Source organism: Ambystoma mexicanum, chromosome 8, assembly GCF_040938575.1.
Source record: "Ambystoma mexicanum isolate Mex_15411 chromosome 8, UKY_AmexF1_1, whole genome shotgun sequence".
Classification (NCBI taxonomy): Eukaryota; Metazoa; Chordata; class Amphibia; order Caudata; family Ambystomatidae; genus Ambystoma; species Ambystoma mexicanum.
The window spans coordinates 669,039,602-669,111,690 of NC_090929.1; positions in this window are offsets into that span (position 1 = coordinate 669,039,602).

Sequence of the window (72,089 nt, forward strand, 5' to 3'; positions counted from 1 at the left end):
ACGGCGGCCAAAAAGAGGCTGCACATGAGTAAGATCCTTGAAGCGGAGCTCCAAGTCAAACAGGCAGAGGAGAGGCACGTAGATGAAAATACGCCGGCCTCTAACCGGACGTTGCTGCTTGCACAAAAAAGACTGCGAAGCATAGCGTTGGACAATGCGCGCCAAGCGCACACTGCAATGAGAGCAAGGATCTATGAAACCGGTGACAAGGCGGGTAAGATGCTGGCATGGCTGGAAAGGAAGGAGCAGGGACGTAGCCATGTCCGGAGACTTGAATCGGACGGTTCGAACGCAAGGGTGACGGACCAGGAAATAACCCAGGGCTTTGGGAATACTACGCAGAGCTATACAGTGAATCCACAACCCCGATGGACGCCACGATTATGGATCGAATTGAAACCCACACCCTGAATGAGGCGCAAAGGCAACGACTGGAGCGGGAGATCACGGAGGCTGAGATCCTAGCCGCCATTTCTGGGCTCCAGACCGTTAAGACTCCTGGTCCAAACGGCTTCCCGGTAGAGCTATGGCGAAGGGTGGGCACTAACGTGATAGCCCCCCAGCTCCTGCAAATGTACCTCCATGCTCGTGAAAAGGGCATTCTCCGCCCAGATCTCCGAGAAGCAACAATTGTAGTGATCCCTAAGCCGGACAAGCCCCCAGACAGATGTAGCTCGTACAGGCCCATCTCACTCATCAACTCTGAAACTAAAATACTGGCGAAGCTTCTAGCGGACCGTCTACAAGAGGTAATTCCCTCCTTGATCCACCCAGACCAGTGCGGTTTCATGCCACAGAGATCAACTTGCATGAACCTCCGCAGACTATTCGTGGCTTTGGAAAGAGCCGGCAGCATACAGGGACCACTGACCCTGTTGGCAATTGACTTTGAAAAAGCCTTCATTTCAGTGAGATGGGAGGCTGTCTGGACCATTATGCGCCGCATGGGCTTTGGAGAGAACTTCATGAGTTGGGTGAAGCTACTATACGAATCCCCGGTTGCTAGGACCAGGGTCAACGGTTGGTGATCAGAACTCTTTGGTCTGGGAAGGGGTCCAAGGCAGGGCTGCCCACTATCCGCCATGATCTTTGCTATTGCGGTCGAACCCCTGGCGATCCTGTTACAAAACGACCCAACATGGGAGGGTTTCCGATGGTCCGATACATGGGAAGACAGAATATCCCTTTACGCAGATGACCTACTCATCTACCTGAAGGACCCAAATACCTCCTGCCCCAGAGTCGTGCAGCTGCTGTGCCAATATGAGGCATTCTGTGGACTACGCGTGAACTGGTCCAAGTCCATCCTTTTTCATATAGGGAACACTCCATCGTCGTGTCTGGCGACCGGCCCCCACCAAATCGAGAAGGAACAATTCAAATACCTGGGGATACACATTACAATGCACCTTACTGAATATACTGCCCTGAACCTGTCCCCCTTGATGGCAAAATTTGCAGACGACACTCGCCACTGGATCTCCTTGCCACTGACACTGATGGGTAGGGCAGCACTGTCTAAAATGATCGCCCTCCCGAAATTTCTATACATCCTGCAAAATGCGCCATTACATATCGACCAACGGGACTTCCATAAAATCGAATGCACCCTCCGGAAACTGCTCTGGAAAGGTGGCCACCCGAGAATTACACTTGCGACCCTTCAGAGGTCTGTTTGTGACGGGGGGATCGGGCTGCCCAGGATGCAATCATACTACTGGGCCAGTCAGGTGGAGGTAGTAAACGACATGCTTCACGGTGACAGGAGTCTCCCGCATATCAAGGGCTTCCATTGCAACACTACAATCAAGCCAATAGAGCACCTCTACAGAGACTTGGACCGCCCTCCGAAATCTGACATGGCATCCCACATAACGAGAATTTGGAAGGAAGCACTTCGATTCTTGGGCTGGGGCGGGAAAACAACACTGGCCCAGCAGTTGTGGAACAATTGCAACCTTCCCGAAGTACGGAAACTGCCGAAATGGCCCGAATGGACCCAGAGTGGAATCTCTACCGTTGGAGATGTGGTACAGGAAGACAACCTGGCAACGTTCGAAATGATGCAAGAAAGGTTCTCCCTGCCGGACACGGAAAGGTTCCAGCACATGCAGCTAAATCATGCCTGGACAGCCCACCGACGGACCATACAAGATCTGCCTGAAAGCTCCCCGCTTGAACGAAACATAGTTCTGGATCGGGTGGAGCGGAAGGTCACCTCCACCATGTACACTGTAATAACCTCCTTCGCAACATCAGAGCTATCCGACCTGAAAACCAAATGGGAGCGAGATGTGGGCCCCCTCCTTCCGGAAGACTGGACGGAGGCCCTGATGTACCCGCGTGAAACCACCATCTCTTCGAGACTCCGTCTCGTCCAGCTGAAGATCCTGCACCGCACCTACTACCCGAGAGTGGCATTCTTCCGATGGGGCAGGGCCGTGGACACAAAGTGCCTACGCTGCAAGCGAGAGGAAGGTACCTTTTTTCATATTCTGTGGGAGTGTAGCAGTATTCAGTTGCTCTGGCAGAAATGCTGCGATAAACTGTCTAATGTTCTGGGAAAGACGATACAGAGGTGCCCGAAACAATTGCTTCTGGGGGTCTCTGGGGAAACTGACTTATCTCGTGGGTCACGGACGTGGACATATGTGTGGTAATGGAGCACCGGGTGTACAAAGCAAGAGGATGCCTCCATAAAGCAGGGAAAATATGGAGAAGATGGGAGGAGGACAGCTGAAGGCCGAGGCCGACCATGTATCCACTGTGACTGTGTGAGACCCATTGAAAGGGAAATACTAACTCTGTTAAAACCGCCCTGCGCCATGAAATCATCCTATGTACAAATTGATGGTCTGTTGGACCAAGGTCCCTGAAGCTGAGTTTGTAACGGTTAATGTTGTTTCTTTTGATTACATTGCTCTCGCCCCACCACACCCCTACCTTGGCACTTCCCCCCCTTCTCTCTCCCCCTCTTCCCACCCTCCTCTCCCCCCCATTCCCACTCCCTGGAATGTTGAGAGATGTTTGTGATGATGTTTAACCTTGAAAATCAATAAAATCTTTGATTAAAAAAACTATGTATAGTGTTGTATTCTAATGAACTATGTGCAGTGAGGTTGGAGTGTCTATTCTCCTCCTAGGGTGTCGGAGCAGGAGTTGTGGTGTCCTCTTCCTCTACTATCTGTGTGAATTTGTCTGCTGGAACTTCAGGTGTGGTACAGGCCGGGATACTATGGGTGAGTCGTCAAAGTGCTTCCATCTTGGTCTGTCTATGTGTTCAGTCTTAAGTGTCCTCCTCTTGTGGCTATCTCTCATTATGTCTTATTGTATGTCATGGAGTGCGTTCCTTGGGTTCTGTTCGTGTTCGGTTGTTTGGTGGGAACCGGGATCATTATCTTTATTCTTCGTTGTTTTAGCGGTGTGGGCGTTCTTGTGGGCGGTCTTCTAGTTACGTAGTGAAGAGCCTGGATTTGAGCAGTTTCCTGAATACTAGGTGGTTTCTTGTGTTCTGTATATTCTCTGGTAGGTCATTCCAAGTTTTCGATGCCTGATGAGAGAAAAAGGATCCTCAGAGTTTTCTCCTGTTGTAGGGTTTCGGTTTCAGGCACTGAGCGTTCTTGTCGGTTGGTGTAGGCATAATTTATCTCTCAGGAATTCTGCGCCTTGGTTGTTTATTGCTCTGTGCGTGATGCACATTGATTTGAATTTTATTTGTTGCTTTATTGGTAGCCAATGTAGTATTTTTAGCGCGGGTGTGATGTGTTCTCATCGGGGTAGTTTGAGAAGGAGTCTGGCTGCTGCATTTTGTATGCGTTGTAGTTTTTTTTAGAAGTCGTTCAGGCATACCCAGATATAGGATATTGGCATAATCTACTCTGGACATGACCACAGCAATGATGGTAAGTGTTGTGTGGGGAATTACAGGAACGGTAGGATTATTTTTGCTGCTCGCAGGAGAAAGAAGTATTTCTTGAGTAGAGCGTTTACTTGTGGCTCTAGAGTGAGACAGGTTTTTTACAATCGACGATGGCGCTGGGGTCGTAATGAGTTCTCTTGGCCAAGGGATGTAGTCGATGTCTCCTCTGTTTTTTGTGATGATCATTATCTCTGCTTGCCTGGGATAATTTTGAGGTGGTTCAGGTTCATCCAATTGAATATATCACGAAGGAAGTTCTCTAGTGTTGTGTTTCTTTCTTGGGTGTCTTGTATTTTGAAGATTATTTGTGTCTTGTCAGCATAGTTGTAGCAGTTGAGGCTGTGTCTTTTGAAGATTTTGATTAATAGGTATAGCTAGATGTTGAATAAAAGCTGGGAGAAAGATGATCCTTGTGGTACTCCGCATGTGGAGTCTCTTGGGTTGGACTTGAAAGGTTTCATCCATACAGTTTCCGTTCTGTTTGTCAGGAAGGATTTGATCCATAGTAGGGCAGCGTCTGTTATTCCCAGTCCTTCTAATCTCGTTATGAGGATGTTGTGGTTGACTGTGTCGAATGCTGCAGACAAGTCTAGAAGTATCAAGGCAGTACTGTTGTCCGAGTCTAAGTTTGCTTTTAGGTCATCCTGTTTGAGAGGAGAGCTAATTCCGTTCCTTTCATTGGTCTGAAGCCAACTTGTGCCTGGTCTAGTAGACAGCGCTCTTCTATGAATTCTTCGGTAGTTTTGTAAACGTGCATTTCTAGCAGTTTGGCTATGTACAGGATATTGGAAATGGGTCTGTAGTTGGATAAGTTCTCTACGTTTCCTGCTGTGTCTTTGAGTAGCGCCCTGATGTACGCCGATTTGAAGGCTTATGGTACTTTGCCTGTTGAGATCGAAAGGTTGAGGACATTCCTATGGTAGTCCATGGGAGTTCCTTGTTTAGGTTGATTAGATGTTTTTCTCACCCATGCATACAGTTTAATAAACACCACTGAACTGTGATCACTTTTGTCTGTCTTTACTGTTGCCACCATGAGTTCCTTGCACTAAGCACATGTCAATCCTCAAGAACTGCAAATAATAACATGCCGAGAGCTTGTGTGGCAGTTAACAATGCTTTCACGTCCCCACTGGGCTTATCAGGTGACTGACTTTTTTCACTGTTGATATTTGCTATGATGATGGAGTTATTTACAGCCCACTTCCCAAATAGTACTAGCTTGGTAGGGGGTCGTTGGCGAGTACCAACACAAAGATTCAGCCTGTTTGTGGACGATGGAATCCTCTGAGTCACAAACTCAGTCGCATCTCTGCCAGTGGCCCTGCTAGCAGTTGAGATCCTTTTTTGCTGTCTCAGGCTTGAAGGCTAATCCTGAGTTTGTCTCTTCTGGCGTCCCTCGAGTCTTCCATTCCCTTCAAGTGGTCTGAATGCTCCATTAGACTGTATCATTTGGTCTTCTCTGCGCCTATCGTGTGAGTCCTTGCCCCACTTCATACTGGTGAGAGATAAGGCCAGGGAGACAGCAAAGGGTACAATCCAAGGATCAGGCAAAACCCACTTTCTTGTCTGCAGCGTAGGAACAATCACATTGCCCTTCTCACTGACAATTGTCTGGGTCGTTGCCCCATGATGAATTGTGGGGCTATACGGCACCGTCGAGGCAGCCAATGGACGAATCCGGCGACTGGGCAGATGTGAAAGCCTTTTAGCCTCCATCTCTCTGCAGAGCTGGCAGGGGAGAGACAGAAACAGCAGGTGTCACTATCACCACAGCGTATATACTTACAGTTATCAACCTCAAAGAGAGGAAAGCCTGCTGGGGTGAGGTATGGTTATCTGAAATGTGGGCATTGCTCTCTACAACAAGCGCGTCCTACACTAAGCTATCTTCTTAACCACTGTAGCCCTGTAACGTACCAGCATGCATTTCAACTTTGGTTATTGCACATGATCAATACATTCTCCAAATAAAGGTGTAAACGCTACACATGCGCTATAAGGAACACACAATACATTTACTAAAGTGAACGCAAAATGCATTACAGCATTAATTTATCGGATCAGAACTTAGTGTCAACAATAGCAATACAGCAGGCTCAGAGCCATAGCAGCGTAGTATGCAATAGCAGAACGCGTTCTTGTGAGTACAGAAGAAGATATATTGACTTCTCTGCATCACGCAGCCGCCCATTTGGCCACTCAGTAAGATGTTAGTGGCTGAATCAGTTCCCAATTGTTGGCATATAGATCACCCTGACGTATGCTTACAGGGAGTTGTTCCCCAGCATTGATGGGCATTTCTTGAGATAGTACTGGCCCCAGGGACCACTTAAGGAAATATCCTCCCTCCCCCACTCCAGGAGAATGCACACCATACAGTAGGTAGCCAGAATGATGTCTCACATTGAGGCAATGAGGGAAATATGTGGGCGCCTACCTTGAACATTCTCCTCATGGGGAGTGGACAGTGCTACTTCTGAGCCTCAAGCACCAGTACAGAGGGTCGGGCACAACCAATAGGACTGTATATGCTTGTTATTCTTGGTCTGTCCCCAAATCTGTCCCCAGGGTCTGATGAGAACATGGTGACAGTGGAAACAGAGTCTGACGTCCCCATGAGTACAATGAGTACAGTGAAACATCGGACATGTTCCGGGATACACCTAATCCACGTGGGAGCATCCACTACTAGCAAATAGGACCTCAGGATTGTGGCAGCAGCTTTGTGAAGTAAATTGCAGTGAATATAACTATCCAGATAAATTGTGGCTGCAGTTACATAAAATGATTCATAGTGAGCATTACTGGCATAGATGTATTGTGGCTGCAGCTACATACAATAATTTATAGTGGCCATTAATGGCATAGATGGATTGGGGCTGCAGCTACATCAAATGATTTATAGTGAACATTACTGGCATGGATGGATTGTGGCTGCAGCTACAGAAAATGATTCATAGTGACCATTACTGGCATAGATAGAATGTGGCCACAGCTACAAAAAATTATTTATAGTGGCCACTAATGGTGTGGGTAGATTGTGGCTGCAGCTACATCAAATTATTTATAGTGACCATTACTGGCATAGATTGTGGCCACATCTAGATACAATAATGTATGTGACCATTACTGTCATGGCTAGATTGTGGCCACAGCTACATAAAATGATTTATAGAGACCATTACTGGCATAGATAGATTGTGGCTGCAGTTTCATGAAGTGATTCACAGTGACTTAGATGTATTCTGGTTGCAGCTTAATTGAAGTGACTTACAGTGCAATACTATCATATGTTGTGGCCAGGGGCATCATGAAAATGTTAATTGTTCTTGTGTGCTGGTGGTGACATAATTACCTGGATGTGTTCATGTTACCCCAGAGAACCAAATGAAATTGTATGGCTTTTCACCCCATTTTCCTGAAAGGTTGTGCTGTAAAATGCACCATTTGAACACACTATTTTAAACAATGCCTTGTGGGAGAAACTCGACCCAACATCCCCCCATAACAAGGCTCCCTCGCTCTACTTGGTTGCTCATGTCAATTGAACTGTCAATTCAATTGAACTGCAAGATGCTAAAACCGCTATGCTAAAAATAATCACCTGCCACACACTAACTAAGCTAGGAGCCCGTCCATGTGTCACTGGCCATCTTGAAAACTTTGGGGTGCATTAAATGGGTGGATTAGATATACTGAGTAAAGAGGTGGTCACTGACATGAGGACAGCCTACACCTAGCCCATTTGAATCCAAGGACAGGGCTAACTTATCCCATTCATCAACCTGTGGTCAATACATTAAGTACCATTTGAAATAGAGTAATGATAGCACGTGTTTTTACAGCACTTGGGAGGAATCTGACATGAAGCGCAATAGAAGAACACTCCATTGTAAATACTATAGAGGCAGTGGTAAACAAAACTGGTGGTACTTCAAATACATGGGTACAGCAACTCTCAAGTATCATCTGTTTTTACAGACATGCCTATCATATGTATTGAAGGGTTTACCTTATGCCGCATTTTTCATAAAACCAGAGGTATTTCCCCATTATTTTGCCTCCACCCAAAAGCTGAAGGACATGTTTTTGCTGTATATGAAAAACGTTGTGTATGTTATTGAAACAGATGTTCTAGCACATGACCATCACTCACATGACTACAAAACGTTGGGGAGCCACAACGGGAGGGGGGGTCTGGGGTGTGGGTGAAAACGTGAACATGTATTGCTCACAGTCTGACACCTTTTGTGATGAAAAGTGGACACAGAAGGACCATTGCTGATGCTTCTGTGCTATATGTGTCTTCATGGGACAACAGCGTTGTTGTTCCATGTCTTTCCATACTTCAAACAGGCATTTTTTTTAAAGTTTTTCATAAAAACAGATGGTGTATTTCTCAAATATTGCATGGTGTATTTTCCTAAATAACACATTTTCAGCGTGACTTAAGCCCTTACATCAAAATAGATGCTTTCTACTGAGTATATCGCATGTGGTAGCGGTAGTTGAAAATATGGCCCCAAATTTCCTAATGAACCCCCCTAAAATAAGGCCAAGATTAATTCACCTGCCGCCTAATTGAGATGTGTATTAGGCGAGCTGCGCCGCTGCTATTGTTCACGTGATGCCCACAGGCCCTTTTCACTTCGTGCTCGGCTGGTCTTGTCTGGAGTTTACTGAGCTCCTGCTGGCATCTTTGACTGGCTTCGTTTCTGCTTCAAAGGACCTCCGAATGACCCCATATTGGGAACGTTCTGCCCGCCCCACCATGCACACAGTCAGCCGGTATGTGACTGAAAAAAAGTGAATTTAAGACATGTAGCCAAGGGGTTGTCTTTTCGAAACGTTTTTTTTTTTATTTTTTTTAACCATTCTACAACATTTTACTGTAAACCAGTGCTACCCGTTAAACGTTGCAAACAGGCAGGAAGTCAAAATCCAGCCTGCTGTGTCGCTAGCGGATTCCCCATTCACACGCCCCAAAACAAATGTGAAAGTAATGGGTCGAAAAGGTGGATTTTACAGGGAGTTGGATTACAAAACGTTGGATTTACTAGCAATTGTCTGAGGGAACCTTTACAAAAATGGCAGTTATCAATCAAATGCTGGTCGAGATTACACTAGATTTAAGTCTGCCAAACGTAGATACATGTGCTTCAAATACTACGTCATATTGCAAACCATTATTCCTGTGCTAATCGATAAAGTATAATCAGAATTGTATCAAACCTGATTATGTACGCAAATGTTCAACTACCACCTACCAGGTTGTTTCAACAGAGCCGCTCAAATTATCCAAATTGCTGTCAGTAATTAAGGATTATTGCTCGAAACCATGAGCAATGCTGCTGGCTATTAGCCTGGAAGACGTACTTATGGGGCTGAGCAAAGTGAGAGCGAATTTGAAGCACTATGGGCTCCTAACAACCATTATTGCCCAGGGAAAGGAAATAAAAGGAAAGAAGGGCTATTGCAACATGGGTTCTAAGCAACAGAAGCTCTTCCGCCTGTTTGTGTGAGGCCCCTTGTGGTGACGCAGCTGAAAAAGCCTCAAGTTACGGGCGCAGAGGAAGTGCGCGGCTATCAAGGTCAAGAAGCCTGAAGTATAGGCCGATAGCGATCGAGATGAGGGGGGCGGGATAAGGTGGGCACAGGTAGGAGGCAAATGGGAGAGGGAGAGTAGTGATGGTGGCGATGGAGGAGGGCAGTGGGGGCACCTGCTGTGGCAGTTGGAATCCTGAGAACCATCAAGGTCACACCAGACATTAATGCATGAAAGGTCTGGATTCTGATTGGTTCCCATGATTGCAGAATACCATTGCTGGTTATAATACCAGCTCATCATTAACACATTCCAGGGTGCTGCCAATAATGGGAAGCTCAACGTGCCAACCAGTGAAGGGTTCTCTTCAGATGCACTATGATATTTTCAAATATGCCTGTCAACTTAAGAATTGTCACTCCAATTTCCACGTTGCCAGTACATTCTACCATCACCACAGTTAATCACCTATGGTCATACACATTTCAATAATGGGTATGCCATGTGAGTTTGCCTCAGTAAAGCTCACTGTCAAAATAGTCACCAGAAAATGCCAGTTCACTTTTCCCCGAGAAGATGGCATGCCAGTTTCAACAGTGGCATGACTGTATTGTCCAGGTACATTTATCTGCCTCAGAAAAGGATCATGCCGATTCACATTATCCCCAGGAAATTGTCAAATGGAGAAAACAAAGAATCCCTCTTATCGGTTCTCAGTGCAAAAACATCATTCAAAAGCTACAAAGTAGCATTTTTTTAAGCCAAGTCTACATTTTTAGACAATAAAATCCAGACATGTTGTGATAGACCAAGAGAACTCTTCTCCTTCTACTTGTGCTTTCAATAACCCAAGCCAATCCTTTTAATGTATTTCTCATAAAATGTTACAGGACCTGGCACAGGCAGCACCCAACCCAGGAACTGTGAGCCTTTTACGTGCCACTATGCTCCCTACAGAGGTCCAGCAGTTTGATTTGAAACCTGTGTCACAGGATATCATTACTAAACTGACACTGTAACTTAAACCGACAAATGACGCGTTGTTCGCCCGGCCTGCATGTGCAGCCAAATTTCATGATTCAGAAATAGCATACTTTATGACTACCTTTATTAATGTATCACTACTACAAGGTTCCGTACCACCTGGCTGACACCGGCCATAGTATCGCCATTACTGAAAAAATCTACCATTGATCCTAATGACCATCAAAACTAACATCCAGTTGCCGATCTTCTGTGGCCAGGAAAAATCCTGGAAAAAGCGGTGGCCAACCAGCTGCAAGACCACATTGAGAAACACTCACTACTGGATCCCAAGCGATCAAGCTTCCGGCATAGGCATGGAATGGAGAATGCCTTGGTAGTGGTTTGGGATGAGTTACTATAACTCTCAGACACAGTTGAATTATCCTTTATGGTGATGCTGGATCTATCGGCGGCATTCGATACCGTGGTCCATAGCATTCTAGTATCATGTCTCAGGGCAGTAAGGGGACTCTCAGAGGATGCCATCCAATGGTTTAACTCCTTTCTGTCTAACCGTTGTCAACAAGTGAAATTTGGCGGGTACTTATCGGATACCCTGCCTCTGAAATGTGACGTCCCACAAGGATCCTCACTCTCGCTGCTCCTGTTCAATCTCTATATGCAACGGTTAATGAGTATCCTCAGGGATTTTTTGACGGCAGAGGTTCACAAGGCACGTACAAAGGGCAACAAGTAAATATAGCAGTTATAACATGGAGCAACACATTAGTCAGAATCAACAATCACAGCATTTGCAGCAGAGCATCACATGAGAAGAGAGGGTATAGAGCTTCATGATGTAGGATTAGATCCCGATAGAGCAGGGGACAATCCAGACTCAGGTGTACCCTCGCTTTGTCTGTTGAGATAAGCGTTGAATTCAGCCCAGATGTTCTTGGGGCGAGAGTGGGCGGGTAGTGTAGTCAGGTATTCCTCCTCACAATTTCGTGACCAAGTGAGCAGGTGCAGCCATTTTTGAACGGCCGGGGGAGGAGCTTTTCCAACACTGGAGAATACACTTTTTGGCAAACATAAAGCTTACGTTTAGAAATTTAGCCAGGCGTCTAGTTTCAACAGTTTTCCAAGCCCCAAACAGAACTGCCAGGGGATCAGGGTCAACCACAGTTTCAATTATTGCAGTGAGTGTTTTCAAAATGCTTTCCCAGAACTCGGATAGCCCATTACAGGTCCAGAACATATGTAGTTGATCTGCTTCTTCTGCACCACAACGAGGGCATAGGTGCACTGTGGTGCGGGTAAACCTCGAGGCCCTGTGTGGGGTGTAATAGAGCCTGTTTAGAAGTTTGTACTGTATAGCGCAATGGCGGAAATTGAGGGAGACTTTTTGGGTGTGTAGGCATATTTCCCCCCTGGCCTCGTCGGATATTTCTAGGCCCAGTTGATTTGCCCATTCATCGCGTGCCCTGAGAGGTGGGGCCGTGGAAGTGTCCTGTAGGATCTTGTATAGTGAGGAGACGACGCCATGGGCGCCGCCAGAGTTAGCAGTGTATGCGATCGCCGGGTTATCTGGGGGCTCATCTGGAAATGAGGGCCATCTAGTGCGGAATGCGGCCCGCAGTCTGTAATATTAGAGGGTCTCTAAGGCGAATCTGGTGTGCCCTTGTCTCCATGTCTGGGGATCAATGAACCTGCCTTCGGGGTAGAAGTCAGATAGCGCCTGGTATCCCAGCGCCCTCCAATGACGGGCCAAAGCTGTGTCATGTGTGGGTTCCAGGCCGGGGAAGGCCCACACAGGGAGCCATTTATAGTATGGAAAGGGCTCGGTTGTTGGATATAGTACGCGTGTCCAGGCGTGAATGGTCACATTGATTGGGTCAATAGGAGAGTCAGGTGCATAGTGATGGTGCAGTATAAGAGACATGATGTTGGCACCAGCGGCTGCAAGTCGCTCCAACTTGACGTGCGGTCGTGCTGGAGAACCAGGGTACCAGTGAGTGGCGTGTTGGGCCGCAGTGCAGTAAAGTGTCAGATCCGGGGCTGTGAATCCCCCTTGTTTGTATGGGAGCACCATGTCCGTCCACTTCTTACGCACTGCACTGGAATGCCATAGGAACTGTGCGCAAAGTTTGTGTAATTTAGCAAAGTATTCCCTCCCCGGCCATATAGCTATGTTGCTGAAAGTGTAAAGGAGCTTGGGGAGCAGAATCATTTTAATGAGGGAGAGCCAGCCGGCCATGGACAGCGGGAGAGAACGCCACTGTGATATCTTGGCCTCAACTATTTGTGCCACTGCAGCATAATTACCAGCAAGTAGGGCGGATTTGGTTAGGGATATCTACACTCCCAGATATTTAATACTATCCAGAGACCAATGCAGGGGGTACTCGGTGGTGGGTTGTTGAGTAGAGTTAGTAAGCGGAAAGATTTCAGACTTTGAATAGTTGATTGTGAATCCGGAGTATGTGCCGATGCGGGTGACATCTCTTAATATGGGGTCAAGGTGAGTTGTTGGCTCTCTGATGTATAACAAGACGTTGTCCGCGTATAGAGATATGATTTCGGGGGTCATCTTTCAGCTTTATACCCTTGCGGGCGTGGCGTGCACGGACATAGTCCGCCATCGGCTCTATTGCCAACGCAAAAAGAATCAGGGAGAAGGGACATCCCTGTCGGGTACCCCTGGAGAGGGTGAACAGGTCCGATGTCAGTCAATTAGCTCTTACACACGCCACAGGAGAGGTGTATAGTAGTTTGATGAACCCAATTATGTTTGGGCCAATGCCCCTTGTCTCAAGCACCAGCCACATGTAGCTCCAAGAGACCATGTCAAAGGCCTTCTGGGCGTCCAGGGTGACTGCAACAGCCTGGATGCCCTAATCTATGCGGGACATAACATTAAACAATCTCCTGATATTGTGGGAGGTGGACCTGCCAGGGACGAAGCCCGCCTGATCCTCGTGGACTAGATATGGCATAATGGGCAGAAAGCGGTTCGCTATGATCTTTGAAAAAATGTTGGTGTCGAGATTCATGAGGCAGAGAGGCCTATAAGACCCGCATTCGTCATCAGGTTTACCAGGCTTGAGTAGGACCGTAATGACAGCTTCCCGCATGGAAGGGGGGAGGATGGAAACACGGAGTGCCTCGTCCCAGACCTCGAGCAGTATGGGGGCCAGTATGGCAACATGCTCCTGGTAAAATTCGGTGGTGAGTCCATCCGGGCCCGGCGCCTTGCCTTTGGGCAAGTCCGAGATGGCCGTCACCACTTCATCCAGCGTAATTGGAGAGTCAAGCTGGTCCCGAGTGGAAGGGGAGATCTCAGTAGAGGGGATCTGGTCAAGCAACTCGCGTATGTGTTGTTCAGTGTGTTCGGTAGGTTGGGAGTAGAGGGACCTGTACAACTCAGCAAATATATCTAGAATATGGTGGTCCGCCCACTGCGCGTTGCCAGATCGGTCTTTGATAGAGGTGATCTGGGTGCGGCAAGATTCCCTTCCCACCAGTATCGCTAGTGTTTTCCCCGGTCTGTCTCCCTCCCTGTATTTCCTGGCGGCCTGTGGACGGCTGAAGTACTGAACTTCGTTGGCAGCCAGCGTATTCTATGCCTGAAGTTCGTCGCTGATTTTGGCGAGTATAGCGGGGTCAGCACCTGTGAGGCATTGCAGTTCTAATTGCTTCAGTTTGGCTTCGGAACGGTCAAGGGCGGCTCTGATTGCTTTGAGAACCCCCGCCTCCCGTGAGATAGCCATACCCCTAATGTATACTTTGAAGGCCTCCCACCTAACCGCGGCTGATGTACCCTGAAGGGAGTTGTGCTCAAAAAAGGATTCGATGTCTGCCAGGATTTTGGCCTTGAACACTATGTCCTTGAGGGCCTCAGACTTGAAGCGCCAGGTGCTGAACGCCGGAGGGGGCATACCTAACTTCACAGATAGTGTATTTGGGGCATGGTCTGAGAATGTGCGGCGTAGGATCCAGGACCTCTCCACCCTGCCCATGGTTTCACTAGACAAAAGGAACAGGTCTATCCTGGATGAACTGTCATGCACGGATGAATAGTAAGTGTACTCCCGACGCTGGGGGTTTAGTGTCCTCCAGACATCACATGTGTTAAGTGTCCGCATGTGGCCATGCAGCCTGCGTGCAGCACTAGACAGGGCTCGAGTGGCAGTGCCAGTTATGTCCAGAACAGTGTCCAGAACAAGGTTCAGGTCTCCCCCCATATAGTCTGGATTCCCACGTACCCCAGCAGTATGGCAGTTACAGCGTCAAAGAACTCAGGGGAGTCCACGTTGGGGCAGTAGGTATTGACAAGTAGGTATTCCTTATTGACTAGTGTGCAGTGCAGTATGACATAGCGTCCTTCAGGGTCTACATAGCTTTTATGGAGTATAAATTGAATTGACTTATGGATCATTTTGAGGACACCCCTGGATTGGGAGGAGTAGGAAGTGAAGACTCTGGCCGGGCCCCATGCCGGGGCCATGGTACTCGGAATGTGGCCATTGGAGTGAGTTTCCTGTATAAATAGTACATTACAGCTGTGCCTGTTAGCAAAAGCCATTATCTTACGTGCCTTGGTGTGATTACTTAGCCCCCGGACATTCCAGGACATTATGATGGCGGACATTTCAATAACAGTTGTCTAGACCCATAGTGCATGTGTCAGTGGACATCCCAGGTCCAGCAATGGTGTGAGCTCCCAGGTTTTGAGTCATAAGTGTGCTCTCGCCTTTCCAGTGCGTGTGCCGCGAAACCTCGAATGCCTTTTTTTCGTAACACCCCGTTTCCACCCTCACCACCAACCCAAGATCAGCAGTGTAACCAGCACCCACCCTCAACTGTACGCAGCTGAGCCGTCCCCAACTTGGCCCAGTCTGCACAGAAGCCCAACTGGGGCTAACCCGCAACAAAGGTGAATACAAGAACATTGCAATCGCAGTTGGGGGCGCCATTGCCGTGCACAAGCCCACTTGGTGCCAATTGACTCTGTTGCAAAACGAACAGTGTAGGCGGTCATATAGTACATGCCCCTGCTTTTCTAAGTGAGAACAGGGATCTGCATATGGATCATAATGGTCCTGCTGTCCACCAGGTAGATTTAGCAGTTATTTGATGCCCATCCCTGCAGCCGCAGATGAGAGTCAGAAGCCCACCAACAGAATATTAGTGACTTACATCTTGAACAACCAGAGGTTATAAGAGTGAACGGATAGGTGGACCGGTAGTGCATTAGCTCCCAGATGTATGTACATGTGTGGAATGCCAGGTGGGATGTGTGCAGTGGAGTAATGTAACAGGGTGAATGCAAGAGCGTGATGGGCCATGGATGCGAACAGTGATCAATGAGAATCGAACAACAAATAAACTTTAACGGTTAGACTTAACATTTAGGTGGTTCAGGACAAGCATAAAATTCGGTCATTGCCCATGAGGTCGACAGCAGGAGGCTGTAGGGGTATGTGTGCTTCCATAAATTTCACAGCCTCAGACGGGACCGTAAAAAAGTACAGTTTGTTGTTGAACGTGAACTTCAAGCGCGCAGGGAATAGTATGGCATAGGGGATGTTCCTCTCTCTGAGGAGTTTCTTCACTCCGAGAAATTGGTGGCGTTCCTGCTGCACTCCGGTGGAGAAGTCAGGGAAAATTCTGATCACCTGCGAGTCCAATCTTAGCTCTCCCCTCTCCCGTGCAAGACGGAGAATGAGGTCGCGATCTTTGAAGCTCAAAATCTTCGCAATGATGGGGCTCGGAAAGTCTCCAGGTTTGGGCCGCGGCGATAACGCTCTGTGGGCCCTTCCAATGGTGAAGAAGGGGGACATGTCGGGATTGCCCAGTAGATCTTTCAAGAGGTCTTCCACCGCCGGTTCGAGTCGGCCCTTCAGAGCATTCTCAGGGACACCAACAATGCGTGTATTATTTTTAAGTGATCTGGATTTGAGATCACCACATTTGGCCCTGACTGCCTTCATATCCGTGACCAGAGTGGATACAGTACCCTGGAGTGTGGCTATACTGTCTTCGTTGGACCCAATCCTGTTTTCAGCCTCTGTGATTCTCGATCCTTGCTGGTCTAGTTTGGCTCTGAGTGACGCAACGTTGGAGTTGATGTCATCTAGCTTTTCGTGGAAGGCCGCAAAGTTTCTAGCCATTGACTCCATCATCACCGTCAGGTCTGTGGCAGGTGTTTCGGCAGGGGGCATGTCATCAACTGGATCACCGGATGTGTGAGCCGAGTCGGACCTCGGGGTGGCCTTAGCGAATTTATCCATGGCCCCGGTTCTATTGGCAGACCTGGATCTGTTGGGCAGCGTGAAGGATGACATTCGAGTGCACAGCGCTCAGGGTAGAGCCTCGTACAGGTGTTTCACCCCAGGAGGCCGCGTGGTGAAGGGTGGGTGCCCCCCTCGAACACCTCAGTTGAGGAGAAACAACCCAGTGAAGCAGATCACCAATCCACGGTGACGCAGACGGATTTTAGGCAGGGGTGGCAGGGCCACAGGCATAAGGTGGGCAAGAGTATGGCGCTGATGGTGCCGTCCAGCTAAGTGCGGCCAAATTATGGGCAGGCCACAGATCTCCCGTAGTGAGCAGGGCAGACAGCAAGAGTAAGAATTCCAATAGGTTTGTGCAGGGAACCAAAGCTTTGAAACCCTGTCTGGTGTGATAAGGGCAGTCTCAAATGGCGTCCCAGGATCGCGCAGGTGCTGAGATGCCAAAATGAAAGGCGAGTACAGTGGCAGGAAGAAGGCGCCGTGGTCGGGCTCCCCCAGGTCAGGGCAGCACCCCTGTTAGTTGACCAGCCGAGGAACCAGCACAAGCGAGCGGGAGCTTATTTTCTTGGAGCCAGTGGCCAGTAGCGGCAATGCCAGAGGGGGAAGCATGGGCCTGCTGGGATGTGGCCGAGCAATGGTGCTTATAAGTGTGGCCACAGCGAGCAGAGTCAGTGAGCCCGGGGGTGCCACTGGGTTGCGAGGCACGGGGATCAGCCCAAGCAGAGAGTCAGCCGGCGTCCGCCAGGGGGGAAGGGGCTGTGGAGATAAGTATGCAGTGCTCCCCGCAGCTCCTCACCTGTGTCGCGGCCGGCCGCTGGGTCCTCGGGAAATCCTCAGGGCCCCGGGGCGCCGACCGCAGGAGACGGATGGCGCGCCCTGCCCCTCTGATGAAGTCGCACCGCCCGGATGGCCAGATGACGTGCCGCATAGGTAACAGCGGGGCAGGCGCAGGACAGCTGGGGGCTCCCGCGGTCCCAGGCATCTCGAGGTGCAGCCCGGGTGTAGCGCCGCCGGGAGGCCGGGCAGCAGTATGGAGGTCAGCGCAGGCTCGACAGCACACAGCCAAGGCCGCGGTCGCAGGCAGTGCGGGGGCGGCCCGGCCCACGGCTTCCCCAGCCGGAGCACGGGCCGCACGCCGCACCCACAGCACGGGTCTCGAGGAGGCCAGGTCCGGCGGACACAGCAGGGGAAACAGGCCGGCAGGTAGTTCAGGCCCCAGCAGCGGGCCGGCACAGGCAGGGGCGGGTGTCTCGCTGGGCTGCAGCGCGGCTTGGCAGCCCAAGGGAGCGCCACGCAGCGGTGTGAGCCATGCAGGCCGTCCGTCGGCTCCCGAGGTCCGATTTACGCCCAGATTTCGTTGGCGGGTAGCCCCAATAGTCAGCAAGGCAAGGGGACAGGAATACAGGCACTTAGAAGAAGCTGACCGCAGATGTCCTCAGATGTATAGCGGCAGTGCTCGGAGCCCTAGAGCTAGTCAACCATCTTGACGGCTGCTCAACAGCACCCCCAGTATCCTCAGGAAATTTGATGTAGGGTTTCAGTTGTATGCAGATGACACTCAGATTTAACTGAAACTGGGTCACTTTGTGGAGTCCTTTCGTAGAGTAGGACAATGTTGGGATGAAATTGGATACTGTGTGGTTCAGAGTCGGCTGCAGTTAAATCCTAACAAGACCGAAGTGACACTGTTTGGACCTACACATCTCCTAGCAAAGACAACCAAGTGCCCCCCACCTCCCTGTTTTATGGGCTCAAGCCTCACCTACGCTGATAAAATTAAGAATTTGAGATGCATTTGGTAAGCAAATCTAGGTTGCTAAAGCCAGGTAGGAGCCAATGTGCACTTTGTTTTTCATTCACTGAGCCTTCTGATTCTTGCTCTTCCTTTCATCCCAAAGAAAGACTATGCCATGCTATGGGGGGAGGCTTTACTTAACTCCCGACTTGACTACGGGTACAGCATGTTAGCAGGCATCCCAGACAATTGAATAGGTTCCAGAGAGCCTGGAATGCTGCAGTCATACTAATCTCCAACGCACCTAAATCAAGTGCTATTTCACCCTGTATTGATCTCTCCACTGGCTCCCTGTGAAGGAAAGAATCGACTTAAAGATACTATGCTTGCCTTTAGATGTCTACACAATCTTGCTCCTGCATATCTCACAGCAAAATTGAATTGTTATCAATCAAGTCGACCACTGCGGCCGTCAGACAAAATGTTGCTGGTAATTCCCCTCTCTTATTGTGTCTCGCGGGAGATAGGTGCTTCACGGTGTATGACGCTAGATTATGGAACTCTTTGCCTTGGGAGTTGCGGAATATGACAGATTTAATACAATTGCATACTGTCCTAAAAACATCCCAGCTTAAATAAATCATAGGGGCAGATTATTCTTCTTGGCCATAGTCAGGCAATTGTTTTTTATCCATAATTGGAGTTTACTTTGGTCACCTGTGCCCAGATACAGTTGATTCTGCTAGGCTTGCACGATAGAAAAACTACAAAATTCATATCAGTTTAAACTGTGCCAATCTAGTTTTGCCTACGTTAATCACATTGTCATGCTAGAATCATGCCATAGTCCACAATACGGCCACAAAATAACCAAACTCAGTTCCAAATATGCCATGCTTTTGTTGCCCAGTTAAGCATATTTTCATCCTAATTGCCACACTGAGCCCAGAAAAGTGCCACTTTGCAATAGTCCGCAGAGAATTCTGATAAACCACTTTCACATTGCCACCTGAATAGTGTGTTATGCCACTTTCCCATCCCCCAGAAAACTGCCAATGCCACTTTGCTATTGCCCTCTGAAAACGTTTTCATGACACTTCCCTCTGCCCCCAATGGCCCCCTGCAACTGGACACTATCTCAACACTGCAAGCACAGTGATTTTGGGGGGATTTGATTTGGGGCTAATTCTCTGTGGGCAAAACACGTTGACAAGAAGTGGCTTGAATGGTCAAGCTATATATAGGTTTGCTACTGCAACTACTGTAAATCCTGTTGCATCAATTGTGGAAACACAATCTTTGGATATCGCTGTGCATTGTGCTAGCATATGGGGGACAATCTAAATTAAACCAAAAATGTTGTGTGGAAAATTCTCTCACCGTCTCCTGCGGGCACCATCGACTTCTTAAAACGTGTATTGCCAGACAGAGTTAGCTATGCCATATGTAACTGATACAATCTTGGAAAGACCGCTTAAATTCTGATTGTTGTTGTTGTCAAGGGAAGTGCATACTTTGGGCCACTGCCTACTTAAATATCTGTTGCTGGCAGACATAATAAATCAATTTCCATGCCAAATGATAGAGAAGCGCTTGATTATACGGTTACACGACAATTCTTGCTGTGGAATCTCTCCCAAAGGCCTCAGGAGCAGCCGCTAAAATGAATCTATGGACAATATCAAAAAAGGAGAGAGAGAAATGCTGCTAATAAAATACCTACAATTAAAGCTTAGTTACCCTCAGCACCATCAGTAGGCCTAAGCCATTATCTTGTCTGAATCCTCACAGGATAAGATCTGTACTCTCCCAACTACACCTTCGATGTTTACCACTGAGAATGGCAACTTCGCGCTGGAGACAAGGCGAGGATTGTGATATGATGTTTGTGTATGACTCCCAAACTAAAGAAGCAATCATGCATTGTGTTCTGTTTTGAGCAATTTCCAACAGCATCAGTCATGCAACCTTGATCCCACAGTTCAATCATAGAGGATATTATCAGTGATATGGCCTCGATTTCCTGACAGGGCGGGCCCACGCCAAACACCATAGATGTGGGGCTAAGGCAAGGGTCCAGGCAAAGTACAGGAAATACATTTGTTTTAACCTTGTAACTAAAGGCCTAAAATGTAAGTCTGATGAGTACCAACTTTCAACTAATGTGTCAGACTCAGCCTGGGTTAACCATTGTACAGTATTATATGGAAATTACTGCAGAGAGTTTATTAACCCCAGAGTTAAAAAAGTTTTTGGAACATAAACTTCTTATTAAATGTGCCTAATCTCTGAACTTGTAATAGCTATAGGGAAGCAGGCAGGAGAGAAGAATCCTGGTACTGGTTCTATACTTGCAGAACTTTTTAAATCTCTAGTAGACTTTTGGGCCCCTTTTCTATTGATAATTCCTAATCACATGATGGCACTGAGTACCTTTCATAGGTCCTGGTATGAAGCCATGACATACTCAACCTTCAAAAAAGGGCACAGAAAATCTCCATCACCCTATAGACCCATATCTCTCCTTGATGCCCAGTTTCCATTTTTTGTCAGAATAGTGATGGCTCGTCTTCAAGAGTGGTGTGATACAGATAACATTCTAAGCAATATGCCACTTGGTTTTAGAGAAGGACTAGCATATTTTACATTATTTTGCATTCCATTTATGTTAAAAAAGAAAAATAATATTTGGCATTTATGGACTTCAGGGTGGATTTTGACCATGTATAAGTCCAAGCTTTGGCAGTTGCTGGAAGGTATGAATTGTCCTATACATTTGATAGCGCTTTTGGTCAGCCTACACAATGTCAACAAAGCTTGTGTCCGTTCTGGGTACAACACATACTGTACTTCCTGGTTCCTGTGGAGAGAGGTGTTAGACAGGAATTGTAATAGCTCCTCTCCTTTTTTACCCTCTATATTAATGCCCTTTCGAACCACCCAAATAACTGCCTCTGATGCCCCTGATTTGGATCAAAGGTACATGTCGATTTTGGCTTCTACTGATGGCACAGTTTTGGTGGCACGGACATCATGCTCTTTACAACACTTACTTAATGCCTATATAGATTTTATGCAAGGACTTGATTTGAATTGAAATGTAGCGAAATCTGCAACAATGACATGCTATCCACCTCATTATCATAGGAATACTAATTATCTTGCCTTTTGGGCACTGGGTATGAACCTACCCATAGAACAATCTTATGATTATTTAGGCATCACTTTCAGGACAAACCTAAAGGATGACAAACATATCGAAAAACAAGGTGCTAGATTGGCACAGTCTCTTGGGGGCATTTCCTGTTTTCAAAAATATATAAATCCCAACCTATTGAGATCTTATTGAGAATTTACACAATAAAAGCTGAAATACTGGCAAAATATGAACCCGTAATCTGGGGTTTCGCAGATAACGCTTTGTTGTATACCATGGAGAATACATATTTGCACACAATCTTGGGCCTCCCTTCATAAGAGGAATTGAAAATCCCTTACCTTATAAATGAGTTTATGTTAGAGCCCATTTTTCTTTGGTTGAGAGTTTGGGCTAATCTATCCTAACTCCTATCTTACATTTAGAGGAAGATTTTATGGACATTTCATTGCTTTCCCATATTAAGGGCTCCTAAATCACTATTAACACAGGAACTATTTTAGAGATACTGTCATGATCCGCCCCTGGAAGCTATGGCACGATTGGAAAGCACTGCCACTGAGAACCTGACAGTAACGGCCTAGCCCTCAACCAATATGGCCGCCATCGCTATTTAAACCAGCCCCGCCCACTTACCTGCGCGTTGTATCTGTGATTTCCATCGATACGCTCGCTCGGCTACTCCTCCGAGTAGCCTCCCCCCCCAGCCTCCTTCCGTTTTCTACCTGCCCTGCACACCACTTGTCCAGCCTACGATTTACCTTGCTTCCTTCGTTCTCAGGCGTCTGCCGCTCTTCATTCCACTCTGTTTTCTTACCTTCGGCGCCTCGCCGTTCCGACTCGCGGTATCCTCCGCCACTCTCGCGCCTCCTTGCGTTCACCTCTATTAACTTCGGGGTACTGCCTATCCTTTGGGTTCGGGACTATCCATAGCTTCTAGTCTCTTCCTCTCTTTCTTATCGTTCTGCTTTCATCGCTCTCTTCTGAATCATTTACGGATCCTTCTGTGACATCTCACATATGGTTTATTATTCCTGCCAGTTTGCTTCCTATGGGATCCTGAGAAGATAAGAGTCACCCCAGAACTTTACCGGTCTGCCTCTTGCAACTATACTCGACTCGAGTATCCTTCCTGGAACTGCCTGCAGGGTTTTTTGTGCCATCCATCGGCTTTTTCCCTGTCTTTTTGGGGCTTGGCTCCTCGGGGCCCCCCTCAAGGCAGGTCCCATTCCCTGTCGAGGTGGCCTCCGAGGGAGCCAGGCCTTACTTGCATGACAGGAAGTCAAAGGAGAAACCATCTAAGGAACGTTCCAAGGTACTACGGAAGAAGTCATCCAGTGTCCCAGGATCTTCAGGTGAGGAGCAGGGGGCGGAAGGTGATCAGCGTGACAGAATACAACGCCTGAACATAACCATGGCTTCTCTGGAACAGTACCAGGAGTTGGTTGCCGCCTTACAGAGTGTAACTCTAGAAGTACAAGCCCTGAAGACCGAGAACGCCGCTTTACGCCAACAAATGGTCTTCCGTAGAGATGACCAAGGGGATTTGCCGCCTATGCCTCTTACATTTGGAAAGTATGATGGTTATCCCGGCGGTCTAAAGGAATTCCTAGACGCCTGCCAAATTCACTTCACCTTTCGACCTTATGCCTTTGAAACTGCGAGAGCTAGGGTCGGTTTCCTTATCACCAACCTAACAGGGAATGCCTTGGCCTGGGCCACCCCTTTGGTGACCAGAAACGATCCCGCTCTGTCCAACTATGACCAATTTGTGGATCTCTTCAAGGGGAGATTCGATCGTCCTGAGGTCCTATACACCACTCTTGAGGCAATACTCGATGTGAAACAGGGGAACGCAGACGTGCAGACCTACATATCCCGATTTCTAAGACTAGCGGCGAAGACAGACTGGCCTGATTCGGCTAAGCAAACAATATTTAGGAGAGGTCTCCAGGACGAACTAAAGGACGAGTTGGCTAGGGTAGCTCGCCCACCGTCGTTCCAAGATCTCATGACACTGACCCTACAATTGGAATACCGGCTATCTGAACGCCGACAGGAAAGGAGGAGACCTCGGCTCAATCTACCATCACCTAGCCCTGCTCCACATCCCCCCAGAGACATGCCGACATCAGAAGAACCGATGCAGATAGGAACAGCCCGAGGTCCTTTGACGGCTACCGAACGCAAGAGAAGGAGAGACTCCGGCCTCTGTTTATACTGCGGCTCCTCAAAGCATTTACTCAGGGACTGCCCGGAAGTCCCTCCACGAAGAAAGGAAAACTCCAACCCTCGGTCCTTTGCAAGGGAGGTCTCGGGGGAACAAGAAGCAGCCCTTGCAACCTTACCCGACCCTCGGAACTAAGAGAAGACAACAGTCTAATGATCTTTCGAGTTCAGCTATGGACTACAGAATCCTCCCCCATAGAAGTTCTAGCTATGCTGGACTGCGGAGCCGCAGGAAACTTTATGGATATCGAATGGGCTAAGGCTCAACGAATCGCCATTAAACGCAAGGAGAAACCTATCCCTGTAGAAGGGGTAGACGGCGAGCCCTTGTCCTCAGGCCCCATAGATTCCGAGACTTTACCCTTGCATTTGGTCTTAGGAGAACACCATGAATCTATGATATTTGACCTGATTCGAGCAGCACATTTTCCTTTGGTGATAGGGATTCCATGGCTCAGACGGCACAACCCTCAGATTAATTGGACCACCAATGTTGTGCGTTTTGACTATACTTATTGTAAGGATCACTGTACCATCAATCCCCCTACCCAGGGAGAGAACAGGGAGCACCAAGCACCCCAGTGTAAGGTGGTAGCTGCCATTCCCCTACGATACCAGGAATATGCTGAGGTTTTTCAGGACTCTGTACCCAAGCTCTTACCTCCCAATCGACCAGAAGACTGTGCCTTAGATCTCCTTCCAGGGTCCGTGGTTCCCTTTGGTAGAATGTATACTTTGTCTCCTTCCGAAAAACTAGCCTTACGGATCTACTTGGACGATAACCTTCAGAATAGACTCATTCAAGAATCCCGATCGTCCGGGGGAGCATCGTTATTCTTCATCCCCAAAAAAGACACCACCGAATTACGACCTTGTATTGATTACAGGGGTCTCAACCAAATCACTGTGCGTGACCGCTATCCTATGCCTTTAATCAGAGACATTCTGGAAGCGGTCAGAGGGGCCTCTTATTTCACGAAACTAGACCTCAGGGGAGCCTATCATCTTCTCCGGATAAGGACAGGCGACGAATGGAAGACCGCATTTCAGACCCCATTCGGGTTATACGAATATCGTGTCATGCCCTTTGGTCTCGTGAATGCCCCTGCTGTTTTCCAAAGATTTATAGATAAGATCTTTTCTGACATGTTGTTTGTGTCAGTTGTCATTTATTTGGATGACATCCTTATCTACTCGGAAAGCCTTCAAGAACACCAAGACCATGTGAGACAGGTGTTACACCGACTCCTGTCTAACTGTCTTCTGGTCAAACCTGAGAAATGCCAGTTCGAAGTAACATCTGTTTCTTATCTAGGTTATATCCTATCCAAGGAAGGAATCCAGATGGAACCCGAGAAGATTAGAGCCATCATCGAATGGAAAGAACCTAGAGGTATAAAGGAGGTTCAAATATTCTTGGGTTTAGCTAATTTCTATCGCCAGTTCATCCCTAATTTTTCCGACCTGATGTTACCTATTACCAGTCTTCTCAAGAAAGGAGTTAAGTACGTTTTTGGTCCAGAACAGAAGAGGTCGTTTTTTCGCCTTAAGGAGTTATTTACTTCGGCTCCCATACTTGTACAACCTGATCAAACAAGACCCTTTATCGTGGAAACAGACGCGTCTGGAGGAGCACTGGGAGCCGTACTTCTACAAAGAACGGATGATGGCCTCAAACACCCAGTCGCATACTACTCAAGGACTCTGACGAAAAGCGAACGTAATTACTCAGTTCTGGAAAGAGAATTGCTTGCCATAAAATCAGCCTGTCAAGAGTGGAGACACCTACTCTTGGGAGCAGCTTACCCGTTCCAAATACTTACAGATCATCGCAACCTCCGGGTATTGCAGCAGATGGAGTGCACCAATGCTCGACATGCCAGATGGGCCTATTACTTTTCCCAATTTGAGTTCACCATTTCATATGTACCGGGTACTGAAAACAAGATGGCAGACGCACTCTCCAGATGCCAAGGAGAGGAAGACAACCTCCCACAAGAGCATGACCTCTTGTTCCCAAATCTGAAGATTATGGCTAGGGTCGTGCCATTTCTACAAGATCTGGTAACCCACTACAGTCATCTACCGGCCATACCCGCATCCATCACTCAGGCCAATGACGGTCTATTCTACCATGGTACTAAACTGTTTCTCCCTTCCAAAGAGCTTCAGGAACAGATACTTTCGTGGTGCCACGATACCCCCCTAGCGGGACACCCAGGTATCAAGAAAACACAGGAACTCATAGGTCGCAGATTCTGGTGGCCAGAACTACCCAAGGATGTAAAAAGATATGTAACCACCTGTCCCGTATGCGCCGCCAACAAGTACCAAACAGGCAAACCTTTGGGCAAGTTGCAACAGCCTATCCTACCCACTAGACCCTGGGAACTGATTTCCATGGATTTTATTGTTGACCTACCGGAATCCGAAAATAAGACAGCAATTATGGTCACTGTAGACACCTGCAGCAAGATGGCTCATTTTTCTGCTCTTTCAGGTCTTCCGTCAGCTCCAGAGACGGCTTCGATCTTTCTCAGAGATGTTATTCGTCTCCATGGATTGCCTCGGACCATTATTTCGGACCGCGGAACCCAATTCACCTCCAAATTCTGGACATTACTATGTCACCAATTGGGTATCAGCCGAGCACTTTCCTCTGGTTTTCACCCCCAAACTAACGGACAAACCGAGAGACTCAATGCTGGGTTGGAACAATATTTAAGGTGTTTCTGTAGTCACAAACAAGAAAGATGGTCAGCCTTTCTCTCTCAGGCCGAATTCGCCTATAATAATAATTACCACACGTCCATTCTCATGAGTCCATTCTACTGCACTTACGGGTATCATCCACAACAAATACCCTGGACCGGAATGCAACCTACCCAATCTCCTGCCATAGACGACAGGTTGTCGGAACTCAAGGAGGTTCATAAGATGGCTAGAGAAGCACTGGAAGGCAGTCAGCTCACACAGAAAAGATGGGCGGATAGAAGTCGCCGATCCAACCCAGAGTGGAAGCCAGGACAGAGAGTCTGGTTATCTACCAAACATCTTCCTAGATGGATACACACAGGCAAATTCGCACCTCGATACCGGGGTCCTTATCCCATCATCAGACAGATCAACCCCGTAGCTTATGAACTACGCTTACCTAAGGGTCTTCAAAGAGTACATCCAGTCTTCCACACCTCATTACTCAAGGAATACCAGGAGGATCCTTTTCACCGCAAGACTCAGAAGACTAAAACACCGAAGGTAAAGGAATCCCAAGAATACGAGGTGGAGTACTTAGTGGATTCACGTTACCACCGAGGGAGACTCCAATATCTGGTCCATTGGAAGGGATATTCCGAAGATGAAAGGACGTGGGAACCCAGATACCATCTTCACGCACCCAGACTTGTAAAAGGGTTTCATCGGAGGTATCCAGGAAAACCAGGGGGTTTCCGTGGAGAGAGAGGCCATACTGTCATGATCCGCCCCTGGAAGCTATGGCACGATTGGAAAGCACTGCCACGGAGAACCTGACAGTAACGGCCTAGCCCTCAACCAATATGGCCGCCATCGCTATTTAAACCAGCCCCGCCCACTTACCTGCGCGTTGTATCTGTGATTTCCATCGATACGCTCGCTCGGCTACTCCTCCGAGTAGCCTCCCCCCCCAGCCTCCTTCCGTTTTCTACCTGCCCTGCACACCACTTGTCCAGCCTACGATTTACCTTGCTTCCTTCGTTCTCAGGCGTCTGCCGCTCTTCATTCCACTCTGTTTTCTTACCTTCGGCGCCTCGCCGTTCCGACTCGCGGTATCCTCCGCCACTCTCGCGCCTCCTTGCGTTCACCTCTATTAACTTCGGGGTACTGCCTATCCTTTGGGTTCGGGACTATCCATAGCTTCTAGTCTCTTCCTCTCTTTCTTATCGTTCTGCTTTCATCGCTCTCTTCTGAATCATTTACGGATCCTTCTGTGACATCTCACATATGGTTTATTATTCCTGCCAGTTTGCTTCCTATGGGATCCTGAGAAGATAAGAGTCACCCCAGAACTTTACCGGTCTGCCTCTTGCAACTATACTCGACTCGAGTATCCTTCCTGGAACTGCCTGCAGGGTTTTTTGTGCCATCCATCGGCTTTTTCCCTGTCTTTTTGGGGCTTGGCTCCTCGGGGCCCCCCTCAAGGCAGGTCCCATTCCCTGTCGAGGTGGCCTCCGAGGGAGCCAGGCCTTACTTGCATGACAGGAAGTCAAAGGAGAAACCATCTAAGGAACGTTCCAAGGTACTACGGAAGAAGTCATCCAGTGTCCCAGGATCTTCAGGTGAGGAGCAGGGGGCGGAAGGTGATCAGCGTGACAGATACATGCACAACTACCTTACAAAATATTAAGTCCATAAAGGAGATCCTAACTTGGAGAAACGTATTTAGCGGGGAAGAAAACTAATGAGGAACCCTACTAATAGTAGATGCATCGTTTTCTCCTCTGGTGAAATTCAAGGTTATTTAACATGGTCTAAATTTAAACGTGATAGAACTTTGATTACCAGAGCCTGGTTTAATGCACTGTGTTTAAGAGCAATTACTGCCAAATGGACGCATGAGAACAATAACATTCATTGTATGTTCTATACCTTGGAAAAAGGAGACTTACTCACTTTCTTTCTCCAGCATATACAGAAACTTTTACTATCAATGATATGATAGGTTATTTATAACGCGCTTAATACCCAGAGGTTTCTAAGCGTGGACCCGGGGATCGAACCTATGTTGTTTCAAATCGTCTTGTTTCCAAGGCAAGCACGTTGCCCCTGAGCTATCCTCCCGAGCCCCATCAATCATAATCAATGTCTACCAGTACTTTACTTTCTGCTGTCGGCTGATACTCCACTAACTGCGCGGCCATTACTGTCCTTTTACGTGGACCAGTTAGAATTAGAAATTGTTTGATGAAAGAATAATTTTATTGTGATTGTGACTATGATGTTTTTTTTAATCTTGCCGTTTTAAATTTGTTATCGTCTTTGTAATTTGATGTATATTTTATTATTTGTTGGTTTAATAGAACTGGTTCCCAAAATAAACACATTGATTGATAGATTATTTCACAGTATTTTCTTCTTGCTCTCACAGAGCAGGCTGGAATTTAAGCATGTATAGTCTGTTGTATACTTTTAACTAAATAGTTAACAACGCATTTCAACAAAAAAACGTGAAAAAAACAGAACAAAAAGTGATATCAAATCCTTCGAGACCCAAAAGAAACCGTGTGATAGGGGCACCTGATTGTATCTACTGTTTGATACATACATGCAGGTAATTGTGTGTGATGTAACAAAACAATGGAAATGCTGCAAAAAGCAAACTGTTTTTGAATGTCTAACAAGCATACAATATGGAAATACACTAGGTAGATGAAATGGGGTTACTTTGTGATCCAGTTTGTTATCTTGGAAGATTAGATTTCTCACTGGGGCTTTGTGGGGGCTTTGAGACCAGGTGAAACCTTTACAGTGTGAGACTCACAAACATTCACATATAATAGGAAGACTTATCACACGAAACTGTCACTGTAGTGGTCCATTCTTCACTCATTGTTGTGTCTGCTGAGGAGGCCGAGATCCACACTAGTGCAGCCTGTTGCAGGGGAGTTCCTAGAATGGCAGGAGCTTTTAAATGGGAATCACAGTCTCCTCCTGTTTGATCAGCCACCTAGATGGGATTTTCTTGCAAAACCACTATAGTCAGAAGGCTACCCTTCTCAAGGTGTCAAATTCACTGTGAGCATCACAGTGAGTACCAATAGCAGTATCATACCAAAACATTGAATCACATCACTGCGAGTCCCAGAGTATGTTTCTATCGCATTTCAGCGAAAATATACATAGGGGATTGGGTTGGGGTCTTCATTAAGGTGATGGAGGATGTGGGGGTCTCCACCTGCATATACTGACGGAGAAATGGGGTATTTTATTAACTGCATAAAGATGAAAGGAAGACGCAAGCCTGTCAGAATTCGAAAATATATGGATGACGAATGCACACAGATCTCTGAAGATCTACATATATGTGAACCCTCTCAATTGGCAGAAGTAAATGTTTTCTCTACTGACGCACAACCGCGATCGTCATGAAAGGTTGAATATAAAAAATTCTAAAGCCTACTAAAACTAGAAATGTTCAAATAACTCTTGTTTTCCACCTAATGTCATTACTTCATGTCTCTAAAAAATATGCAGAATCAGAGCCCTCAGTTCATGTTCCTTAGGTCCTGGCATTAGTAGCAAATGACGTTTTGAAGCATGTACACATTACACATGTGGGGCTACCAAAATACAGATATGATGTGAGCTTAAAAGACAAGACTGTTGACATGGCACAACTTGAGATCTCTGCAGACTTCACTGTGGCTGGCGCTCCCTTCAAGAATTAAACACTCCCCACAATAGCCTGGTTGATAGTCACCTGCCTGTAGTCATTGTGTGACACATGCACGTGCCTTAGTACTATGCATACTATGTGCAACCCTTGCAAATCCACAAATAAATGTGTCAAAAACCCTTTCAGCAGACTCTCATTTAAAACCTCCAGCATGGGTCTGCATTGGGAATCTTCAGTTGTCTCTACTTTGTATTCGTTTACAGCACTGCGACTTTCCGCAGATGCTGCCAGTGCCTTCATTTTAAGCAGAGTGCACCATGTGTTAAGGAGCTCTGAATGTAGATGTGCAGCTCCACGTTGCACCTCCTCATTGTAGAATGAAAATCTAGCATCCTGCAGTCAGAGAAGGCACTAATGCCCAAAAATATGTGTGTGTTTAAGCCGGTGTCCAGGTTTCATTTTCATCAATGGGAGATAGAGAAATAGGTTAGATCATTTTATTGTATCTAATGGCGTAAACCAAGCTGCAGACAGTTCTCTTTGCCTAATGGCCCTTTGCTGTTTATTTGATATGATAGGTTATTTATAACGCGCTTAATACCCAGAGGTTTCTAAGCGCGGACTTGGCGCTTGAACCTGTGTTGCTCTGTGTTCTCTTGCTTCCAAGGCGAGCACCTTGCCCCTTAGCTATCCTCCCGAGACCTGATTTTTCCATCCTATCCTGTCTGTTGTTCCCTGCAGGATTGTTTCTGTTCATTTTCAGTGTGTTCATTTATTTGCATCCTGTGTGAAGAAAATCTCAAGAAACGCAGCAGCTCCCCTATCAGCACTCTTCCCCTCCCATGCATATAAGAGTGCAGGTCGGGCCATTGGGGAAAAGATGGTTAAACTTGCCCCACAGAGGCACTGGATATTCTGGTTACAGACCTGCCCTAATCTTCCCACTGTTAATGCTATAGCCAATGGCATTCTTAGCAACGAAACACTATGCAAATAAATCGTTTTTCAAACTGTATTCTTTTTAGAGTTTTAAACAAATACACATTCATTTGATAGCAATAAGCAATACTGTAGGGATTCAAATCATAGTCCCATTTCAATATGCTGGTGAGACAAAGGTAACTAGGATAGTCCTGGTTCCTCAAATAACTACTGGTATAATACTATGTTCATGTTGCTTGTATTATTAAAGGTCATGATCTTTCCAAATCCCTTCTAGGTAGTGTAATCCATCTCAAATATGGGGCAGTCCCTAATGTCCCCAGGAATCCCCCCGACAGGGACATCAGCCCTTTCCTCACCCAGCATCCTTTCAATGGAGGCCTGTTTCATATATCATTTGTAGTCTCTCCATATCTCTATTGGCTTGCAAGAGCCAAGTGTTGAAAATTCATAATTTCTTTACAATATGACACATCCAGTTGCCTCATCAAAGTGGTAGGAACTGGGCCCTTCCACCAGGATTTGGCTATATTTCTTTGGCCACAAGTAGGGGTAGACAAACAGATCTCCCACTATCTAGGCCAGATCCCTTGCCTCATGATTCCAAGAAAGAAAAGCATTGGTGCCACATTGCTTGACTGCCCATTGTGTGACATTACTCAGGAGGATGATCATGTCATCAATTAAGCAATAAATCCCGACAGGAGGAGGATGTTACGAACCAGTAAGAAGCGCAATGTTAGTGGCGCATGATAGGGGTGGGTCGGGTTTGTGGGCTGGAGGAAGGCGGACAAAGGAATCGCACGGTGCAGTTACCTTTATTCCAGGCAGGGAAGATGGCGGGCTCCCACTTCCGAGGAGGCTCACAGCGGGGGACTTCACCATGAGGTTCCCAGTTCTGAGCCTCCTGTTTGGCTGGGAGGTCAACATATCCCCCACCCCCAAATAGGTGCTAATATAATCTACTGCCTTTACCTGGTTAATATTATCCTCATACCACCCAAACATAGAATCAAGTTCAATAGGAATCAAGAATCGTATCCAAAAGTAAACTTTGTTAGGTCAGGCAACATGTCTTCCCTGCCTCTTAAACTGAAGGGCACAATGCAGTAATTTGTGCATGCACACTTCACATGGAATCACATGCAACACATTAAGGGCAACTTAAACAAATTCTTGCGGTTGCTTTATCTGCATTTCTGGCCATTTTTGCATGCCTGCTCACCTCCTTCCCTCCTTGAGTCAGGCAAGTGTTTATCTCTCTATTTATTTTGCACTTATAAAGTGCAGAAGCTTACACCAGAGGTATCATGGCGCTTAAAAGATTCAAAACCAATAAGGCTAATTGAAGAAAGAAGTCTTTAGTTTAGTTTTAAAGAAGAGACTTCTAGTACTTAAGCCCGATACAGAAAATGCTGAACCTCCAAAACATTCGAAATGGTAGTGAGGTACAACCAAGAGTGCTGAGGGCACTGATCGCAACGAGCGAGATGGAATGTAAGGGAAGACTATCTCCTATAGAGAGAGGAAGCCCCTACGATAATAGGCTTTATCGATCAGACAAAGCACCTTGAATTGTGTAGGGCACGAACCGGGAGCCAATACAATTTACACCGAGCAAGGGAAATAGGCTGGCCAAAGGAAATCCCAGAGGCCAGTCTAACAGCAGCCTTCGGCAAAACCTGCAAATGACTCAGCTGATAGGAGGGTTGGGCTAGCAGAGTGGTGTTGCAGTAGTTGAGGTTGCCATTAATAGTGGCAGCAATAACAGGGCATGAAAACTAGGGGGAATATAATTGATCACCTTTTTCAGCAGTTTATGTTTAAAAATAACTGAACTGTAGGCAGCACTGATCTGAGCATCTGGTGTAAGTGATGCCATTATCCTCACACCCAGATTCTTGACTGATTGAACAGGAGTAGGCAGCGGAACCAGAGATGATGGCCAAAAGTCAGGAGTCCGTAAGGAAGCAGATTTTGGAGGGCGTACAATCAGCACCTTGGTCATTCATCCAGTTGCCAATTGCCTCAAGACAAGCTCAAGGGCGATTTACTGAGCCCTCTCAATCCAGATCGAGTCTGAGAAGCAGTTGGGTATCATCCACATAGGAGAAATAGCGGAAGCCATGAAAATGAATAAGCCTTAGCAATGGCTAAGCACAGATATTAAAACGCAGAGAGAGGCACCCCACACGTAATAGGGGTCGGAGGGGATTTAAAAGGACAAAGAGAGATCGACTGGGAACGTGAATCTAGAAACGCATGGAACCAGTCCAATTCAATGCAGCGATGCCAGCCTCCCGCATCCGATCCAGCAGCACGGCGTAGTCAATGGTATCAAAGGCAGTGGACAAGTCCAGCGAAATAAGACCAGCCACCCCACCCTAGTCCCGTATAGTGGTAAGGTTGTTAATCACTGACCCAAGAAATGGTTCAGTGCCCATTAATGGGTGAAACGGTTCAAGAAAATTAGCAGTTTCAATAAAAGTCCTGAGCTGTCGAGTAACCCATGCCTCCAGCAGCTGCATGGTGTCTCTCCAATTCAGCTCTTCCAGTTCACCTTTTGCCAACACACAACTCTCTCAGAAACATTGCCAACCACCCCAGACGTACCTTGTTGAATGCAGGCGAATGTCTTCATCTTTAAGTATTAACGTGTGCATTCCTGTTGAATCAATGTCTGACAATGAAGTTGAAACCATTCGTCAAACTGGGGAGGATTGGGGCCAATTATACTTCCGTTGGGAAACTTGGGGAGTAATGCCATCTCTACCCCAGAGTGCTCTGTCCCAACAATTAACCTCATGTGGGCCTTTACATGTAAATCTCGATTCCCATGCAGTCATGCAATTGGGACCAATGGGACCAAGCATAAGTGATTCACATGCATGAAGAACACCAGGTCTGCCAGGACTGCAGCTTGTCTGCTTTCAGATTCTAGCTTAGCCCAGACAGGAGGCTGAATTTCCAAGTTAATTCATTGATAGTAGGTTTTTCCTGGTCATCCCTGAGCTAGGTTCTCTGCTTCCTCTGCAATTTCTGTTATCTGGTACTTTGAATCCAGCCACCGTTTCTAAACAGGATCTCCTGCAGCGTCTGGGGTTCGTTAGCTTGTGTCCACAGGCCCGGGAGCTGGTAAAGTAGGCCAGGCAAAAGCCATATGCCCCAGTGGTACACAGGCTTAACACCCAAATGGGATCTGTTCAAGTGTGATGGGAGTCACTCTGGGGTTCCATGCTGCCTTCGGGTTCTCCAAACCAATTATGAGGGGCCTGTTTCGGAGTGCACTGGCAATGCTGGGTTTCAGTGCAACAGTTAGTGGAGGCATGTTTCTGGACCTGCTGTCCTGCTTTGGAAGTGGCCTCGAGCAGCTCACATGGATTTGGCAGCTGCTAGTACTAGTTTGTGGGGCGGTGCTTTTGATCTGGTAGGCTTCTACTGCTCTTCCCAGTGAAACAGAGAGATAGCTTGTATGGACAACACTCGAGTTGCCTGATTGAGCTGCCTTACTGGCCTCTGCAGTGAGGATGGTGGGGAAGCCATGAATTGGTCTAGGAACAGATTGTCTTTGAACTATTACACCATCATCCACCCCATATCCCGACTAGGAATCTTATTCTGTAGTATATTTGCAGGGGGCTCTTATGGGTTTGAGATGGACATCGCTTAGCATCGCTTAGATGCTGATAGGGGAAGTCAGAGTGCTTCCCCCATCTTCCCAGAACACTACGTCTGAGGGTGTCTGAGACAGTTCAATCATCAGTGTTAAGGACTTTATAGGCTACATGAAACTCTCCAGTGAGGAGGGGGGGCAATATAATGAGACTAGCTGGTCCATGTGACATGCATGGCTATCCTTTCAGAATTCTGGAAGAATACCTCAAGATCCTATCTTTCTATGCATTTTTGCTTTCAGAGAGGAGACTGGCAGTGTTGGTCTCTGTGCTCTAGAGGTCCGAGGAGTGTTAACAGCCATGTTACCAAACTGTCACAAATGTTGGCAAATGTTTGGGTTTCTCCTTCAGCCTCAGCTCCTCACTCATTTGGACACCCTGTTCACTGTCCGAAGGCTGGAGAGAATAGGATCAGTATTGGCTCCCTTTGGTTCTTTTAAGTTCCTTTTCATTTTGGGTTGTCAGGAAAGTTTTTGGGGGGAACCACAAAAGGCACAACAGCTATAGTGTTCTTAACTGGGCCTTTATTAAAAATCCACAAAGGTCAAAGATTCTGCCTTCACTGAATCTCAGCTTCCGGTTTAGAGTCCTCTGGCCCTCCTGTCCAGTCTGAAGTGTCCCCAAGCCGAGGTACCCTTCTGTCCAAACAGCTGGGTCACCAGGGATCCCCACCAGCATGTTGATGAGACCATCGGATCACATGTGGTAGCTTCAGAGCTCTTCATTTGGGGAGATTGGCATCCCTCACACTAGGAAGGCTGTCCTGTGACTTGAAATGTCTCAGGACGCAGCCTGAATGCTTTGTTGCAATTCCCAGTGCTCATTCCTCCACCTTCATTGGGATTCGCGCCTTCAGATTGGGGTTTGTCCTCCCTAACGCAGGACCTCCTTGCCTGGGTTCTACTTCCTCGTCTGCGCTCTCTCTACTTCTTGGTTCTTCTCCACCTCCCCTCATCCAACATTAATTCCTCGTTATTTTCTTCACATTTTTCTTGTATTCTCTTACCTCCTCCAACAGCTTTTGAAATCCCTTCAACAGTTCGCCAGACTCCATCTCTTGCTGCCTCTAAACCTTCTCTGACAGTAGACCTTCACTCTCTTCCCGTAACTATAGATCATTCGCCTCCTCTCATCCAACACACCTTCAATTTTCTCCAGCACCTCTCCTCCACTCTTCACCTGAAGTTCTCCAACCTTCTCTAATGCTCCTCCACTCTAACACTTCAACTCTGCCTTCCTTCTGATTCTTCATACCTCTTGCAGCTCCTTCTCCCCCAGCTCCTCCCCCTTCCTCCTCCACCATTCTCAGCTCTTCTAGTTTTCTCCTCCATTCTCTGTATCTCTTTTTCTGCTCACTCGCCATCACTCACCAAATGCATTTTTTTTCTTTCCTCAGAGAACCCACGCCTTTAGGTATGAGCGCTGGTCTTTTATATGTTCTATACCCATCCCCTAGGTGGGTTCTCTGTCTATTGGCTAGCCCATGGAGCTTATGGAGGGGAGCTCATCGTGATTGGTCATTCCTTCGGGTATCGCCCTGGGGCCTGGTTCGTGAAGTTGAGAATGTAAGTATGGGGCAGCCGTTCTGATTTCCTGTGGGCCAATACATCTTCTGGTTATGCCTTAATGCTGCAGTCTGTGGCCCCAGATGGACAAGGTGAGCTGGCCTTTGTAAAAGTCCTTGAGGACGTTTTGGAGCCATCTCCGGGGCATTGTGGGGCTGGGACAGATGCTGTCAGGTTCATGGTGTAAGGTTTGGGCTTTCCACCATCAGGGGATCTGACGTTGAGTTCTCCGGTGTTCATGGAAGCTAGACCTCCTTGTTTTTATTGGTGAATACAGCAGCAGTCCCATGGGCCCAGCAAGGCACGGACAGATTGACGAGAGGATTTGGGCTGGTTACACAGATTGTTGGTGTCCCCAACAGGTTATTTTAAATGAGTTCCCAGAGGGTCCTGGTGGTTTGGTTTCCAAGGAGTCACAGCATGTACTTTAACGATCTGGTCAGGAAACCAGGGAACTGTGGGCTAGTATTTTCAATGTCACCATCACCTACTAAGCGAATGGGCCTCAGTATATGATTTGAGGTGTTACGCCATATACCTTTTCAGGGGTTACAAAAGGAGTCCCTGATCCCTAAGACCCAAACACTGCTGGCTCACCTAGCCAAGCAAGGGACTTCTCCACAGGGATCATATACCATGGCTGGATGGATGACCGGAGGTCATGGTTGTGGTTGGTTCTCTGTCTTCAGAACTGGGTTTGGGTACCCAGTAGCCTACACTCTAGGTCACTGTTTTGGTGGGTGGAGTTTTAACACACAAAAAGGCTAACCACATCTGTACGATAGTACTAAGCAACAGGCTTCTCATTCACACAGTGGTCATGGGAAGGACTAAAAGTACTTCTGCTAGAAGAGACACAAGTATAGTAGGATTTTCTATCTAAAGCTACCTATTTGGTGGCTAATTCTAGGAAACGCCGTTGTGCCGCTTATCTAAAAGTAGATAGAAAAAGAAGAGAAAGGGCCCAGACAATTGTCGGCTAAGTACTTCCAATCTCACTGTCTTGTGAGTAGTTACCACAATTCCCCCTTAGATCACTCTTTTTCACTCATAATTAAAAAGAGAACTAACTTCTATGGCATTGTTCAGCAGTCTATTTTTAGGTACAATTCAATGTATTAGCCATTCTTAGCTACCATCATCTCCTTCTCCCTCCTCACCTCATGTTACCAGATGTTTAGGTGACATCTCCTCCTTCTCCCTGATTTCCCCTCCTGGTGTTACTCTTATTTAGGTGCCACCACCACCTTTCCTCCATTCTCCCCTCCTGTTCTTACCCCTTCATTACCTGCCACTACCACATTCTTATTTCTCCCAATTCTCCCCACCCCCTCCTGCTCTCCACTGCCACCACATTGCCAGCCTCCTTCGATTCTCCATCTTTCTCTTCTTTACTGTCTTCACTTTGTCAGTCTTTTGCAAAGAGGGCCCCCTCATCCGACAACCCAGAACTTGGGCGTGCTGCATTTATACTCCACTTCCTCCTCTCAGTGGGTGGACTTTTTCCTGTGGGCCAGAATGTGGAGTGAGGTAAATGAGTCAGGGCTGTGATTGGCTCATGGTGGGCTGGATGGACTCTCCCAAACAAACACACATACACACAGAAAAAAACACACACAAACTACATTTTATTTACCCGGGTGTCTGAGTCTTTATTTCTAGAGTCCCTTAGGGGACAAGCATGTAGCCCCTGCTAGCCTGGCGCCTTAGGGCCATGGTCTACATATATGTGTTGTAAAATGACAATGCATGTCTTGAAGTCGAGTATTGTATCTTAATTATTTATGGTGAGCGGCCATGTTATCACATATTGCTTTTTTATAATGCATTATGTTAATGGTATCCTATATATGATTTCATGAATTTTTCATTTGGAAATAAAGCACATAATCCATCCCTGTCTCATGCCACTTTCCAGTTGCACCAGTCAATTGGAGCCAGTCACTTTCCAAATGCTCCAAGACATCAAGCCCATCCCATTTTCCAATTGCCTCAGACCACTTTTCTTTAGCCTCGTGAGCCAGTGACATGTCACTTTCTGATTGATCCCATGAAACTGCCCATCCCACTTTCCCTGTGACCCACAGTACACCTATGTGTAACTTCCCTTCCTGTGCCCGTCAGCATTATCCATTTTCTCCTCTCTATGGTTATCTCCACTGCACAGCAAAGCCGGTGCAGCCTGGGTAAGCATTGCACATCCACCTCTCCGTTTCATTCTAATGCCTTCCTGTGCCTCTTATCTCGCCCTCATCCAAATTATCTACCTGACTTTGCTTCTCCAGACCACTACAGAACCCTCTGTAACACTCCTCCTTTACCTCTCTGACAGGCAAAATGTGCGTCGACGCCATAAACTATGGCAATAGGCGCTACGCAAATGCAACATAGCATAACATCCGGGTGAAGACATGGAAAGCATTTCCGGGTGGAATAGGGGGCATGTAGGCATGAAAGTCACATTTACATTCCAGTTTCTTTCTATTTGCGTCCATTTCCTTATCTCTTTCCTTCAGAGTTCTAAAGTGAGTTGTTTTCTTTTCTGGCATGTCATGAAACCACCAATATATTAAAAATAACAATCCTATTCTCCATGACTTTAATAGAATCAAAACCTTCTGGTACGTTTGTGTGGTGCGGGGTGGGGGGATTAGATATTAAAATAAAGTGTTAGTCCTTGCAATTATCAAATCAATTAAAATAAGCTTTTAATAAGACATGATCTATGTCTAGTTTTGGGAGAAGTCATTGTTTAACTTTGTGATTTGAAGACACAGTAAAGCCGCTGTGCTGTTTCTTACCGTCTGCCTGGATCATGTGCAGGTTTGTTTAACCGTTTCAAGAGAAATGGGTTAAGGTTAAAGTTGAATGGCCTCATCACCATTTGACTCACAAGTGAGTGGAGAGTGTTCAGGTGATTTAACCTGCTTCGGATTTTGTGCTGCATTTAATCTCCGGTAAATGAGCTCGCGCGTGCGGTTTCGGCGCGCTGAGTGTGTGAGGTGATTACTAATGGGGTGAAGCGCGGTTAATCATTTGCAGTCACTCAGCACAGAAGAAAGGCATGGTTTTAAAATCGGTTTTCAGTACGCCTTGCTGTAGCCAGGGTGTCCTGAAGGTCCCAGCATAGAGGTGTCATTAAGACAGCCTTTTTGGTGTTTACCAAATTCACCATTGTCTAATCACTCGTAAAAGCAAAACTGGGCTCATTTATGTTTTGAAAAGCTGTATTAATTCACTGTATGCTTGGTGGAGTTATATTTGTAATGCACCAATACGTCTTTTAAAAGCCTCCATTAACTTGCTCCTTTTTCTGAGAGACTATTTAATGTTGGCCTTTGCATTTTTGTTGAATAATGCGCTTCCCGTTGGGATTTTGTTCTGTTGTTTTCACCGTATACCTCAATTCTTGCTACATGATCTCTTTTCATCAAAGTATTGTTTAATCCTTGTTGTTTTTAGTTCACAGATTTTCACAATAAACTCTGCAGGTAAGTCCTCGTTTTTCATCATTGTGACTGCCTGCACCATGTTTTACTTCTCACGCTGGCTTTGTTTTCTCGCTCTTGGATATAGTAACATATCTTATTCTTTCTATGGCATATGCCTTCAGTGCGCTCCTTGTCATTATACAGGTTGCTAATCTCTCATTTCTGTAGGCTACAATAGTTTCTGTTTACCAGGGGTGTTGCTAGCTCTGGAAAGGATCGGGGCCTAGGCTAATGTTGGGACCGTCGGGACTCGGGGCTAGCTAGTCTTTTGGTTGTATCGCCTGAGCTTCTATCAGCTAGCCCCCGCCCCCTATGATATGATAGGTTATTGCTTAATACCCAAAGGTTTCTAAGAGTGGACCCGGGGATCGAACCTGTGTTGCTCTGTGTCGTCTTGCTTGCAAGGCCAACACTGAGCTGTCCTCCCTAGCAATGCCTCTGCTGTTTACAAAGTGATCTTCTATGAAGGAAGTGTACGATGATGATCCCCTGTAAATTAATTATTGCCAATCCTTCCTTCTTGCTCCAGCCCTCCCTGTACTTTGGTGCATCCATAACTGTAAGGTAGGTACCCCAATGGTGTCCTTAAAAACAAAGTAAAGATTCCATATTGACCAGAAGACTCCATTCAAGGAACCGCCGGGACAAGCTTTACTTCACTCACTCATCCCACTGGAAATCTCTATCTTTGAACGCAAACCCAGAAGTTGGCGAGACAAAGTGTGGGACACGCCTTCTGATGTTTTCTTGTGATGGGCAGCTCAGTTTTTAGCCATCATAGGAGTATCTTGCCTGGCAGTCGGGGGAGTGACATTCCATTCCCATTCCAAGATATCCAAATGTACAACAAGAATTGTCTACTCTATCCAAACAGATTGATTCTGCCAGATAATCACACATTGGGCCTCATTACGACCCAGGCGCTAATGGGTTAAGGCGCCGTAAAAGGCTGCAGCGCCGTTAACCTATTAGCGCCTAATTACGAGGTCCCTTTGCGGGACCCGACCTTAACGGCTGGTGTAGACCAGCCGTTAAAGTAGGGACCCGCAAAGGGACCTTGGTGCTAATTACCTACTTAGTACTTAGCGCCTTCCCCATTCCCATTGAGCCCTATGGGGCAAAAATGAGAATGGGGAAGGGCCATGGAGGAAGGGGGAATTACCGCCCCGCCAACCTTGTAATGGGGTGGTAATTCCCCCATTCTCCATGGCGGAGTCGGTAACTTACCGGCATGGACCATGGTGCTGGGGATGTTGGCCTCTGGTTTTGTGGTTCCTCCGTCAAGGTGGACCATACTCGACTGGGAGTCCTCATATCTCTGTTACTGCTCCTTTTCCATCTTATGGAACTCCAAAATGGCAGCTCTGTTGTGAGCTGCGAGTAACAGCTTGAAAATCCTGAAAAAATCCTTCGGATCACGACGTTTCTCCCCCCGTGGAAACAGCGGACTGGAGATAAACAGCCCAGTGAGCCAATCCGTTCTGGCTGGAGGTAGAGGAGTGATGCGGAGAATGGTAAACGGGCGAGGAACAACGCACTGCAGAACAGGGAGAAGGTCCCATGCTGGCCAATACAAGGGCTGGCGCAGCGCTCGACCGACAGAGATTAAGACCTGATCCCGAGGGGCAGCGTGGCCAGATGAGTAACGATGAACCCAGGCTGCGCCTTCTTGGGTCGTGAGCCCTGTCTGGAAGATACATTGCTGCTGTCCGCTGCAGAGTCAGCAGCAACGCAAGGCCTAGTGAGGCTGCCAGACCAGTGACACATTCGCAGGAGCCTGAAGAGCTGGAAAGAGCCCAGTAACAGAAAGCAGCTTGCTAGGAGGTGTCAGGTGAGCCAGGACCTCAGTGAGGGGTAGTGAGCAACCCGCAAGCTGGAACCCACGTGGAGGAGCCCCACTAGTCATAGGGAGAGGCAGTGGTGGGGACACTTTCTGGTACACCACTGTGAAAAAGGATGTTGAGACCTCCCCCAGCTGGCAGGCCATACTCAAATCGGCTCCCTTGGTTGAGAGTACCGTAAGAGGCTGAGTAACCAGATAATTGCATGAAGTACTCCACTTTTCCCATCTAACCCCCCAGGGACAGCAACTGCTGACATTGAGCGCGTAATGGTGAAAAGTGGCAAGCACCAGCAACACATTCATTTGAGAGCGGCACATTAACTAAGAGGCTCAACGCCCCAGTGGAGGCTCCCCGAGCACCAGAGATAGTGAGGGCGGCAATGGAGCAGGACATTGAACCCGCTGATGATATCAAGGAATGTCTGTTGCAGCTTAAGGCATGTATTGGCAACCTGGATATCAACATGGAGTCCCTCACAAACAAAGGAGACCTGCTTCAAATGTGGCTGTATAAACATGGTGCCAGACTCGATGATGTAGAACACATATCTCAGATCCAGAAGATGTGTCTGTGACAACTTCCTCCAAGATCAGATCAAATGAAGAGACTCTGAAAGCTGTTTTTGTGAAGAATGAAGACCTGAAAGGATTTGTGAGACTGAAAAATATACAGCTGGTCGGTGGTAAGAGAGTCGCAGATGCACGGCATGATGGAGGAATTCATGGAGAAGTTATGCAAGGCAGTGTTTGATCAAAATGAACTATCCTCCATGTTCATCGTGGAAGATTCTTACAGGATCCCTGCTTATAAGCTAATACCCAGGGCTCCACCAAGGCCCATTATGGCAAGGATTCTTAATTACTGTAATCGGGATGCTTTCCTGACTATGTCCAGACTGAAAGGTGACCTGACCTACAATGGTGACCAGATAAAATGTTCCCAGATTTTTCAGCAGCAGTACAGGCGTCCAGGAGAAAATTTGCGGGAGTGAAGCTGACGTCCCATGACAAAAACATCAAGTACTCCATGCTGTTCCTTGCTAAGGTGCGGGTGCTAGATGATGGCAAGATCCAGTTTTTCACCTCAAACCTGAGGCTGCCAAATCCTTTGTTGATAACTTCGACATGTGACACACTGAAAAGATCCAAAACAGCGAGAGAGAGCTACCACCTGAGGTCACAGGGTGCATGGAATATCCTGGCTATATGGGTGTGCCAAGTGCTTACTAACCCTGAGGGGGGATAATACATTGGAGGGGAAGGATTGGTAGATTTGATATGTAAATGTCTACTATGGGGGTATATACAAGCAATGGCTAGAGTCTTGGCTGGTTCGAGCACCTCCATGCGTGGACCACTTCAGGTTGTTTTCAAGGGGTGGGGGGTTGATGGAAGCTGGGCGGATTTGGGTTGCCCGGGTGGGTGGGTAGGGGATGGAAATTTGGGAAAGTTTATTTTTTGTTAATTGTACCAGTTGCCAGGTATAGGAGGGAGGCTCGTACTACAGACTGGTAAGGATAGTTGAATGCGCAGACACATATCCACAAGAGTGGAGCAGAGGTAACCTAATCAGCTGTGTAGGGCAGCGGGGTCCAGTGGGCAACAACACTCTAGTGCACCTCCAAATGGCAATTAATGTAGCTACATGGAATATAAGAGGAGGCAATCAACCTGTCAATGTTAAGAAAATCCTCCTTTACATGAAGTGGCACAAAATAAATGTAGCATTCCTTCAGGAGACTCACCTTAGGCAAGCCTCAGAGGTCAGATAGGCATCACAGTAGGGCTGTCACAGGTATTATTCATCCTACTCTACCTATGCTGGAGGGGTCACCATCCTGATTCATAGTTCTCTCAGATTTCGGCTGTGAGAGGTATCTGGAGATGGGGAAGGCAGAGCTTTGATGGTGAAAGGACATATAGAAGGGATCCCGGTCAATAGCTACATCCTGTGAGAAGCCTGAAGGTATTCTCACTCCCGAACCCCTTGGAACCTTTATGCAGGTGGCCCGAAAAAGGTCATCGCTATTGGAACTCGATCCTGGGGGCGGCGAAGCGAGGGAGGATCACTTGGGTGGAGGGTCCTTGGGAACTAGGAGTTAGGTGCCCTTGGGCAATACATGGTATCCCCCTTTCCCTATCAAGAGCCAACCCAACCTTTCCCCAACTTTTATAGGCTGTTATAAGCCAGTTCCCCTCATTTCTCCACCATTGACATTTGACAGTACTGGGACGAAGAAGAAAAAACTAAGAGCAATGAAGACCATGCTCTTTTAACATTCTGGTGCTCGGACGAAGAAGATGCCTGCTAAGAGTTGTCAGGGCCAGGCATGTCCCATTAATTGTGGTCAGGCAGGGCTCATTGACTGCTTACACCTGCAGCCTGTGAAGGGGCTGCAGGTGTGTAAAAGGAGCTCAACAAAACAGCAAAACAGACATCAGGGGTAACAGGAAAAGCAGCAGGAAGAATGAGACTCCGAGACGCTGGGTACCATGGAGAAAAAGGGTCCATGGAAGCGTAGTCGAGGGGTTGGTACTCCCTGGAGCAGAGGTTATGAACAGATGGAAGCCGTGAGGAAAGGCTTTCCCTTTTCCTTATGTCCGTGTTGCTTGATCCCCTGTGTGGAGAAGCCGACATAGAAGTGCCTGAGGGGCAGAAGGCAGAGGCTGGACCTTAAAAATCAGGGACTGTGTGTTCCGGGCTGCAACAAGACCTATTAGAGTTACCAGTGAGTTCCTGGTGGCTGGGAAACTCGGTGTGCGAATGATTGAACTTTGTAATCAAGAGCTGTTTTGTATCAGAGTGCTTGTGTGGCTCTCATGATCACGTTTTCGACAGTCTCTGGTCTTTCGCAACTTCAATTACTGAACTAGTAGGATTGATTTGTATCGGAGTGGTCACGTGTAGTATAAAACATGTTTTAGAAGGTCTCCAGACATTGGGCAATCCTCAAAACAAACCAACTTTAAACACTTAAAACAGAACAAACACACATCAGGCAATTAAAGAAACATTTAAAGCGAAACAAACAATATTTCTTGAACAAACTGTAAACACTTTAAACAGAACGAACAAACATCAGACTTTCAAAGCGGAACGAACAACACCTCTTGAACAAAAGACAATGGCCCTCATTACGACCCTGGCGGAGAGGGGTTTACGCCAGCGTAATGCATGGCGTACCTCTCCGCCAGACTACGACATTCCGTAGCGCCATGGTGATTTTTACGCCTGCTTTTTGCAGGCGGAAAAATCCATGGCGCTACGGGACTTGTTGTTAATTACGCCACCGTAATTTACGGTGGCGTAATTAACGCCTTCCCCACTCCCATTATACCCTATGGGGCAAAAATGGGAATGGGGAAGGGTAAATGGGGATTGGGGACTTACCGCCCCGCCAACCTCGGAATGGGGCGGTAAGTCCGCCAACCCCCATGGCGGTGTTGGCAGCTCTGCGCCATGGTCCATGGTGCAAATTGCACCATGGACCTCCGCCAGGGTCGTAATGAGGGCCAATGTAAAACTAAGTTACGAGTGAAAATCACCATTATTGAATACCAATCTAAACTAAAACTTTGCGAACAGCCAGAATCAATACCCTTTTCAAGCCAAACAGGGAACAGGACCCTAAATTTAAGCAAACCATTACCTTCTGAGTTTCACAGTAAATTTAACTCTGACAAGAAATGTACTGGATATTGTGCTTCAAATTGAACTTAACTCTGAAGAATAAACAAATGAAACCTGAAGTTTAATTTATATTGGAACTTTAAACAACAGAAAGCGATATTATTTTCAACATTTATGAAAGCTACAAGCTACGAAGAGGAATCTTTGAAAAATGGAAACAACAGAACTGTGAACTGTGTTGTTTAACCAAATTACACCTTGGAAAAGAGAACTCTTGAGATAACAGACAATTTCTTTTTATTTTTTTTTAAACTCTTTATTTCTCATTTTCAACAAGTTACAATAAACAACATATTTAACATCCTAGGTCATTGAATTGAAAAATACATAACAGTGGAAAACAAAATAAAACACAATTCCAAACCATAACTCTGTATTCCAACATATGAAACTTAGGACTAACCTAAAACAAAGCCAGATGTATCAAACAAATGACAACAAACAAGTAAGACCACAAAAACAACCACATAGACAACACAAACCCCCTCCCCATATATTAATGCTAATAGACCAATGCACTCCACTCCAGAACCTAATCTAGCATCATCCATAAAGGTCAATAAAGCTCCCCCACATTTCCTCATAAAGGGTTTCCTTGTTTTGTTTACAATACATCGTTTTCTCAAGTCTGGATACAATTCTAACATCTAAAATCCAGTCCTCCACCATCGGCTTCTTCCGTGACTTCCAGACCCTCAACACCTGTTTAGCCGCCACCAACAAAACTTTGATTACCCCACACGATATCACCCAACTCACATCCCGTTCACCACTATACAATAATAAGATGACCTCTAAGGGAGTGCGTGGATAAACAATGTCCCAAATTTGATCGACCCTATCAATAACCTCCCTCCAAAAACTCACCACTCTTTCACAATACCATAACATATGTATCAAAGTACATTGTTCTTTCCCACAACCCCAACACCGATCATCACCAACTAATCCCAATTTACACATGCGAACTGGGGTCCAATATATTCTGCCCAATATCGTTTGATGTATATAGCGTAATTGCAAATCCACTTTGGCAGTTGTCGGCACTCTCCAAATCGTTTCCCATTCTCTTGGCGTAAGTTCTCTGCCCAACTCCTCTGTCCATGACAACCTCAGCTTGTCCCATGAATCTAACCATTGTCCATCAGGTTGCATATATCAGACTATTTCTGAAGTTAGAACTGAGTCTGAAGGTTCCCTTGTGTTTTCTTGCCTGACACCCGGGGAAGGGAACCCTGAGTATTGGTTAAAACCATGTATTCTTGAATTTAAGGAAGGTAACTTAAAAGGCTTTTTTTGGAAATGCTTTGCACTTGTGGAAGGGGTCTGAAAAGAAACTTACAACTGGAAGAAGCTCAGACCTTTTTTTTATTAAAAACTGTTTTCTTTTGGTAACTGACATCCCTACAGATTTTACAGATATAGTTGTGAAGGCAAGCATAGGTTTTGGACTCAGAGAGATTCCTAAATTGAACTCTTTGACTCAAACCTTCATTATTTTTATTTTGGTATGGAAAATCCCACCTTAGAATGGTGCAAGCTAGGCCTTTTTCCGTCCTGACATTTAAGTTAATAACATCATTTGTTTTGATCCTGGAATCTGTTGTCTGTGTCCTCCTTCCTGATGCCTTCACAGTTCCCAACTCAGATAGCCCTGGGTTTGCAATTGGGTGCTAGATGGTCTGGCCAAAGAGGGGTAGTCAGTGGTGATCTGTGGAGGAGACTTCAATACCGTCCTTGACCCCAAAATGGATAGACCCATTGCTGGGACCAAAACAATTTCCAAAGCAGGCCAAAAGTTTAAGGAAATCTGCAAAATGTAGGATCTTGTTGATATAAACATGTAGGATCTTGTTGATATATGGAGTGTGCTAGGTCGGAAGAAGGACATGGATTCTGATTAGACATTTCACTGGTAGGTTTATTAAAGAAAAGGGTATAGCCTGTCTTTCCCTATTCTACGAGGTGTCCCTAACGAAACTAGATAAGGTGCTCTTCTGTCGTTATTCAAGCAACTCAAAAATAGGAATTTTCTCCTAAGGCGTGTTGACTTATCCTTTAGCCACTTTTCAATGGCTGATCTTCATGTAGTCTCTAGTGATTACATTTACCAGTTCATACAGTTAATCCATTATTGTTTTGGACTGTTAACTCTTCTCTTGTTTTCTTCTATAAGGGATGGTCCTTCTCTCTGCCCCTGGTAAACCTATCACAGAATTATCATTTTTTCTGGGCTATTTCCTATGTTCCTGAATAGTTCACAGTCTTTGATGTCCTTTTGCTTTTTATCTACATATGATTTTCCCAATTCCAGCTTGCTCTCAGGTTTCCTGCTTATAAGCAGTTCTTTTACTTCACTAAGGCCTTCAAGGTATGAATTATTATGAACCGATCATTCCCAGAATATTTTTCTTTCAATTCTCTTTGTATTGGCTTTACAATACTTCATTGTGGACTAAGATGAGTATGAACAGTGCAGCAATGATTCTCATTCACTCTTGTTACGTTTTCTCTCTCTTGACTGTGACGAGTATGAGCAGTCCAACAATGACTCTCATTCACTCTTGTTATGTTTTTTCTCTTTTGACTGTGACGAGTATGAGCATTCCCATAATGGTTCTCAATTATTCTTGCTATATTTTCTCTCTTTTGACTGTGACGAGTATGAGCATTCCAACAATGAATCTTAATCACTCTTGTTATATTTTCTCTATCTTGACTGTGATGAGTATGAGCATTCCAATAATGATTCTCAATCACTCTTGTTATGTTTTCTCTCCCTTGACTGTGATGAGTATGAGCATTGCAATAATACTGGTTTTCATCCACTCCCCCATGTCTCCTGTTTTCCCTATTACCTTCTGTTCTTAGGGCTAACTTCACCAGGGTTTTCCTTCGTTGAGGATGGGATTCTTCCCTCTGTTCATCTTGGATGGCGGTACAGTATCTCGGGTGTCAGCGAGTCCTGAGTTGGTCGTATTGACATGGTTTTGACGTTGTTACTTGGACCTCTGGTCCACCACAGTCTTCCTGTGGTCAAACCACTGGTCTCTGCTTCTCTCTTTCTCGTTGCTTTGGGATGCCACGCATCCAGCTTCAGCTTCTATGGCTTCCTGGTTACCAACCGTAACATGTCTGTCTCTTTTCATTCTCTCACATCTGCGGGACGCTGTGCGTCTTACCTCTGCTTTGCGTTGTAGTCAGCATCGTTCTCCTTTGTGAATTGTGGGCTCTTTCTCTTCGGTCATTTCACCAAGCTCCTCCCCTTTTTGGATTGACGCAGCTGTGGGGCTTCTCCTGCACAAACCTTTGTTCCTTTTTCTCTTTCTCTGGTGGATGCTCCTCTCCTCCATACGTCCTCTTCTTTCAACACGTGGGATTTAATCAAAGGCCCAAACAAACATAATTGAAAGACCCACTGAAAAAAAGACCTACCAGCCTTCCAAAATCCTTCACACTGAAAATTGGCCTATTAAGGCAGACTATGTGGGTGTCTTTCTGCACCTGAAATCCAGAGTAAGCTGAAAAAATGTAATTAGAATGCAGATTGGAAAGGCACATCAAGAAAGAGGATGGCGACGCGCGCACTCCAGTTCCCAGTCAAATTATATCTGATAAAAAATAACTGGGTTAGATCCCAAAAACAACTTAGTTAGTATTAACAGGGTTGAATCCCAAAACAATGAAAAAGTATTAAAAGGATTGGATTTCTTCGGCTGTTCTGTTGCTCTGTATTTGTTCTCCTCCTAGCGCTTTCCTGTCACAAACATTCATCAGGGAGGCTGTACTGGTATGCAGGTGGTTCCAATTAGTAGCTCTAATAGTCTCTAGGGATTCTGGTAGCTGTAGTTGTCTCATGTTGCCAATCAGGTGACCACGAACTGACATCCCTCCTAATACACAAGTCTTTCCCAAATTTGGGGGAGGGGAGAACACCATTAATATGGTTCTCTAAAGTGGGGTAGAGTAAACCCGGTGCTGCTGCCTCTGGAGCCCGGACCTCCACACTGTAGGAAACAGAAAAAAAGAGGATGGCGAGGCGCGCACTCCAGTTACCAGTCAAATTATACCTGAAAAAAAATAACTGGGTTAGATTCCAAAAACAACTTAGTAAGTATTAACAGGGTTGAATCCCAAAACAATGAAAAGGTATTAAAAGGATTGGATTGCTTCGGCTGTTCTGTTGCTCTGTATTTGTTCTCCTCCTAGCGCTTTCCTGTCACAAACATTCATCAGGGAGGCTGTGCTGGTATGCAGGTGGTTCCAATTAGTAGCTCTAATAGTCTCTAGGGATTCTGGTAGCTGTAGTTGTCTCATGTTGCCAATCAGGTGACCACGAACTGACATCCCTCCTAATACACAAGTCTTTCCCAAATTTGGGGGAGGGGAGAACACCATTAATATGGTTCTCTAAAGTGGGGCAGAGTAAACCCGGTGCTGCTGCCTCTGGAGCCCGGACCTCCACACTGTAGGAAACAGAAAAAAAGAGGATGGCGAGGCGCGCACTCCAGTTACCAGTCAAATTATACCTGAAAAAAAAAATAACTGGGTTAGATTCCAAAAACAACTTAGTAAGTATTAACACGGTTGAATCCCAAAACAATGAAAAAGTATTAACAGGGTTGGATCCCTTCTGCCGTTCTGTTGCTCTGTATTTGTTCTCCTCCTAGTGCTTTCCTGTCACATGCATTCACCAGGGAGGCTGTGCTGGTATGCAGGTGTTTCCAATTAGTAGCTCTAATAGTCTCTAGGGATTCTGGTAACTGTAGTTGTCTCATGTTGCCAATCAGGTGACCAGGAACTGACGCCCCTCCTAACACACAAGTCCTTCCCAAATTTGGGGGAGGGGAGAAAACATTAATATGGTTTTCTAAAGTGGGGCAGAGTAACCCCGGTGCTGCTGCCTCTGGAGCCCGGAACTCCACACTGTACGAAACAGAAAAAAAGAGGATGGCGAGGCGCGCACTCCAGTTCCCAGTCAAATTATACCTGATAAAAAATAACTGGGTTAGATCCCAAAAACAACTTAGTAAGTATTAACAGGGATGAATCCCAAAACAATTGCTGGCAGTGAGATAAAAGCAGCATTTTCACTGAAACTTCCACCCATCAAAAGGTGGTGCACTATTACAACTCAGACACACTTTCCAGCATAAAAACGAACAGCAGACAATTAAAAATATATGTTATTAATGACTGAAATAAACAGCCCTGTACTTTCAGCTGTAATATTTAAAAACCAAAGTGTGAAAAGAAAGAAGAAATCCACTGATGCAAAAGCAAAGTGAACCATGATCAGTAAAACACACAGTATTTCAAATAACAAAGGCAAATGTTAGAAAATGCAGTATGTGAGTTCATTTCAACCAAGGACAATTGGTGGGTCTCTGGGCAGAATTTGCAAGTGGCTTCCCCCCTGAAAGCCTTTTGGTTTCAGGATCTAAAGAGGGAATTCCTTTGAAGCTCTTGAATCCAAGCTATTTACAACTGCACTAAAGTGCAATAAAGTGAGGCCTGCCCTCAAGGGTGTTCAAAACAAACTTCCCCCATTGCCAGACCTTTTGTCTCTGAAGTCCCATGTCTTTGCACAACAAATGTTCTAGCAAGTGTGTGACTGGGATGTAGGGAGGAGCTGTGTAAACAGGAGCTGCAATCAAGGGAAGCTGAACTCTGAAAAAAATACAAGGAAATAGAAGGTTTTCAGATCAAAATGGTGGTCAACTTCAGATAATAAGACAGAATGCCAGATGTCAGCTCATGGCCTCATGAGATCACAGGGCTGGCCTGGCTCTTAATCTGCAGTGAGAAATCTCTGTGTAGCCGATGTATCCCAACTATTTACAATGTGCAACCCACCAACTTCAAACAACAAAGAGACTAATGGCTTTTACCCCGTCTTTTAAAAATAAAACACAGTCCAGCAGGCACTGGTCACATGCTGGCTAACAATGGCAACTGGCCTGAAGAAAGGAGAGTTAAGATTTGTATCCATATGAAGATTTCAATTAGTTAAATGGACTATCAGAACTGATGCAATTTCTCAGCAACCACAAGGCGCACTGCATTCATTTATGCGTCATTTTTAAGATAATTTCAAGGCAATTTTGTTGAAATAAAATGTATTCACATGTGACTTATGGAAATGTAATAGCAAGCTAAAATGTTTTTCTGGCTGCTCTGAAAATGTCCTGAATTTATGAATCGGCAAGATGGTGGAGAGTAAAATTAGGTGTGTTGAGAGTAAATTGCATGTTCATAACTATTATGCTTCTTGTTTAGATGGAGAAAAATTGCCACAAGCATGCGCAATATGGTGCTGACCCGGCAGTCAGTTTAATTAAACCCCCCCATGATTAGCTGAAGTAGAATATATATATATATTATGGCAGTTACTAGAAAATTACAAAGTTTTGCCATGTAGCTACTTCCTGGCTAACGTAGACATAAGAAAAAATTGGGAATTTCAAATGGGAGTTGCCATATTTCTGTTCTAGACTGTTGAACCAATCCTTAGACAGGGGGTGGGCTTGGGAGTAGGAGAGAAATGGACCAATCAAAGGTGCAAGAATTCTGACCAATATTGAAATCTTGACGATGTTATCACTGGTATATAAAGTGGATGCACTATGAGAGAAGGGTAGAGCTACTAAAAATTACCAATGAAAGAGCTACAAAAAGATTACCAAGAGGTACAGCTGCTCATAATCACCAAAGGAGATTAGCTGAAGTTTAATCTGGCTGGAAATATTGCTGGGGAGATTAGAAAAGCAGAAGCTGTGATTCTTCCCTGCAACCAGAGAGAGAAAGAGAAGTGCTGTGGGAACCAATTGACCGAAGTGCTGGCTAGAATCGTGTTTTCCATGCAAGCAAAGTTGCTCAGTCCCTGAGTACCAAGCCTAGAGATTTCCAAAAGTAAGTAGATTGTCCAACAAAAGGTCGGCGGGTGGGGGGGTCTATTTAATTAACCCATTCCCTTTCATTGGTGGGTGCTTTCCCATTAGTGTGTGGGTAGGGGGGGAAACTGTGTAGATCCGTAGCCCATTTGACTGAATATTAATTTAATTAATTCCCCTTTGACAAAACACCACAGGGTGATTTTTGTTAAAATTATGAATTAACAGAGCTCATTTCCAGTGTACGCTGAAAACTATAGACTGTAATGTAATTGGGTAATCCTATTTTTCCTGTTGACCCTGACTTCTTTAAGGGAGAAGGGTGTCCCCGTCCCTAAACTAAAACAATCCCTAAACTGCCAACTTCCCCAACACAGGCCTTTTAGTGCAGTGGGTTTTCGAAAATCCAAAATTCCTAAATCATCACCATTTTTACTATCCAACTTCCCCAACACAGGTCTTTAAGTGGAAGGGGGGGGGGTCTGAAAATTCCAAATTCATAATCATCCTGATTTTAGTTGTCCAACTTCCCCAACACAGGCCTGTAAGTGAGGGGGGAATCTGAAAAACCAACTTCTAAAACCTGCCCACTTCCTAGACCTGGCCTTTGAATAGAAGGGTGCTGCATGTAACGGATGCTTGGGTTTTTGGAACTGGGGGAGAAGTGCTTGCTAAAGTGAGATCTCATGTATTCAACATTGTAAACTAAACTGCTAGCCTTTTTGAGTGCGAAGGAAAATCGAAATTGCACAGTGCTGCATATGTAAATTGATTTTGTTCATTGACCAATGTTGATTATTCCTTGAATTGAGATCTATATAAAGTATTGTGATTTGAGCTTTCCCAACCAACTTGTGTGATTTTTCTTATGTAAAAAGAAGTTTGTCAGCCACAAAGAAGGTGGTGTGTAGTTTTAGTGCGATCTCCTTTACCTGTAATTCAAATAAATATACATATATGTTCTGCACACTGGCCTGTTTCTTAGTTCATTGGTAGCACAGGGGGATGGATCCAAGGGGCATGATATGAATCTGAAATAGGGCTGAAAAAAGATTCAATTAAACAGTTTGTTGTGTGACAACTTGACTGGGGCAGGAAGGAGTGGCCTCTCAAAAAACGGTTATAAATTGGGTGCTCGTCTGGGATTTGGCTGGCTATTTTTGACTCATGACAAGTGCATTGTGGCAGACTATTCATTTTGATGTAATTTCATTAAAGTGGAGGGAAAGTCATCTTTGCTTTGTTAACATGCCACAAGGAATTGACCCCTGAGTTCCAGGGAGTTGCATAGGTGAAAAATTAAGATTGAGTAAGAATTGATTTTGATTTGGTATTGCAAGTGGAAATTAAGCGGGGACAGGGTGGTTTTTGCCCCTGTGCAACAGAAGTTCTAGAAGTGTTGCAAAAACCCATTTTAAAATGACTACCATAGATGTGTGTGATGCCAGGAAATATCTTCTCATTAAGCTGTTCATTCGTGGAGTGTGGACAGAGGCGGATAAGGGGAGCTGGCAAGCTAAAATGATGCAATAGATTACACCAGAAACAATTGACATTTGGCTTGAAGGTGGGAATTTTACACAAAGCTTTAGAGGCATTTTACATGACCGAAATGACAGGTGAGGAACAGATTCAAATGGCCCAACTCACAGCTTATTTATATTTATATTTGCAATAAGCTGAGGAGCGGTTGCAAATAAAAGAGACCAGTGTCTTGAGTCAAACTGAGGCCCTAAAAAAGGCTCAGTATTCATGTGACTAAATGAAGGATAAATATCAACAGAGCCACATTTTGGAGGTGGAACATGAAAGTCTCATAGAACAACTGAACCATGAGTTAAAAAACAATTTTCAAGCCATTGCAGAGTGAGAAACAGATTGTACTACACTCTAAGACACCTATTGGGAGTGTGCAGAAACTATAACCCACATTCCAGGTAAATTGAATGATCAGACTGTTCATAGTAGTGCATTACTAGATGAAATAGTGGCTTCCAAGCAAATCATCAAGGAACTGAAATATGAAAATAACCTCTTAATTTTAAAAGGGGTTGACTCCCAGAATGAATTTGACCAGTTGCACCAAGATTTAAAGGCTTTAAAACGACAGAAAATGCAACTGCTGAAAGACAAACCTCAGAGCAGGACAATAGTGTCCTATTGCAAAAAGTAAACCAATTCAAGATGGATACAGAAAAGGGTGAGCCTGGGTACCAGGAACTCACCAAAGGGAGGGAAGAAAATACAGAGCTTCTAGATCGTTTGAGGTGCGCATGAGCTGACCTATTTCAGGCAGCCCATGATCGAGATGCTCAAGAGAAAGAAGTAGTCCATTTCACAGAGAAGCACCAGGAGCAAGCCCGCATTATACAACAAGCTCAGAGGGAAAATGAAGCCCTCCCGGAAGAGGTTCAGGCAGTGAGTTATAGATTGGCGGGGCAAAGCAGCGCACTTGAAGCCAGCCAAGTATCAGTGTCAGAGCTAAATGTTCAGCTCTTTGAGTACCAGAAGGAAATCTGGACAGAGAAAGGCAAGAATGAAAAATTAAATGAGGGAATTAGGAAATACAAATAGGCTCTGAGGCACCCTGACCAATCAGGGTATCGGACAAGGCTCGCTGATCAAGGACAGGCACCTCTCCTATCATGGGCCTCAGTCCAGTCATTAGCACTCTCCCAGGTACAAAGGGGAACTGACCTCATACAGACCCCCTTTAGAGAACAGGGGAACATGAAGCAGTTGGACTTACCCAGGTTTAGCCCAACCGATCCAGAAGGCCAGTCCTTGTCTGAAATTGATGAGTATTCTTCCTTACCAAACAGAAGGGAAGAGGTCCGGACCACCGTGTCCTGGGAGACTTAAAGGAATACTGTAAGCACTTTAGCGCATGAAAGCCAGGGTCGGATTGGCCCCTCTGCCTTTTGGCCCATGGCGAAATCATACCTGGAGAGTGGGGGCGGTTTCTGGCCATGCCTAGGCCGGTTTGAAAAACAAAAAAAAATATTGAAAAAATAAATATTTTTTTTCTACATTTATTTTCTTTCAAAAATCCTTTCATCCTTCTTAGGTCGATAAATGAGTACCAACACAGGTTGGGTGATATTGTATGCATATTTGTTCTATAAAAAAGAGCTTAAGTGTCAGTGCTATACAATAACATATCATTTGGCCTTGGACGTATGCTTGGATTCACAGTAATTTAGTGTACTTAGGAACAATGCTATTTGGTGCTACTTCATGTTTAGTCCTGTTTAATCGCTTCCTGGGATGTCACTTTGGGGTGTGGTCAAATGACATCCCTTCCAGGGATGTCATCAGAGGTCAAAGGTCATGAGGCGAAGGGTGGCTGCTTTTTTGAGGCGAGGGGTGGGCCACTTTCATTTGGGTGGCCGGGCCTATTTCTTCTCCCATTCTGACCCTGATGAAAGCTCCTATAATGAGAAAATCAGGGAGTCAGATTGATTGAATATGAGACTACAAAGAGACCACCTTGCCTGCTTCGCTGAAGGAGAAAAGCCAGACCCTCAGCCTACGAAGGACATTCTGAAAACCTCTGTACATTCAGGGGAAGGGGGGGAATTCTCTAGCCTCCCTGGAATTAGGGTTGATTAAACTGCATTATATCCTGTGCCAAAAGGTGACTACAGGGGAAATGATCCTGAGAATTCACTGTGGCACAGGCAAGAGGAGTCCAGACCCCATGGTTCTGGGAGCCATTCCCAGTCTCATAGAGATAGGGAGTGCCTAGAAGACAGGGAATGAAGTACCAGTAGCAGCTCTGAATTACAGAAGGTGAATGGACTCAGGTGCAGAGGAAGAAAAAGACAGGGAAACATAGCAAAGGTTTTGTTAAAGACCTGATAAGAAAAATCAAGGCCACAAAGAGCTTCCTGACCCCATTCCACAAGAATGGCAGGTATTCAGTATGGGAGCACCTGGAACCTTTTGAGCAGATGATGGTATCATTTCAGATCAGAAATGATGTGAATTGCATCACATTTGCGAAGAGGACATTTTCACCCGAGTACTCCAGTTTCTTTGCAGGACTGGAGGACCAAGATCCTTAGAAATGGTCCACCTATGAGGCGGTCATTTTAAACCATTCCTCCTCACACTGAAAGCCGCAAGAGGCCTGTAAGGCTGCATATAATTTGCGGAGTTCGGGCAGAGTTCAGTCTGCGGCAGTCCCTGGTGGAGTGTGGTGTGAGGAGCTGCAGCGACTGTGTCTTTCCGGGATCCAACCTATCCCTTTAAGGAAAAAGAAAGTCCAACTGACTATAAAAACCCATCTCGAGCGCGGAGCGCGCGCGGAGTTCGGGCAGAGTTCAGTCTGCGGCAGTCCCTGGTGGAGTGTGGTGTGAGGAGCTGCAGCGACTGTGTCTTTCCGGGATCCAACCTATCCCTTTAAGGAAAAAGAAAGTCCAACTGACTATAAAAACCCATCTCGAGCGCGGAGCGCGCGCGGAGTTCGGGCAGAGTTCAGTCTGCGGCAGTCCCTGGTGGAGTGTGGTGTGAGGAGCTGCAGCGACTGTGTCTTTCCGGGATCCAACCTATCCCTTTAAGGAAAAAGAAAGTCCAACTGACTATAAAAACCCATCTCGAGCGCGGAGCGCGCGCGGAGTTCGGGCAGAGTTCAGTCTGCGGCAGTCCGCGGCTGAACAGAGGCTGGCTGAGGTGGGTGGCTTGGCTGACGGCCACGAGACGGTAAGTGAAGCTAATTCACTAATCCCTCATTATTTTCTTGGATGGCTGAAACCGGCCCCCTGACGCGTGCAATGGTCAGGCAGACGCTTCTCCCCAGAGCAAGGTCCGAACACATAGCCACCGCTGTATCTGCCCCTGAGGCAGCTACCGAGAGCATTAACCACTGTGGTGAAGCCGTGCTTAACCTTGCATCGATGGACCCGGTGGTAACTGCCGGAAATACCAGCCTTAGCACTACTTCACCGCCTGTGAGTTCACTAGCCGGATATGACTGGGGGATTCAGTGCAAACAGAGCAGAGAGAGGCAAACGACGTCCGACATGGAAAACGTGTTAACGGTGACCATTCCTTCCATCCTAGCCCCGTCACACGTGCCCTGCAGTAGTGCGATTGTCTCGCCTACCTTTGCATGCCCCAAGGTGATCAACTCCCCATGTAGAGGTCCTATAACGGACCATGGAAATTGTAGACCACAGACTACATTGGACCCAGGAACTTCGAGTCTAGAGCTTAGCCGGGTACAAGATGAGTGCCTCAGGAAAAGCATCCTTGAGGCACCGAGCAGCCTCAAGACAGGCGGCCCGACAGCCAAGCTCGCCCGCGCTGAACCAACCGCTGAGTCGGTGATTGAGATAAATACTGCGATGTTTCAATCGCCTTTTGACGTCACTGACTCCGAATTGATGGAACTTGAAGTGCCGTTAGAACAAAATGAGTCTAAAAAGCTTAGATTTTTGTATCCACCCGCGAAATCCGATGACTCACACACCATGGCAGAGCCGTCCAGTGAGGCAAATGATGAGGACAATTTGAAATCAGGCTATCATACAAATGCCGCGGTATCACATCAGCGGCCTCCGGTACCGGAAACTGAAGCAAATAAGATGAGATGGAGTAGCACGTCTCCATCACGAAGTGCGAATCAGAGTGCACCAAAGACGTGTACAGCTAATAGCGGACGCAAAGCTCCTGACTTCAGCAGCTCCAACTGCCAACAATCGAGGCCCAGTGAATCGGGTCATTTACTGGACCTAGCTGGACGCGAAGCAAGATTGGCTGAACGCCTGAGAGCTGACTTTGAGCAAATGAAGCAACGTCTGTCAGCCAGTTTTGCAAGACCTAACTCCGACCAGTTCGACAAGTCGACCTCTAACCCAGATTCGATCGACCTGAGTGAGACGTGTATGGACCAGGAACAGGTCCATAAAAGATCAGGACTCGAGTCGAACAAAGTGGTGCCAATGGACATTGTCGAAGCAAATCTGCCCTGTAGCGGCTCTCTATCGACAACGGTAACTGGCAGGTCCCACTGGCCAGCGAAATCGCCCAAAGAAAAGTCGAGACCGCTGTCAACTCACTCAACTCCAATGCATCAGGCTTTATTGTCTCACACGACAAGTAAGATGTTCGATTCCATGAGTTTGGATGCAAATTCTAATAAGACGAGGGAAAATCGAAACCAACAGAACGACATGGAGTCAACAAAAGACATGGCCGCAGCCCTCAAGTCCAATCTATCGGCTGCAGCGGCCCTACAAATACACAACAATGTGTTAGCCGCAACATCAGTTGCCCTCATTCCCTTCACCAAATTATACGAAAATATACATGAAGCCATACAATCGAATGGAGGGATGCTCCAGCATATCATGGAAATATTAGCCAACCAGGATCAAACCATTGCCCAGCTTCAAAACAAACTCGACACTGACAAACTTGCCTTGCAGTCAATGCAATTGCAACTACATGAAATCAGGACCAAGGACACGTCAGATGTTAAAGCGTTAGTGGTAGCAGCTACGGCATGTCTAAAGCAAACCACCTCCTTGCAACAGCAATGCAGGCACAGCGATGGCCCGACTAGCAGTCCAATGAAGGTAAAAGAACCAGAGGAGGCGATCATGAGTGAAATGGCTAAGACAGGGCCCCCTGCCTCTGTACTTGCTATCCAAACAAACGAGGCCGAGATTGGCCGTTCCTTGTCAGTCGCTCCAGTCCTGCCCACAGCTGTGATTCCTGTTGACCCCACTGGAGGGTTATCGGCGAATCCAGCAGAGAAGCCGTCGACATCTTCAAGTGAGGTAGAACGTCCTTCTGTTGATAACAATCCAAAAAATCTCGGTCCAGGTGTATGCAACAACAAAAAAGTGACCTTTGGCATTTTTGACGGGCCTGCCCTATATCTAAACAAGGCCAAAGGGTTTCCGTCCAACGGACAAAAAACCCGATCGACAACGAATCACCCGAAAAAACAGACCGAAAAGCGAAAGCACTGTGCGGCTCGTCCTCAAACCAGCAGTTCAAAGAAATTCATACGCAATCTGACGACTCCACCAAAGCTGAACTTCTTCTCGAGGAACACAACGGGAACTTCCCCTCAGACCTCCAAAGGCACAAAAAGGACTGACAAGGCTGTGCCAGTAGCCGCAGAAGCAAAGGCAAACCCTAACAAACGTCAAAGACTCGACTCCGACGAACAGGCAACTACAACAGGATCAGTATCAATCGACCTATGTGATTTATCCACGTATTCATATGATGACGACACAGAGCAAACACAGAAAAGTGCCTTGAATAGCACCATGAGTAGCTCTGCCTCGAACGTGAATATTTCTGATGTAGACTCGCCGCTAACAAATCCATGGGTCGCAAAGAAGATTCCTGCTCAAAATGAGATGGCTCTGGCAAATAAGAAAACCCAGTTTTCCATAGACGGTCACAAGACATCAAACACGAATGCCAAGCTCCTCCACAAATCCCTGAAGGATGAAAGGCCAAGTCTGGTACATCAGGGCCGTATAACCAAAATAAGGAGTCCAAATCCAAAACTAACAGCTGGGCAGCGAGCAAACGAACAAAAAAAGGACTATAATGAGACCAAAGAGACTCGAATGGATAAAAATGCCAAAATTGCTATCATCAACATCCTCAATGACGATTCTGAGGTAAACTTGAATAGAAGAAATGTCATGCGCCTCCTACACTCGGTGCCTGCTCTAAGAACAGTGTCCTCTGATGACATTGCAATCATTGAATACATATCGGAAGATCATGAGGACCGAGTTTACTTACATATAAAGTCCAACGCTGTCCGAAAAGTCATCTTGGCAGCAAAAGACGATCTACTGCAGCTCGGCTTTGACGTCAGTGAACCTAAGCCCAAACCTGAATTGGTTGCAAGCAAAAACGAGGGAAAGTCTAGCCGTAGGAATGAACTTAGATCGCTCACATTTGAAAAGAAAAAATTTGAAATAAGAAATCACTCGAAAACAGCCCCTAATTCAAATCATTATGGAAGTCAAATCAGGCATAACGTGTTAAATCATTAGCTATCTGCCGTCAAGGAACAAACAGTGTCCTCCCTGATCTCATGGAACACAAGAGGATTTCGACATCTGTTTGATGAATTTCCGATTGAATTGGAAAATAATCTGATAATTTGCCTACAAGAAACGTGGCTAAGGACCCCCCCGGTGAAAGATGGCTACGTGACCCTGCTAAATCCAGCAGGGAAGAATGCATTAGGACGGCCTTTTTCAGGTCTAATAACTATGATCAAAATTGGCCACAACTGGGAGGTGAAAAAAAGTGATAACCCTAACCTATTCATCCAAAGCACGCTAATTGAACATAAAGTTCGCAGTCCACGGCAACACCAGAATATTCTAATAGTTAATGTATACTGGAACCCGGTGATGATCAAGACTAAAAACTTTATAGCTGCAATAACTGCAATCCTGAACAAAAATCTGCAGGAAATAAGCAACCTTATGGTCATCATATGCGGCGATATGAATTTGTCATGGTTTGATTTGAATGGTGGTCGGTTGAATCGAATGAGTACGCAATGCCAACAAAATCAAACTAGGCGATCTCAATGGGACAACATCATGGAGATTTACGACTGCGACATGATAAATGGACAAGTGGCGGGCGACATACCACAAAATAATACGTGGCATAACTTGGGTTTTGCAAAAACACTAGACTATATCTGGGTGTCCAAACATTCATGGGACCTAATAAAAGATATGCACGTAACACCAACAAAAAATAGCGATCACGAGATAATGGTGATGAATATGAATATAACCTCTGGATGCATGACGCAGAAATTAACTTCTACTCTTGAAGTAAACAACGGGAAAAACAGATTACGAATATCGTCCCGTCAGATCACCATCATCACGAATGAATTGGAGGAAGCAAAGAATGCGTTGAGTAGCAACACAGACTATGTGTCACTTCTACCCTGCCGTCAAGATAGGGCGTTATGGAAGACAAACCCTGTTAAAACGCATACTCATACATGGAGCACAAAGCTAAATAATGAAAAAAAGAAGGCTAATAGTGAAATTCGCCAGTTGAAATCGCATGGCGGTCCGAATATGGGTAACCTGATACACAAACGACGACAAGCTTACCGCAACTGGGTGAAAGCTTTCAAGTTCCAGCGGGACCAAGAACGCGGTGAAGCAATGTTGAGCCTGCTGAAATCACATAAATGTAGAGACATCTGGCAGATACTTAATAAATGTTCAACTAATCAAGCCATCAGGATGGCAAACGTGGTGACCGAAGTCGCCTGGAACCAACACTTCAACAAAGTCTTCTTAGGAGACGTTAAAATTGAACCAAATCACCTTGTATCACCGGCTGTAAAGTGGGACTGCTGTGAATCTGCAGATGACATAGCCACTGCAATTGAGAAGTTGAATAACTCGCGTGCTGCAGGACCGGACGGCATCACAAATGTGATGCTTAAAGAAAATAAACTGGCATGGTCGAAACTCATCGAGACACTATTCGCTAACATTGCAGTGACGAGAACAATTCCTGCAAATTGGACAACAGCAATAATTGTCCCAATCTTCAAGAAGGGTGATCGGGACAATCCAGCTAATTATCGCCCCATCGCCTTGTTGGACACAATTGGCAAGGTGTTTGCAAACTTTCTTCAAAAAAAATTAACAAAGTGGTCAAATGCAACTGGAATCACAGACAACAGACAAACAGGTTTCACGAAAGGTGTGGGAACAGAAATGAATTTAACATTGCTTAACATCTTAAAAATAAATGCTCTGGCAAGAAATACGAATTTATTCCTTGCATTCATAGATCTTCAGCAGGCTTTTGACTGTATCGATCGAGAATTACTGTGGGAGAAACTAGACAACTGGAATTGTCCCCACGACATCCTGCAGCCAATCATAGCACTCCACACGGCAACAACAATTCAAATAAGGCTGAACGAAGCTGGCCAGTTATCTGAAAGAATGAAAACTAAAAGAGGAGTAAAGCAGGGTTGCCCGATTGCCGCTTGTTTATTCAAGCTCTTCATTACCGACATTCCCACCGCCCTAGCCGATGTTAGATGCTTTCCTCCTAAAATAAATGGGACACAAATAAATTGCATGACATATGCAGACGATCTTGTCTTGGTCGATACTACGCAGATCGGATTGCAACGACTCCTTCAAAAGTTACATCAATATATGTCGACCAACAACCTGAAAATAAACACTGCAAAAACAAAAATCATGAGAGTCGGGTCTCACAAAGGAGAGAAGAAACACCCATTTAGCTGGAGAGTCGGAATACATCCAATCGAAGAAGTCACAGAAATCAGATATTTGGGCATCATGGTCAATACCTCGATATGTGAGAAGAGTTGGGTCCGTGATATGGAGCTCCGGATAAAGATCCTGGCAGTACAGGGCTTGCGAATTCACAACCTTTATGGAAAATTCTCTTTGATACCGATCCGGTTGTTTTACTTGCAAAAAGTCATTCCATCTATTACTTACGGAGCCGAATCTGGATGGAACCTTGATCATAAAATCTGGGCGAAAATGGAGGGCTACTTTTGGAAAAGAGTACTAAGGCTACCAAACTGCCTTTCAATTACCGTTATAAGACAAGAACTAGCCTTGGATGACCTCTATACAACCGTGTTATGGAAATCCCTCGCACTATTGAGAAAGTCGCTATTAACAAATAAAGAACCCGCATATGAAATCTTAGCAGTCAAAGACATGAGACTTGCTGGAGACGCATACAGGAAATGGTATAAGAAGGCATTTGACATTATGATAGCCGCTAAGATATCTGAAGATATGCTGCTAAAGTGGCCACAAGTAGCCAAAAGAAAACTAAAAGAATGGTCATGGGCAGGTAACATAGCAAGACTGGAAAGCCAGACAGCTGCACCCAAACTTGGGCCTACTGCTAATAAAATGAACAAGATGCCAAAGTACCTGTCACAGTTTCCTTCGAGGCATCACCGTGATCGGTTTCTGAAAATGAGAATGAACGCGATAAGAACTAAGGAAATCCTACTAATAAGAAAAGACGCAGAGACCAGAGACAATCGGTGCCGATTCTGCAACGAGGACATCGAAACAGTAAAACACTTGTTAGTCGCCTGCCCCAAACTCCGATCCTTAAGATCTTTACACCTGATCAAATACGCCCCGAGAAATGAGAACATGGAGGATTGGTGGTACCGAATACTGAGTGGGAGCTCAATTCACCTAATATCCTCAGTGATAAACTTCCTCGATGCCATTCAACTGTAAAGATCATGTGAAGGGAGGGGTGGGCTTCTTGAGGCTGTAATGGAATTGTTTTGTAAATGATGTGTTAAAACAAAAAGTTTAATAATAAACTATGTTTATAAAAAAAAAAAAAAAAAAAAAAAAAAAAAAAATTTGCAATGTCGGGAGGATCAGACACCTGGGGAGTGTGTGCAGGAATTAAAGCATGCATTTGCTCAGACTTCCTGGTGAGTGAACACACATAGTAGGGAGTTTGTGACCACCTATTTCCATTCACACCCCAAATACATAATAACTCAGCTGGTGCGCAACTTTCATGAGCACAGGACCCTGGATTGGATAATTGAACAAGCCACTAGGATCTATGAGGTTCTGAAGCCCACTGAGAACAAAAACAACCCCTAAGACATCCTCCACCTGCTGCTGTGGAGGTGGCGGAGGTGAGAAATACCCCTCCCTTGGACCTGGAGATGTGGGGGTCTAAAAGTAATCCTCCTACCACAAGCAAAATGGAAGGCAGAAGGGACCCCCTCCCCGGCCCAATCGAATGGTAGTCAGTCAGGGTCACAGAACAATAGTAATTATAATTGTAATGGTTTATTTGTAAAGCGTTTATACACAAGTGAAGTGCTTCAAGGCGGGAAGGGAACAAGGGAATATCGTCGCCATTTTTATGCCTTGAAGATTCTGAATGATCTAACAGCAATAAATAGCATAGGGGGGAGAAAGGAGCATACAAGACAAAGGGTTTGTCGACAATGCGCCTATGCATGCAGGCACAACAAGGTAGGGAGGGGAGATAGAGGAGGATATGTCAGACATGCTAACCCTAGTACATTCAAGGTTGTGCAAGTGTGCAGACAGAAGTGTGGGAGAGGGTGTGGGGGATCACAAGTGCGCCCAGTCCAGCAGGGGACAGGATTAAGTGCAGAGTGTGTGCCAGTCTCATGGAACGCATTTCGAATGCATGTAGTGCAAGATAGAGTGCAGAGGCCAGGAGTGAAATGCAGGACTGGCAGGGGAGCCTGGGATCTGCGAGGCTCTGAAGGTGCACCAGGCGACCAGTCAGCTGACTGAACAGGTTGGGGATGAAAACTGAGGGAATCAAGAGAGAGGAGGAGAGAAGTTAGCAAGGGAGAGGGAGAGAGAAAGAGGAAGAGAAGAGGAAAGTCTTGAGGAGTTTCCGGAACTTGAGGAGGTCCGGCTCTAGACGGAGGGAGGCTGTTCCAGAGGGAGGCCCCTGCAGAGGATAAGGATCTACCCCCAAATCTCTGATTGGAAAAACAGCTCACCCACAGAGAGTTGGAGGAGGCCGAGCGTAGGGCTCTGGAGGGAGAGTATTTAGGAAGAGAGTGTTGTAGATAGTAGGGACCCCGGCTCCAGAAGGATCGGGGTTGAAAGAAAGAGGTACAAATGTTCGAGGGAGAAAAGACTGATGATTATTTTTCAAAAATAATCTTTGGTCTTTTCTCCCCTGAACATTTCCGACTTGGCCCACACACCCTAACCACACCCCCACTCACACCCCAACACACCCCCGCCCCCAGACCCCTATTTACCTTGCTTCTGACTCGCTGTGTCCCTGCGACGCCTGTTCCCTTTCACTTCCATGATCGGGAACCGGCGCCGCAGGTTCCTTTCCTTTTGTTTGTTTTGTTTCGGAATGGCTGCGGGGTACTCCCCTGCAACCCCCGCTCACATTATAGTGAGCAAGGGTTCGGGGGACACCCCTGCACACTCCAGCACCGAATGCGTGATCTGGTCGAACTTTTCATCCGATTTTCAAACAGCTGAAATTCGGCCAAATCATGCATTCGGTCATTTTATATCGGTCATTTTGGCCAATTCCCCCAGAAAGCATTGTGGACTATGCAGAGGAACTTGAACTTAATCCTTGCAGCCATGGGGAGCCAGTGGAGGGATTTCAGTGCCAGAGAGATGCGGTCCCTGGGCCTGAGGCCAAGGATAAGTCTCACGGTTCTGTTCTGGATAAGTTGAAGAGGTCGAAGAGTAGAGGTAGGAAGATTGAGAAAGAGACTGTTGCAGTAGTCCAGTCTGGAGAGAACCAGGGCTCTGGTGGCAGTGAGCCTCTGGGGAAGATGAGAAAAGGTAGAATACCTCTGAGGAGGTGCAGCTGGTAGTGGCACTTGTCCGAGATGTGGGAAGAGAAGGAGAGAGTAGAGGCGAAAATGACCCCCAAGTTTTTTGCCTCAATAGTGGGTGAGTGTGCAGGACCAAGGGTGGTCAGCCAGAGTAAAAGTGGGAAAGCAGGGGCAGGGGTCCCAATGAAGACAATCCTTGTCTTACTGGCATTAAGGCAGAAATTATTAGCAGCACACCAGGACTGAATTCCGGACAGACAATCCAGGATGAGCGAGGAGGAGGAAGAGGCTGAGGGAAGAGAGGTGTGTGTCATCTGCATAACACTGAAAGTTGGAGGTGAAGGCAGATATGATGTGGGCCAAAGGGGCCATGTAGACAATGAACAACCAAGGGGATAGATTAGATCCCTGGGGGACACCAAAAGTAGAAAGAGAGTGATAGCGGAGAAGAATGAACCGAGTTCTACCTGTCATGGGCGCTACTCCCGAGGGGCCAGGACTGGCCCAGCGCCCTCGGAAGCAGACCCGTCTTCCACTACTCCGGACCCAGCAGACCCCTACAGGGGCCCTTTGGACCGTGTCCTGGCGCCTTTGGCGCCAGGCTCATGAAGGGTTTCAGTCCCGGCGCCATAGGTGCCGGGCTCATATTGATAAACAGTGTAATAATGCTTGGGTGGACTTACCTGAGGCAGACCATGCTGCATATTTACCCAGAACAATCCAGTCTGGTTGAAGTCCCCAGCCATCAGGGCTGGGAGGAACTATTCCCTCCATTCAGGAACTCTTTTCTTACCTGGGTGGAACCGGTGGAAGAACACACACTGGAAGCACTTCTCTGCTATTTAAACCACGCCCGATGGAAAACATGTGCTTCGCGTTATTCTGCAGCAGCAGCAGGACGCTCACCGAGTCGGCTCCTGCATTCCAGGTCCAGAGTCATCTTCAGCTTCCGCGCAGCAACCTGTGGATGAAGAAAGACACAGAACAATACTTACCAGATCCCGGAATCCAGTCACCGGCAAAACCTGCAAAGAATAAACATAAGGTTAGAAAAGTGCAACTCGCTCGCAGCCGCGCCCGCCTACCTGATCCATCCGTGATTGCAACGGAGATAACCGCGGCCTTCTCTTCGGCAGCTTCTCTGCACCTGAAAGGCAAAGGACATAATTAAAAAGGGGTTCGGGTGAAGGCAGTCGCATTCATCTTAACTTACCAGTTTTTGCACGCGCAGAAGCGGCCGCATCAACCGCAGCATCCCGGCACCTGAAAACTAGAAAAAGGACATTATTAGAGGTGCCATTAAAAGCGGCCAACGATCATTATACTTACGTGCATCGGCACGTGCAGTGGCAACGGATATAAAGCCCGCAGCATCCCGGCACCTGACAACTAGAAAAAGGACATTATTAGAGGTGCCATTAAAAGCGGCCAACGAACATTATACTTACGTGCATCGGCACGTGCAGCGGCAACGGAAAACTACGCCCACAGCATCCCGAGGCCTGAAACAAAGGAAAAGGGACATTATTGAGGTGCCCATCTTTTAAAGCCTAAAGACTACAGTATACTTACAGGCATCCGCTCGTGCAGTAACGGCAGCATCGCTCTTCGGCATCCCAGCACCAGTGCCACAACTAAGGCCGCAAAAGACTTGAGCCTCAACACTGAACTCATCCAGTGACGTAACTGGAATCCACGCACCCCTGCACCAGACGCAGGATGGAGAGCTCAGCATTTATACGCCTAAGGTGAGAGCTCGCCGAGACAAGTAGAAAGCTAGGCTGTGGGAGAAACTGGAGATTGGTGGGAGAAGGAATCCCATCAAACGGTGATTAACCCTTTTTCTTCCACCTGCAGAAAACTTACCCTGCAAGTCAGACATTCGATAAGAGGAAGCCCAGTCCTGAGAGTCGTCCGAGCTCTACGCTTCTCAATTGAAGAAACGATAGCAGCCCAGCCGGGATCAGCGCCTCCGTGGGAATCAGGTGAGCGTTACACTACCTGGGAACGACGGTCAGAAAGAAAGGATGCTAGCCACACCGGGGCTTGGTCACCTATGCCCAGGGTCTCATGGAGTTGGGAGATCAGGATGTTGTGGTTTACTGTATCGAAAGCATAGGAGAGGTCCAGAAGAATGAGGACAGAGGCAGAGTTAGAGTCCAGGTTTGAGAGCAGATCTTCACATGTGTTCAGAAGAGCAGTTTCCATGCCTCTGGATGCTCTGAAGCCAGACGGATGGTCATGGAGACAACCAACAGATTCAGTGTGGAGCTGAGAAATAGCCAACTTCTCCAGGAGTTTGCCCAGGAAAGGAGTGATGGAGATTGGGCACTAGTTAGCTGGAATAGTAGGGTTGGCAGAATTTTTTTTAGCAGGGGTTGCACAAGAGAGTGCTTGAGAGTAGTGGGGAAGACTCCAGTGGTGAAGTAGAGGTTGCAGAGGTCTGCCAGGGATGGAGCTAGCGAGTCAATGTTGTCCTTGATGGTTTTGGAGGGGCAAGGGTCCACCTGTTTGGGAGAAGCTTTCATGGACCGGACTTGTCTAGAGACCTCCTCGGGTGTGACAGGGGAGAGGGAGGAGAGAAAGGGGGTGGTGGGGACGGCCGAGTGGTGGCTCAGTGGATGCTTGTGAACAAGTGGATGCAGAGGAGAGAGAAGACAGGATGTCCTGTGTTTTGCAGGTGAAGTGTGCAGCCAAGGCGGAGCAAAGGGCCTGGGTGGGTGCGGTAGGGAAAGAGGCTGCAGTAGGGCTGGCCAGTTCCTTACAGACTTTGGCCGTGTTATTGGACACCACAGAGATGCAGGCTTGAATGTGGACTCTTCTCTTGGACCAGATGCAGAGTCTATATTGCCTTTGCAGAAGACTGCAGGCCAGTCTGTCAGAGTCGTACTAGGAGTTGCACTTTTTGTCAAGTTTCAGTCGGACCCTCATGAGAGGGGCAAGGATGTCAAAAGTATTGGAAATGAAAAGCTGAAAGTTAGAGAGGGATGTATCAGGGTGGGAGTCAGCTGCAAGAGTAGGAGCAGGAGTGTATGTGGAGGCAAAGGCAGCCACTGACACTTTTTTCATGGGTTGGATGACTTTGAAGGTCGTAGGCAGTGCAGGTTGTGCCATTGCTAAAGCAGAGGAGAGCTTCAAGTGAGAGGAGAGAAGAGAGTGATCAGTCCACTAGAGTGGATCAATGATCCCTCAGACAAGGAACCCTCAGACCGTGCCATCTACGTAAGCCCTACATACAAGAGTATCAAGCCAATCCTGGGGGGGGTATGTATACACTCCCCCGGACCAGTGAGGGAGGGACCAATCAATTAAGTACTGACTAAGGAAACTTCCCTCCAAACATCCCTCACTGCACAGAAAGAGGACCGGGCCATTGGAAAATTCACTGAACATATTGAAGACCCTGTGAGCTTTCCTCTACCAGAGTCAGATTATACCGGTAAAGAGGATCTCTGGGTGTTGATGAAGTTTTCCAAGATGCTCCGGATCCAAGACCGTTTGACGGTAAGGAGATCCCTATCTGGCTGTGACCAGTGGGTGGTACCTACCTAATTCCGAAGCCTCATGTTGAACCACACCCATGAAGCGCCAACTGCCAGTCATAGGGGGTTTCACACAACATTAGAAATCTGCGCGAGGTTGCCTACTGGCCACACATGGGCCAGGACCTCCACATTTACCTAAAGGGGTGATTTGTGTGTCTTCAATTTAAACCCAGTTCACTAACACACAGAGCTCCCCTACAAAAAAGGGGGATGACACTGCCTTGGTCAGATTTGCAAGTCGATTTCATCGGGCCAGTGATTTGCTCCTTTAGAGGAAACAAGTACATGTTAACAGTAACATGCTTGTTTACCAAATGGGTGGAATGTTTCCCGGCCCAAAATTGCAAGGCAGAAACAGCAGCCGCCCTGATGATCAACCACATCTGTTGATGGACATGCTTGTTCACAAAGTGGGTAGAATGTCTTCCATCCCCGAATTGTAAGGCAGAAGAACATGCTGCACTAATTTAATGACCACATCTTTTCGAGTTTCGGCCTCCTGCAAAGGATTGAGTTGAATCGAGGAAGTCATTTTACCAGTGAGGTGATGGCGAAGATGCAGGAGAATCTAGGGGTAAAAAGAAGACTCCACATTGCCTTCCACCTGGCCTCAAGTGTGCAGATAGAGAGATGCAACAAGACAATTGTGAGCATTTTACAGAAGTTCGTTGCAGAATCTGGACCCAGTTGGGACATCCGATTACCTCAAAGTGGAAATTTCTTCTGTCTTGGCGTGGTGTCTTTGAAATTGTAGATAACATATCACCTGTTGCCTACAAGATCTGCATCCAAAAAGGAGCACAGACAGAGGAGAAATGGATACACACCAAGCAGTTGAAAAGCTGTCATGCCCAACAAGCTTTACGACTGATTGAGGAGCCAAATGAAAGTCAAGCAGAGAAACCATCCGAGGAGTGAAAGGAAAGGAGGAAACCCCAGATGGAGACTTATAATAGGCGAGTAGTTTAATTAAATATTCTTTGGAAATGCAAATGAAAAAGTATGTAATGTTTTTTCTCTCTCTAATGGATCTTTTGAAAGGTTATATTTATGTTTATGTACTATTTTTCTCTCAAATGCAATGCCCATCTTCTGGGGAAATATGTTGTGTACAGAGAAATAAACCTTTCATTTTCTTTGATTTGCTAGATAATTAACTTCATTCACTTCCAGTCTGGAGGCAAGAGGGGAGTCTGGGAAGGTCCCCATGGACCCCGGGAAGAAGGAAGGAAAAGGGGTGCCGTGCTACACACGCCAACACAAAGATGGAAGTGAACGCCAGAGCGCCCACTCTGCAAGGAAGGAGAAGGAGGGGGTTCGATCCTACAACCCCCAACCCAAAGACGGAAGTGAAGGCCAGAGTGACTATTCCCTAAGGAAGGAAAATGAGCCAGACGGGCTCCAACAGAAACCTTGATCTACTATTTATTTGCGAAACATGGCTCCATGAAGCAGCAGGCCCAGCTCTAGCCATTGCCCTGCTCGATGGTTACACAATTTTCAGGCAAGACCGCAATACACAAAAAGGGGGGGGTTGCATTGATAGCTAAACAGTCCATCCCCATCAGAAGGATCCAAGGAGACCCCTCGCACAGTTGTGACTACATGCTCGTCAAAATCAACCCCTCCCCAAGCTGTACCATAACTGCCCACCTCACATACCGCCCACCAGGACCAGCGGGAGAATTCCAGGAAGCGCTCCTACACACCATCAGCAACAACCTCAAGAAAACCACCATGTCCATCCTCCTGGGTGACATGAACCTCGGCCTCAATGACCCTTCAGACAGGAATGCTGCTTCGTTCAACAACGCCCTTGCAACACTGGGATTCAAACAAGAAGTGCTAAAACCAACACACAACAAAGGCCGCATCCTGGATTGGATCGCCCAACACAACTGTCAGGTATCGACGCCCATCATCTCTCCCATTCCCTGGTCGGACCACTCCATTATCCACTTCAATATCAACTACTCCAGAACTCCACCCACCGCTCACGAAGCTCTGTTGCCCGCCCTCACCAGGAGTGCCAAGCAGCTAACCAAGGAAAGACTACTTCCCCACCTCTTGGTTCCTGAACTCAAACACCCTTTCTCCAACAACCCTGACACTCTCGCAGCATCCTACAACGCCATTATTACCAAGGCCATAGACACCATTGCTCCCTTGGCACACAGGAAAGCTAAACCCACAAAAAAACCAACTCTTGGTTCACTCAGGATCTCCTGAAAATACGCTCACAGAAATGATTGGCTCTCACAGCCTGGCAGACTAACCCCAATGACACCACCAGACAAGCGTTTAAAGACATCGCCAAACTATACAAATCCGCCATCATTGCTGCCAAAGCCAACTCCTTCAATACCAGGATCGCCAACGCTAAATCAGGATCCAGGGAAATCTTCACAATCTTCAGAGAATTGGAGTCCCCAACTCCCCCTCAAAGCCCCTGAATAAAGACAAAGAATGGTGTAACGACATCCAAGAAGCCATGCTCAACAAACTGAATACTCTGCAAGAAAAAATCATCAGTCACCAAAAAGCCCTATCGCAACAACTATCCAACCTACACCAGAACACCGCCCTAGCCGGAATCCCAGCCTTCTCGTTCCAGGAGATGACAGAAGAGGAAGTCCTAACCATACTCAACTCCATCAAACCCCCAATTGCAAAGGCGACTCATGTCCAGCCCAGCTCATCAAGGACAGCGCCCCCTCACTGGTACCATTCTTCACAGCCTTCATCAACGCCTCGTTCAAATCCAACCAAGTGCCATCTTGCCTCAAAGAAGCCTGTGTCAGCCCATTATTGAAAAAACCTTCACTAGACCCCAAGGTACCAGGAAACTATAGGCCCATC